General features: G+C 36.3%; 1 protein-coding gene and 1 long non-coding RNA gene across 3 annotated transcripts; one reads left to right on the top strand and one right to left on the bottom strand.

Moving 5' to 3' along the window:
* The first annotated feature begins 29,058 nt into the window (after positions 1–29,058).
* LOC130734372 (uncharacterized) lies at positions 29,059–33,332 on the top strand. The gene is made up of 3 exons (XM_057586770.1): positions 29,059–29,458; positions 29,910–30,139; positions 32,965–33,332. The coding sequence occupies exons 1-3, from the start codon at positions 29,134–29,136 to the stop codon at positions 33,241–33,243; spliced, it is 834 nt and encodes a 277-aa protein (XP_057442753.1). The 5' UTR covers positions 29,059–29,133; the 3' UTR covers positions 33,244–33,332.
* A 10,606-nt stretch (positions 33,333–43,938) lies between these two features.
* Positions 43,939–47,553, bottom strand: LOC130734217 (uncharacterized). Of its 2 annotated transcripts, none has more exons than XR_009017861.1 (8): positions 47,198–47,553; positions 46,974–47,111; positions 46,288–46,356; positions 46,106–46,192; positions 45,902–46,018; positions 45,513–45,618; positions 44,885–44,935; positions 43,939–44,686 (listed from the first exon to the last, which is right to left on the bottom strand). It is a non-coding gene; the product is annotated as an uncharacterized LOC130734217 (long non-coding RNA). The 2 variants fall into 2 exon arrangements; XR_009017841.1 differs by having other exon boundaries at positions 46,974–47,072; positions 47,198–47,550.
* Between the last annotated feature and the right edge of the window lie 24,536 nt (positions 47,554–72,089).

The raw sequence follows: 72,089 nt of genomic DNA, 5'->3' as shown, positions 1-72,089 counted from the left end.
TATTTTAACTTGATGTGAATATAACTTTTTTGGGTTTATTTTCTTTTTTCATTGAATTACTTTTATTAATATTATTATTCATTAAAATATAAAAAAAGAAGAAAAAAGAAAAGGACAATGAAAAAGAACAAATTCTTGTTGTCAGAGTACATGGACGTGACGTGACATACATGAAGATGGTTGGAGTAAAGTAAAGATTACACAGAAAAAGGACATTCAGAACAAAAAGGAAAAAAAAGAGACATGAGAATTAATGGAACAGTCACTGTCACAATGTTAAAAGGACCACATAGCTTCTCCTTCAATATAAAGATGCAACAACATGAGAATGTTGCTTCAACCTTCATCGGTTTCATTCATCCCCATTTGTTCTCTCCATGACTCATCTTCCCCCACCACTTTCCAGCAACACAACCACCACCTTAAAAGCAACGGTCAGGTGCATTTAAAAACCTCTTCTTCTCTCACTCTCTTGGATCTCACGTCACATTAAATCAAACTATCTCAACTCTCAGCTGCACAAACTCTCCTTTTCAATTTCCAAGGTCAGGGTCAGACCCTTCCTTTCTCACGAAATCTCACCAACAAACGCGTGCGTGTATCTCTGTGTTCGACCAAGATTTTCATTCTCCACACGATGAAGTAGCGGTTCGTCTCTGTGCGTGTATTGACTCTTTTTTTTTAGCTTACTCTCGATTTTAATTTTTCTTTTTATTGTTTTTTTTGAAACATAATTTTTCTTTTTATTTTAACTTGATGTGAATATAACTTTTTTGGGTTTATTTTCTTTTTTCATTGAATTACTTTTATTAATATTAGTATAGATTAAAATATAAAAAAAGAAGAAAAAAGAAAAGGACAAAGAAAAAGAACAAATTCTTGTTGTCAGAGTACATGGACGTGTATCTCTGTGCTCGACCAAGATTTTCATTCTCCACACGATGAAGTAGCGGTTCATCTCTGTGCGTGTATTGACTCTCTTTTTTTTAGCTTACTCTCGATTTTAATTTTTCTTTTTATTTTTTTTTTTGAAACATAATTTTTCTTTTTATTTTAAATTGATGTGAATATAACTTTTTTGGGATTATTTTTTTTTTCATTGAATTACTTTTATTTTAACTTGATGTGAATATATCTTGGTCAGACCCTTCCTTTCTCACGAAATCTCACCAACAAACGCGTGCGTGTATCTCTGTGCTCGACCAAGATTTTCATTCTCCACACGATGAAGTAGCTGTTCATCTCTGTGCGTGTATTGACTATTTTTTTTTTTAGCTTACTCTCGATTTTAATTTTTCTTTTTATTATTTTTTTTTGAAACATAATTTTTCTTTTTATTTTAACTTTATGTGAATATATCTTGGTCAGACCCTTCCTTTCTCACGAAATCTCACCAACAAACGCGTGCGTTTATCTCTGTGCTCGACCAAGATTTTCATTCTCCACATGATGAAGTAGCGGTTCATCTCTGTGCGTGTATTGACTATTTTTTTTTAGCTTACTCTCGATTTTAATTTTTCTTTTTATTATTTTTTTTGGAACATAATTTTTCTTTTTATTTTAACTTGATGTGAATATAACTTTTTTGGGTTTATTTTCTTTTTTCATTGAATTACTTTTATTAATATTATTATTAATTAAAATATCAAAAAAGAAGAAAAAAGAAAAGGACAAAGAAAAAGAACAAATTCTTGTTGTCAGAGTACTTGGACGCGACGTGACATACTAGAAGATGCTTGGAGTAAAGTAAAGATTACATAGAAAAAGGACATTCAGAACAAAAGGGAAAAAAAAGAGACATGAGAATTAATGGAACAGTCATTGTCACAATGTTAAAAGGACCACATAGCTTCTCCTTCAATATAAAGATGCAACAACATGAGAATGTTGCTTCAACCTTCATCGGTTTCATTCATCCCCATTTGTTCTCTCCATGACTCATCTTCCCCCAACACTTTCCAGCAACACAACCACCACCTTAAAAGCAACGGTCAGGTGCATTTAAAAACCCCTTCTTCTCTCACTCTCTTGAATCTCACCTCACATTAAATCAAACTATCTCAACTCTCAGCTGCACAAACTCTCCTTTTCATTTTCCAAGGTCAGGGTCAGACCCTTCCTTTCTCACGAAATCTCACCAACAAACGCGTGCGTGTATCTTTGTGCTCGACCAAGATTTTCATTCTCCACACGATGAAGTAGCGGTTCATCTCTGTGCGTGTATTGACTCTTTTTTTTTAGCTTACTCTCGATTTTAATTTTTCTTTTTATTGTTTTTTTTGAAACATAATTTTTCTTTTTATTTTAACTTGATGTGAATATAACTTTTTTGGGTTTATTTTCTTTTTTCATTGAATTACTTTTATTAATATTAGTATTAATTAAAATATAAAAAAAGAAGAAAAAAGAAAAGGACAAAGAAAAAGAACAAATTCTTGTTGTCAGAGTACATGGACGTGTATCTCTGTGCTCGACCAAGATTTTCATTCTCCACACGATGAAGTAGCGGTTCATCTCTGTGCGTGTATTGACTCTCTTTTTTTTAGCTTACTCTCGATTTTAATTTTTCTTTTTATTTTTTTTTTGAAACATAATTTTTCTTTTTATTTTAAATTGATGTGAATATAACTTTTTTGGGATTATTTTTTTTTTCATTGAATTACTTTTATTTTAACTTGATGTGAATATATCTTGGTCAGACCCTTCCTTTCTCACGAAATCTCACCAACAAACGCGTGCGTGTATCTCTGTGCTCGACCAAGATTTTCATTCTCCACACGATGAAGTAGTTGTTCATCTCTGTGCGTGTATTGACTATTTTTTTTTTTAGCTTACTCTCGATTTTAATTTTTCTTTTTATTATTTTTTTTTGAAACATAATTTTTCTTTTTATTTTAACTTTATGTGAATATATCTTGGTCAGACCCTTCCTTTCTCACGAAATCTCACCAACAAACGCGTGCGTTTATCTCTGTGCTCGACCAAGATTTTCATTCTCCACATGATGAAGTAGCGGTTCATCTCTGTGCGTGTATTGACTATTTTTTTTTAGCTTACTCTCGATTTTAATTTTTCTTTTTATTATTTTTTGTGGAACATAATTTTTCTTTTTATTTTAACTTGATGTGAATATAACTTTTTTGGGTTTATTTTCTTTTTTCATTGAATTACTTTTATTAATATTATTATTAATTAAAATATAAAAAAAGAAGAAAAAAGAAAAGGACAAAGAAAAAGAACAAATTCTTGTTGTCAGAGTACATGGACGTGACGTGACATACTTGAAGATGCTTGGAGTAAAGTAAAGATTACACAGAAAAAGGACATTCATAACAAAAAGGAAAAAAAATATGAGAATTAATGAAACAGTCACTGTCACAATGTTAAAAGGACCACATAGCTTCTCCTTCAATATAGAGATGCAACAACATGAGAATGTTGCTTCAACCTTCATTGGTTTCATTCATCCCCATTTGTTCTCTTCATGACTCATCTTCCCCCACCACTTTGCAGCAACACAACCACCACCTTAAAAGCAACGGTCAGGTGCATTTAAAAACCTCTTCTTCTCTCACTCTCTTGGATCTCACTTCACATTAAATCAAACTATCTCAACTCTCAGCTGCACAAACTCTCCTTTTCAATTTCCAAGGTCAGGGTCAGACCCTTCCTTTCTCACGAAATCTCACCAACAAACGCGTGCGTGTATGTCTGTGCTCGACCAAGATTTTCATTCTCCACACGATGAAGTAGCGGTTCATCTCTGTGCGTGTATTGACTCTTTTTTTTAGCTTACTCTCGATTTTAATTTTTCTTTTTATTATTTTTTTTGAAACATAATTTTTCTTTTTATTTTAACTTGATGTGAATATAACTTTTTTGGGTTTATTTTCTTTTTTTCATTGAATTACTTTTATTAATATTATTATTAATTAAAATATAAAAAAGAAGAAAAAAGAAAAGGACAAAGAAAAAGAACAAATTCTTGTTGTCAGAGTACATGGACGTGACGTGACATACTTGAAGATGCTTGGAGTAAAGTAAAGATTACACAGAAAAAGGACATTCAGAACAAAAAGGAAAAAAAAGAGACATGAGAATTAATGTAACCGTCACTGTCACAATGTTAAAAGGACCACATAGCTTCGCCTTCAATATAAAGATGCAACAACATGAGAATGTTGCTTCAACCTTCATCGGTTTCATTCATCCCCATTTGTTCTCTTCATGACTCATCTTCTCCCACCACTTTGCAGCAACACAACCACCACCTTAAAAGCAACGGTCAGGTGCATTTAAAAACCTCTTCTTCTCTCACTCTCTTGGATCTCACTTCACATTAAATCAAACTATCTCAACTCTCAGCTGCACAAACTCTCCTTTTCAATTTCCAAGGTCAGGGTCAGACCCTTCCTTTCTCACGAAATCTCACCAACAAACGCGTGCGTGTATCTCTGTGCTCGACCAAGATTTTCATTCTCCACACGATGAAGTAGCGGTTCATCTCAAAGATTCACAAAGCAGGTCTCCAAAATCTCCCTTTTCTTTTTTCGAATTTGTGAATTCTTTGGTTTTGATGATGTTTGGTAATTTGATCTTAGCCAGTGCTACCAATTGGACTCTTTCTTTGGCCAAGAAGATAACAATGTGGCTCAGTCATAACCGAATCTTTTGCTCCCCGTTCACTTCTACAGGTAAAAAATAACAACTAATGGATCTCAAATCTATGTTCTGGGAAGTTCTTTCATACTTTAAAGAGATGTGATATAAAGAGATGTGAATGAAAATATAGGTACTTACTGCGTGAGAAAAATATTGTTGAGAAACTAAACCTGCAAAATAGAAATTAATCTCAGCAAAAAATATGACTTTAAGGTATGCAGTATGCTCCCTCTAACTGAGTCTATCTATCACAAAGGTGATCTTTATCATCATCCAAATGATTCAGATAAAGATGCTCTCAAATGCTAAAAAACACACTAACCGTTGAAATTTCACACTCCACAATCAATCTTATCGATGCTAACTAGTAACTACATTTTAAAAAATATCAATAATTCAAATCCATATTATTTACACTAGTTAACCATATATTGCCAATTCTGACACAACACAACATATAGAAACTCACATTCTGTGCAACCTGTTCCACAAGCTCGTTACGTTGTAGATAGGATTCCTTACACCATTTCTATATAATATGGATTTTTGTGGTCCTGCATCAGCATTCAGGCAAGACCATAACAACACCGCATCAGCATTCAGAATTAAGTTATTCTCAAGAATCTAAATTCATAATCAAGACCCACAACACTTAAATTTTTCATCATAGTTTGTACCAAGCATTTTCCATCTCTTCCCCAAATAGCATTGTGCGAAAGGGCTTCAAAGCTCAGCAGCCAAAGACTCAAACTGACGAAGATGAAGATGCCGACGGTCGCTGGAGACCGCTGCTTGAAACCTGGAGATCTCAGATCTCTAATGCTTAAACGATAAAGGGACGTTTCACGCGGCGTTAGGCGGTGAGGCCAGGAGCAATGAAAGTATTGACAAGAACTGAAGGGTTCAGGAAACACGTTTGAGAAACAAGCTTCGAGAGGAACAAGGGATAAACATATGAGTCGTGCCTGGGAAGAGAAAGAAGGGCTCATGAGAGGTAAATGAAATTTGAGAGACGGAATTGCCAAAAAAACGTAAAACATCTTGTGACAAAATAAATATTTTTGTAGGTATATCATCTCTGTACTCATAGTTTTAGTTCTGTCACTAAAACAATTACTGACGGAAAGAAGTACCCATAGGTATACAATACTTACTAGTGCTTTTTTACCCGCGCGTTGCACGGGGAATATGTCTATTATATTTGATACATCGATTCATATTTTAAATTATAAATATTTAAGATGCTAAGAATGTAAGAAGAATCATAATAAAGATGTAGATATTTAAAGAGCACAAATTTTGAAAAACACAGAAGTTAATAAACCAAAAGCTTTAAGTTTTGCATATGTGAGGTATAACTGAATTTTGTTTGTGAAGATGTATACTCGTGTTGCATAAAGGGTAATGCTTTTGTGTTTTAGATATATAACAATACATAAATATATAATTATTTTTTAAATTATTAAAAATACACTTAAGTTATAGAAAATGAATTTTATTTTTTTTTAACTCGTACAAATTTTCATTTTCATGTAAAATGTTTCTCCCCGTGAGATCTCGTAACTCTAATTTGTTAGCACTAATAAATTCAGGTCATAATTTTATAGTACATATGTATTAATATTTTGTATTCCTCTTACTTTTCTTATTATCAAATTATTATAGTTATATACTTATATAAATATACACTCTTAAAATTTTGAAAATAATACTAAAGTTAATTATATTAAATTTATTCTATTAAAATAATATCAATTAATTAGTTTAGAATATAATGATTGTATAAAAAAAGTATAATGATCCTTTTTATATAAAACAAAATCTCGCGTAGATAGCATTATAGTACTTTAAAATTAAAACATACAATTGAAAATTATACGCAAATATAAACAACAACCGCTTTTAGGTTTCAAAGCAGACTTAAATGCAAATCATCTTACTCAATGGATTCTCATTTATCAGAGAAACAAAATCTTATAAATTTCATAAATCAATATAGAATGGGAAATTCTAGTGTTTTTTTACCCGCGCGTTGCACGGGGAATATGTCTATCGTATTTGATACATCAATCAATTATTTGATTATTTAAAATATATTAAACAACATATGAAATAGAAGGGTCTCAAATGCTAAGCAAAGTGGACCAAAAGACTTGTCATCTAAGCCTGATTGAGATCAAGATGAAATCGTTTCACATTCTTCATGAACATGAAAACAATGACACAAATAATAGATATAAGGAATCACCAATAAAGCAAACGATAAACACAAATTATGGAAGAAAAAAAAGGATGTGATAGTAACACTCATCAGGATTGTAAAAGATAAATCGTAAAGTATGACATCATTTTGTGTTTATACCAAGTCATCCAAGTTTGAGTCAATATTGTAAGGTACCTACAAAATTTATGAAATATATCGGAATTTTTTTTTGGTTTGTTTGCTCTGTCCTGTTTTCTTTCCGGCACTTTCTAGGTTTTCCTATCTTTCTGTCTTTGGGTTTCTTCTGTTTGGTTTTTGTCTGGCTCGATCTTTGGGTGTACTTTCGGGTTTTTTCCGCCGGTGTTGGTTGGTTTGTATTTCCTGCTTAAGAGTTTGCTCTCAAGCCTTTTGATATTATATATATATATATTTATCTTTCAAAAAAAAGTTTGACTTTTTTATTAGTAGTTTGTCAACACTACTTTAGTTGCATATAATAATGAAATGTGTAAGAAATATATATTGATTCGTCTACTTGAAATTTGTCTTCTAAAGGAGAAGAGTCGAAATATATAGGGAGTTTATGATCTTTTATAGTATATCAAGTAACAATTTTGTGTCTAAGGGTGATGATTGTCCTATTACCACAACGTGATTCCACCCTTAGTACATTCATTAAAAAATTATTCCTTTTTTGAAAATGGAAGAAATAGCACGTGATTCTTTTTCTAAAAATTCAATGTGTCAATACATTAGATAACAACTGTGATTCTGTTACATATTTAATTTTTAAAAAAAAGTGATTATTAAACAATAGATGAAATAGAAGAGTCTAAAATGCTAAGGAAAGTGGACAAAAAAGAATCACCAATAAATTAGATGATAAATACATATTAATCATGGAAAAAAAAAAGAACGTGATAGTAGCACAAATCTGAATTGTGAAAGATAAATCATAAAGTATGACCTCGTTTTTTTTATTTCAAGTCATCCATGTTTGAGCCAATATTGCAGGGTGCCTACAAAATTTAAGATATATATCAGACTTTGTACATACTTGTTTTAATCAATAAAGAATTATTTCATTGTAAGGGAAAATAGAACGTGTAAGACCCAAGTTTTTAAGCTTAGAATAAGTGGAAGAGATTTCCATTTACGATTAGGCTTGATGGATCGTGAAGGGAAACCTGAACAAGAGTTTATTGAATGAAATAAATTTATGAAGGAGAAAGTTCAGGAAAAGTCTAAGGATTGCATCATAATCGATAAAAGTATAGCACGATCGATTCGCTTAAACCTAGGACAAGAACCTTAGGAAAAGACTAAGTTCCACCCTTGGAACACTGTAGGAATAAGTTTCAAAAATCTTCAAGAGGAATATAAGACTTTCTCTTATTCCTTTTTATAACAATCGTTTCAAGGCGAAACTCTAGGATGTACGAACGTCCGATTCCAATCATCGGAAGTTTGCCGAAACTAAAACCCTGATAGTTTAAGAACCCTAGAATCAACCGACGATGAAGACTTTTTCTATTCGGAGCTTCAAATGAAGATTCCACACGTGTACACCCATTTCTTCTGATGTTTCCCATCTTTCTTCAGAAGGAAGTTTTCTCTTCCGACATCCACTGCAAAAAGTAACTCATCGGGTAAAATAGTTTTACACCGACTTTGCGTTAGTCACCTAAAATGCAAGGAAACCTCTGTTGAGTTTTGGAATTCTGTCGCCAAAACCTATCTTAGAATTCACGGAGAATGAAGCCGGAAAAATCAGAATCGCGAAACTTTCATTTTCTCGCGTTTTTCCATCCTCTATATAGCAAGCCTCGAAAACCAAAAATCATACCGATATTTCTTTGAAGAATTAGAAGATTCAGCGGGGAGAATATCGTGTCTAAAATACGTTGGAATCAGTAGGAAGAAATCGGGATCGCTCTTATATTTTTATTTTAACTCTATGAGTTAAATCCTCCGATATCTAAACAAATCTGTACCGGTTTACAAAATATCTATTCATTCTTATCCAATCTCTGATAAATATCTGTTCATACTTATCCAATCTTGATAAATATCTATTCATACTTATCCGATCTTTGATAAATATCTTCCATTTCATTCCCTATAAATATGTGAAGCTTGAAACAAAAACCTCACAAACACACACACACAACCCGCAGCTTGGAGAGAAGAGGGAGGAAGAGAGTTTTTCGCCGATTCTTGTCTGATCGTTCCATAGTTCGTTGCTACACGTAGGTCTCAAGGTACTGATGCTAATCCTTTCTTCTGATCGTAACTTCTGTAGCTTTTCTCTATGTTTTTCTATGCTCTAAGTTTTGAGTTTTTTGGCAAAACTATCCAAATACCTTCATCTTTCTATCTAAACTTATTCCCTGCGTGCCCCTGAGCATGTTTAGCGGATTACATTTTGCTGATTCTCGCCGAATTGCTGCAGAGTTTCAATTCTGCTTCAAATACCCATTTTTGGCTAAAGTTCCAACCTTTGGGCTTAAAACCCTCGACTGAGCTTAGCGTTAGTAAGATTAGTCGTCATAATCGTCGTTAGTATCAACCCCATCTAATTTGTTTTTCGAAACTCTGATTTTGAAATTCTGAGCTGAAAATAATGACCAAAATACCCCTGCGACGGTTTTCGATCCGATAATTTTTCCGAGTTTAGATTCACCTTAGTTACGACTAATAATAACCTAGGAACCAAGTTTGATCGAAGAAAAATCGACACACACAATTACCATGTGTGGCCGTGAGCTACCCTAGGAGGAGGAAGAAAATTCTTTTTCAAAAACTTGTCCATTCGCGCTAGATTATCGTACCTCGAAGTATATGTGTTCTAGGAATGAACATTGAAGAGAGGCATAGTACCTAGAGGTAGAGGGATTGTGCCAAGAGAGAGTGAGAATGAGAGAGAGTGCTGAATTTCAAGTGTTATTTCATCAAATGAGCCAAAAGTCCCTTACAATTGATAACTACCTCCTATTTATAGAGCTTGGGTACTACCTATTGGGCCAATTGGGCCTCCAAGATCAGGGCCCATCTGAAGGCCAGGGCCCCGCCTCAAGGGCGGGATATACGCTGGGCGTTGCCCCTCTAGGGGCTCGCCCAGTCCACTAGTCCACAAGACACCGAGCTCGAGGTACGAGAGCTAAGGGTGTCTTTTAAATGCTGTCACATGTCTTATTGTACACCGGAATCTACACTGCCAACATGGCTTGAAAAAAGAGAAGTTAACTATATCGCCAACATGGTGTGAGCAAAAGGAAACTAGCATTTTCAGTTACCCAGTCCACTGACTTGACGAGTAAACCAAGCTGGCAAGTCCACAAGTCCGCAAGAGGCGAGGACGACTACTTTGTATTGGTGACAAGTTGGAGCAGGTGTATGATCGCTCGCCGGCGGGAAAGGTGGCAGGCATGGGTCATGTGCTGATCATTCAGTCATTGACTGGCGGTGACCCCGGCGAGCGACTGAACTTCATTGTTGGTGTCAATCGTCAGGCGATGGCGTTTGATCCCTATAGTGGCGAGGCTTTTCGCGCTTTCCCTTATTTTAAAACCCTTTCAAATTTCTATCTGCCTCACGTGGCTGCCCCACGTGATGTGTTGGTTACATCAATTTCCCTCTTTCTCCGGAACCGTCACTTCACCTTTCATAACCGTCCCATCGTGCGCAGTAACTCCCCTTTGCACGCGACCCACCTCCCCAAAACCATCATGACTTCCAACCTCCCACACGCGTCCAACACGCGTCACCCTTCCAGCTTCTCCCCTTCTCCTATAAAAACCCTTCTTCCCCACTGTCATCCCTTTCCGAGACCCCTCTTCACTTCCCTAATCGCTTACCAAACTCCTTCTGCCCACTTCCGCTCCGGAGCCGTCGCTTATCACCCTTTCCGCTACCCACTCTTCACATCCTACTCCGGTGAGTCCCACTGTCTTTATCTTTACATCGCACACATACTGATCTTTTCTTTTCTTTCACCTCACTGTCTTCTAAAAATGGCTTCAAACCCTACCTCCCCTAATCACTCTTCTTCCTCCTCCGAAAGCGACCCTGACTCCACCGCTGCCGGCGGCCTCCGTTTAGAGGTTCCGGAGATCCCAGCTCACCGATTAAAAACCTACGCCACCCTGCCCCTTCCAGTCCAAGTAGCCCCCAAACACGAGGCTATAGATCAACCTTCCATCTTCCAAGATAGCGATCCCATTGTGCAATTCGTGAACTCCCTGGGTGGCTTGTCCAATGATGATGAGTTTAACGCCAAACTCAGGATCTGGGTTTGCAGTCCCGGGGATCGCCCCTGGCTTCACAAGCTAGACGGCGACGTAAAGAGATCCCATTTTTTCTTTGCGTACGAATACATGTTTAGCGAGCTTGGAATCAGGCTTCCTTTCTCGCCCTTTGTCCAAACCGTCCTCCGCGACATCAACGTGGCTCCCTGTCAACTCCACCCTAACGCCTGGGCCTTCATTCGATGTTTTGAAATCCTAAGCGCCGCTGTCGGCATCGCCCCGTCCCCCACCAGTTTCTTCTACCTTTACGACGTCGACCCCAAGTCCATCAAAAACAAAGGATGGATTTCCTTGAAGGCCCGAGCCGGCCGGAAGTGTTTGCATCCCCACAAAAGTAACGCGAAGTCCTCCTTCACACGAAAGTACTTCCGTGTGGCGGTTCATCCCGCCTACCCAGAGGCATTCACCCTCAGAGACGGGACCGCCCTCTTTCCTCTTTACTGGACAGAGAAGCCCAACGGGATCACCGATCCTTCAGAGGATTCCTTGTCCGCCAACGATAAAGCCTTTCTTAATCTCCTTGCCCCACTTCCCATCCTTGACTGCACAACAGTCCTTGAGGGCGCTGACCTCTCAAGAACTCCCAAATACTTAGGTTGCCCATAGCTCACTTTTATTATTGACATTTCCTTTCTCGACTCCTATGTTATCACTGATCGTTTTTTTTTATTGTTACAGAAGATATGAATTTCACGAACGCCGAGCTCCTGAAGGCCCGCGAGAGGAGAATGGCTCGCTTCTCCCCAAAATTCAACACTGAGGGCGACGCGAAAAAACGGGGCGGTGCTGAAAACCAAGCCGAGAGCACCAAAGCTCCCAAGAGGAGAAGATTGACCAAAGCCTCCTCCGACGCCGGCACATCCAAACCTGGCGCTCAGCCCACCACTGCTGCTGCTGCGCCTAAAGGCAAAAATGTCGCTGAAGCCTCCGTCGCCGCAGCTACCGAGCCAACCGCCGTACCAGCTTCTTCTCCCGCTTCCGCCGGTGTGACCGCTGCTTTTGCCGCTGAGTCCTCTATTGGCGCCACAGCCGCCTCCGCCGGCGTTAACGCCACAAAAGCTGCTGCGTCTTCCGACACTCCTATTGGAGATAAGGAAAAAGAAAATGAAACCCCAAAGTCTCCCCCTCGCCAAGATGCGCCTCCTAGCCCGCCCTCAACACATGATGCGGGCCCCATGCCTTCCCCGCCTCATCAAGGGGAAAAATCCTGTCCTGGCGCTGCCACTACCTCTGAAGCAGCTCAAATTGAACAAGCCCCTGCTCCTGAGGTCGGTTCTTCAAGCTATTATAATATGCTCCCCAACGCCATTGAACCCTCAGAATTCTTACTTGCTGGTCTCAACCGTGACGTTATAGAAAAAGAAGTTTTGAGTCAGGGCCTGAATGTCACCAAGGAGGAGACTCTTGCTTGCCTCCTACGCGCTGGGTGCATCTTTGCTCACACGTTTGAGAAGTTCAATGCCGCCAACGTTGAAGCTGAGCGGTTGAAGGCCGAAAGTGCTAAGCATCAAGAAGCCGCCGCTGCTTGGGAAAAGCGTTTCGACAAACTGGCGACGCAGGCAGGAAAAGACAAAGTCTATGCCGACAAGATGATTGGCACGGCGGGGATTAAAATCGGCGAGCTGGAGGATCAGCTGGCGCTGATGAAGGAAGAAGCAGATGAGCTTGATGCAAGCCTTCAAGCTTGCAAGAAGGAAAAAGAGCAAGCTGAGAAGGACTTGATCGCCCGAGGCGAGGCGCTGATTGCTAAGGAGTCAGAGCTTGCCATACTGTGCGCTGAGCTGGAGTTAGTGAAAAAGGCGTTGGCGGAGCAAGAGAAAAAGTCTGCGGAGTCCTTGGCCTTGGCGAAATCTGACATGGAGGCGGTGATGCAGGCTACGTCCGAGGAGATCAAGAAAGCGACCGAAACTCATGCCGAGGCCCTCGCCACGAAAGATGCCGAGATTGCTTCCCAACTAGCAAAGATCAAAAGTCTAGAGGACGAGCTGGCGACGGAGAAGGCCAAAGCCATTGAGGCGAGGGAACAAGCCGCTGACATCGCCCTTGACAACCGCGAGCGCGGTTTCTACCTCGCCAAAGATCAGGCCCAACATTTGTACCCGAACTTTGACTTTAGCGCCATGGGAGTAATGAAAGAGATAACCGCCGCAGGACTGGTTGGTCCCGACGATCCTCCCCTGATTGACCAAAACCTCTGGACAGCAACTGAAGAAGAAGAGGAAGAAGAAGAACAGGAGAAAGAAAATAATGAATAATGTAATTTTTAACATTACTTTTATCTTTTACTGTCACCTTGTAGTGCATTTTTCCACCATTCGTCTATGTTTAAGCAACCCTTCGCCATAGCTTTTTATATCGCCGTTGGACATTTTGTAAGTCATATTGGAATGCTTTCGCCGTACACTACTCGCCTTCCATCCTATTCATTCGCCGACCTTATATCTTGCGCTATTTTTCACGCGTCATATGATTGAATTACGCCTAACGATTTTTCGTGCGTTAATTTTAACTAGGACTTGTTGCTTGGTATTCCACCACCAAGACTTTAGACGTTTTTTCCCTAATAGGAAGAAACGGCCTCCATTCTCGAGGACTTCGCCCGGGGCTTTGCCCGCTCGGGGCTTACAATGCTTGGATCCCAATGGCCATTTGGGGGTCCCAAGACTTTTGCCTAGTTAACGGCGCTCGTCGTATTCTGGCGAGACTTACCCAGCACATCGTTTACGGGACCGGCGATCACGTCAGACTTTCCGGAGGGTGATTCCCAGGCGTCAAAGGCCATTTGTGGAATCGCCACAACCTTCAGGGTTCCAGCAAGCCCCTTTGGGGATCAAGCTTGTCCCACTTAGTGATCGCCGTAATTCTTTATGTCGATCGGCAATTCCGATCGTCAGGGAATCCCTGGAATTTTTTGGACACGAATTTCGTGAATTTTCGTCTTATTTTATTGATTTGTCGTTGCAGTACATTGGACAATTTGAGAACACTTCAGAAAATATTAAAGATATCTGGCTCCGGCGATTCCGACTTGTTCACTTTCTCGCCTGCAATCAACTATAAAAGTAGCGCAAGCTCAAACCATTGAACGATCGAGGTAACCGCCTCCCATCAAGCTCTTCTAAGTGATAGGCCCCATTACCAAGAACTTTAACAATGCGGTAGGGCCCTTCCCAGTTGGGAGTAAGCTTGTTCCCCGGGGCTCCCGATCGCCACTTGAGGACCAGGTCGCCAACCTGCATATCTCGGACGCGAACCCTGCTGTTGAACTTTGCCGCCACGCGCTGCTTCATCGCTGTTTCCCGAATGTGCGCCTCGTCGCGCGTTTCCGACAAAAGGTCCAGCTCCACCGCCATGTTGGCCTGATTTTCCTCTTCAAAACCTGGTCGAGTCCGCCATGTAAAGTTGTCAATCTCCACCGGCAACATGGCATCTACCCCGTAGGTCATTCTAAAGGGGGTTTCCCTTGTAGTAGATTGCTCGGTGGTGTTGTACGACCACAGCACCGCCGGAAGTTCATCCAACCAAGCTCCCTTAGCCTCCGCGAGCCGTCGTCTTAGTCCTCGTAGGATTACCCTGTTTGCAGATTCCACCTGCCCGTTCGTCTGCGGATGCTCAACAGAGGCGAACCTCATCTGTATGCCCATTTCCTTGCAGAACTCCCTTGTTTGACTGCTTGAAAACTGGGTCCCATTGTCAGATACGATCGCCCTTGGGATCCCGAACCTGCAAACAATACGCTTCCGGTAGAAATTGACTATCTTTGCAGAAGTAATCTTGGCCAAGGGTTCAGCCTCAATCCACTTAGTGAAGTAGTCCACCGCCACCAATATAAACTTCATTTGTGCCCTGGCGGTCGGGAAAGGTCCAACTAGGTCCACACCCCACATGGCGAAAGGCCACGGGGCGCTCATCGTTACCAACTCTTTTGGCGGTGCCTTAGACAAATCCGCGAACACTTGACACTCCTTGCACTGCTTCACGAAGTCCATACAATCTTTCCTGAGGGTGGGCCAGTAAAAACCCGCCCTCAACACTTTGCAAGCCAAAGACCTTCCCCCGATGTGGCTCGCGCACACTCCTTCATGTACTTCAGACATTATCGCTTCGTACTTCTCTGGCGATACACATTTCAACAATGGCGTCGAGAAACCACGGCGATACAAGTGTCCGTCAATGAGAGTATAGTGACTCGCCTCCCGCTGCTGCTCCTTCGTGCATTGCTCCACTTCTGCCGGGTCCCCCGCCAAGATAGATATTATGGGATCCATCCATGTTCTCCCTCTGTTTACGCAGGACATGAGCTCGCCTTCGATGCTTGGGTACGCTAGCGTTTCCTGAATCACACTTTTGTTATTGCCGGGCTTCCGCGTGCTCGCCAGTTTGGCTAGCGCGTCCGCCCGCTGATTTTCTGCCCGAGGAACGTACTCCACCACGACCTTTTGAAAGAGTGTCATCAAATACCGTACCCGCTCAAGGTACTTGATCAGATTAGGATCTTTGACCTGGAAAGTTCCCTTCACTTGATTCTCCACCAATTGTGAGTCCGTTCTTATCAACAAACTCCTGATCTTCACTTCCCGCGCCAACTTCAATCCGGCGATGAGAGCTTCATATTCTGCTTGGTTGTTCGTTGCTTTGAACTCGAATTTCAGGGATTGCTCCAACACTAGTTCCCCCGGCCCTTCTAACGTTACTCCCGCGCCGCTGCCACTACTATTGGAGGATCCATCCACAAAGAGAGTCCACTGAGTGTCCACTCTTTCAAACCGATCTGGAGTCAACTCGACCACAAAGTCAGCTAGTGACTGCGCACCAACCGTGCCCCGCTTATCGTATTGCAAACCATACTCTGACAATTCAACCGACCAGGCGACCAATCTACCTGATAAATCCGGTTTTTGTAATACTTGCCTCAAGGGCAAATCCGTCCGCACCTTCACGGGAAAACTCTGAAAATAAGGTCTCAACCGCCGGGCGGTGATGAGGACCGCCAGCGCCGCCTTCTCAATTTTCTGATATCTGACCTCCGCGCCCTGGAGTGTGTGACTAACAAAATAAACAATTCGATGCTCGCCATCTATCTCCTGCAACATCACAGAACTCAGAGCACTATCGCTCACAGCAAAATACAAATGCAGCGGGTGTCCCTGTATTGGTTTCGACAAGATCGGCGGTGACGATAGGAGTTCCTTGAGGCGAACGAAAGCTTCCTCACACTCCGCCGTCCACTCGAATGCGACATTCTTGCGAAGACACTTGAAAAAAGGAAAAGATCTGTCACCAGACTTGGGAAGAAACCGAGATAAAGCTGTTATTTGCCCCGTCAAACGTTGGACTTCTTTCACATTGGAAGGGCTTTTCATCTGCTGAATCGCCTTGCATTTTTCTGGGTTTATCTCGATTCCTCTGGATGTGATCATGAATCCCAAAAACTTACCCCCCTGAACACCAAAAGAGCATTTCTCCGGATTGAGGCGCATACTGTGCTTCCTAATTTCGCCAAATGCTTCCTCCAGATCTTGATGATGGTCTAAACCTCGTACTGATTTAACAATCATGTCATCAACGTAAACCTCCATGTTTCTTCCCACCTGCCCAGCAAAAACCCTATCCATCAATCTTTGGTAGGTAGCCCCAGCGTTCTTTAGTCCAAACGGCATGGTGCGATAGCAATAATTGACTCTGGCAGTCATAAAAGCCGTTTTGTCCTCGTCTGCCGGGTGCATGCGGATTTGATGATAGCCAGAATAAGCATCCATCAAGCTAAGCAGTTCGTTGCCCGAGGCACCATCAACAAGGCTATCGATGCTGGGAAGGGGATACGAATCTTTTGGACATGCCTTGTTTAAGTCTGTGTAATCTACACACATCCGCCATTTCCCGTTCGCCTTCTTTACCATTACGACGTTCGCCAACCACGTCGGATACTTCACTTCCCTGATGAACTCTGCCGCCAACAACTTGTCGACCTCCTGTTGCACCGCCTTCCCTTTGTCGCCACCCAAGCGCCTCCTAAGTTGTGAAACTGGCTTGACACTTGGATTCAATGCTAACCGATGGCATATGAAGTTTGGATCAATCCCAGGCATGTCTTTGCAGCTCCAAGCAAACAAGTCTAAGTTCTCCCCAAGCAGTTTTGTCAGGCGCGTCTCCTGCTCCTCCGTCAGTCTGGTCCCAATCTTCAAAGTGCGATCGCCAAACTTTAGCGTCTTCGTTTCCTCAATTGGCGTGGGCCTATTTACTCGCTCCTCACCCCGGGGATCAAGATTTTCATCCGAAGCTTCGATTTCATAACATCTATGACCAACCAACGCACTCTTCTTGCCGTACAAGTTAAGGCAATTATTGTAACACTCCCTCGCCATCTTCTGGTCCACCTTCAGCTTTCCCACCTTTCCACTGCTTAGCGGATACTTGACCGCCAAGTGGGCTGTCGAAATTACAGCACAAAGGCGATTCAATGTATTTCGCCCAATGATGACATTGTAGGATGCTACCACCTGGAGAACCAGATACCTTACCTTCAAAACCCTAGCACACTCGTCTTCCCCAAATATTGTGTCTAGATCAATGTATCCCCGCACCATTACTTGCTCCCCCGCGAAACCTACCAAGGTTCCCGCGTATGGAGTTAGATCATTGTCAGTTAGTCCCAACTTGTCAAATGCATCACCATAGATAATATCAGCCAAACTACCCTGATCCAGGAGTACCCTTCTAACGTTGAAACTGTTCATCCTTAACTGCACCACAATCGGGTCGTCCTTATGAGGCTTTATCCCCTCAAAGTCCGCCATCGAGATTGTTATGTCAGGGTGTACGAATCCAAAAGCGACCTCATGAACGGAATTAACGGCACGAACATGGCGCTTACGCGCCGCGTGAGTGTCGCCACCGCCGCCAAATCCCCCGGCGATGGTGTTGATGGTTCCGACGGGCGGTCCAGAGTGTTGAGCGAACGTGTCATCAGCCCCTTTTGTGGCGATAGCCGCTGATTCTTGCTTTTTCTTGCCCTTAGTGTCCGCTCGCTCCTCCTCCCGCTTGTGCGTTTTGTTTTGATCGCCACCATTGCGCCACTGGCCTTGACGATTTCCTTGATATCCCGCCCGAATCAACTTATCAATCTCCCGCTGCAAAGTCCAACAGTCATCCGTATCATGCCCGGCGGACCGGTGGAACTCGCACCACTTCTTGGGATTGGCGTCCCGTGGCTGATACTTTGGGGCCTCCGGCTCATCCACTAGATTGGCGTCGCTTGCCCCTCGGAGCATATCCGATACATCTGTGTTCATCACCATATCAGTTTCCTCCCGCTGGCGATGAGACTTAGATTGCCAAGGCCGACGTTGTTCATAATCATCGCGCCGTGGATACAACTGTTCCTTGGTCGGTTTGAATACCGACTTCCCCTTACCTGGCCTCTGCTGTTTGCCGTCCCCCTTATCCTCGCCGCTCCTATCTTTTTTCACGCGCTTGGGCGACGTGTCGCCCTTTTCCAACTTCGCGCGCTTTCTTTTGAAAGCGTCGTCCTCCTCGTCCAGAATATAAGTGCAGGCACGAGCACGCATCTCTCCCATCGAGCGCGCCGGCTTACGTGTCAATTTGCTGTTCAACCCTCCCGGCAGCAAACCGTTTTTAAATGCTAAAGCACAAGCTCGAGGCTCCTCGTCTTCTACCTTTACCGACGCCGCGCTATACCTTGCCATGTACTCTTTCAGTGACTCCCCTTCCTGCTGGCGAATATTGTATAGGTCATTGATCGTCACCGGCTGATTCTTATTTGCCGAGAATTGCACTAGAAACTTGGATGAGAAGTCTCTGAAATTTGAAATCGATCCACGCGGCAAAGTTGTGAACCACGCCATCGCCGTCGATTTGAACGTCGATGGAAACATCCTGCACTTCACCGCATCTGACGCCGCAATTATCACCATCTTCGTATTAAAATACAGAAGATGATCTTTCGGATCGGAATCTCCGCTGTAAGAATCCAGAACTAACGTTTTCATGTTATCCGGAATCGCCACATTCTCAACATCTTCCGAGAACGGACGGAACTCAGCCACGGAATCTGCTTCTCTGCTTCCATCATCTCGCTGCTCGCGACGGTAGAAATCTAACTGAGCCTGTAGATGCTCATTCCGCTGCTGGATGTTGCCAATACTGCGCATCAAATGGCGCCATTGCTCCTGTGTCACCGCCGGCTGTTGTTCCGGAGCAGGTGAATTCTCTGGTGAGCGCTCCAGAGATCCTACCTGTGAAGGCGATGGAGGAGGTGGTGGTGATGGAAGAGGAGAAGGCGACTGTACTCCTGTCGTTCGTACCGGAGAATCCAGGTCCACACGATGAGGCCGCCGAGGCGGCGAAATCCGCTGTCGCATTGGTGAATGATGCTGCCTCCTGCGTCGAGTCTCCATCCAAACCAGAAACGATGCAAACTCGATCGGAGAACCAACACTAGTCACAGAATCAAAATCGGAAAACCAGAGAATTGCCTAATCACAATCAGAGGTAACTTCATGCACAATCAATCCACGTGAATGGGAGTAGAAAGTTTACGGTCCCCACAGACGGCGCCAAATGTTCTAGGAATGAACATTGAAGAGAGGCATAGTACCTAGAGGTAGAGGGATTGTGCCAAGAGAGAGTGAGAATGAGAGAGAGTGCTGAATTTCAAGTGTTATTTCATCAAATGAGCCAAAAGTCCCTTACAATTGATAACTACCTCCTATTTATAGAGCTTGGGTACTACCTATTGGGCCAATTGGGCCTCCAAGATCAGGGCCCATCTGAAGGCCAGGGCCCCGCCTCAAGGGCGGGATATACGCTGGGCGTTGCCCCTCTAGGGGCTCGCCCAGTCCAATATGCTACTTCGTGTAACCTTAGTGAGTATTGATTGCCGAGTTTCTGATAGATTTTGATGGAATTCTGTGGTTTTTACTCTAAGGATCTTTTGAGGAATTTCCTGAAGAACAAGGAGCTGATTGTGAAGGAGCGTTTGAAGAGAACCCTGGAGAATCTACAGGTGAGGGCTTCTCACTGAACTATTAGCTAATGCTTTAGGTGTCGACATATTCGACTTGATTTACTGTTTATGCACTTGTTTGTGTTTGACTGGGAAAATGTTTTTTGAGGCTTCGGCTGACAATGATGATTATTCATCTCTTGATTGTTTTTGAGATTGATTCACATGCTATGTGCTAAATGGTTAAATTAGGATGTGTGATATCTGCTCCATATGCTAAGTGCTACATGGTTAATCTAGGATATGTTGATATATGTGCCATGATTGTTGGATAGTGCTGACTTAACTATGCTATTACACATATATCTGTTATGCTTCAGAGTGAGGATAACGGGCATGTCATGCCGATTTTATTTTGAGATTTTGGGAAAGTTTGATGGGACGGACCGAGGTTCGTACCCTGTTATTGTTTTATGGATCGAGACCTTCTCAAAGGAAAATTGAGTTTGAAAATGATATTGGAAAAACCCCATTTGAATTCACGTAAGAACTTGGGTTGTTCTGTCTAAGGCAAGAAGGGCTTTTAATGTGGCATTGTGCCCGGCCAGCTTACCTGGGAACTTCTCGGGCCATTACTTGGGGGATGATGGACCTTTTGTTTTGAGACCTTTTCCAGGGAATCATTGGAATTATGGGATCTTTGAAACTAATAGGATTAGAGACGAAACTTAAACAATTTCATAATGAACCTCCATAATGTATTAAACAACCTCAAAACCCTTAATATAATGATAAAAGACTCAGACGAAAGTTTAGGGATTGAACATTAAGTTTTGAAAATGAGAAGTGTCGTCTAGTCCAAGTTTTAGGAAATTTGTAAGTTCCGAGTATGTTGATACTCCTTCGCTCTTTGAGCAGTTTGCTTAGCCATCCAAGGGATGAGCCGAGAATTCTTCACTGAGGCGTGAGACCTCGTGGAAAGCATGGATCTTCACTGAGGCGTGAGACCTCGTGAACAGCATGAAACTTCATTGAAGCGTAAGACTTCGTGCAAGTGTGTAAATTCACTGAGGCGTGAGACCATGTGAAAGCATAAAACTTCACTGAAGCGTGAGACTTCGTGATTGTATAAGACTCCACTGAAGCGTGAGACTTTGTGAGAGCATTGATGACTCGAAGAGTTATCGTGAGTGTTTGCACTCATTTTACGATTAATTGTATTTTGTCGCAGAATCGACTTTTGCCTTAGGGTATTCTTTTTAGAGACAAATAAGTTAGTTAGAACACGTGGCGACGTGTCGAGTGAGGTCGGAGACGTTGTTTGGCTAATCACTTTGCATTCATGCACTCATTTTGAGGTATTATCACGAGACGGACTTCGGACCTCGGTGGATTCCAAAATGGTCATAAGACCCGGATTTCCATAAAAGAACACTACGGTGATTCTTAGTAGCAGACGGAAATGGCAGACCTTCGGGTTCACTGCTGATCTGACTACACTTTGTGTGGTGTAAGAGACACGCGAGCGGAAATGGTCCCACCGTTGCTGGTGCTAGGATTGACTCGTTAGTGCCCATCCGTTCCGGAATGCATTTGTTAACCAGCATTGCATTTCATGCAACATGCATACTGACTTAGTTGCTGAGTGTGATTGATAATTGTTAATCTTATCTGATGCATGTTAATTGTTATTACTGTCTTTTATATTCATTGTGAAATATACAACCCTAGGATGCTATCTCTAACTTATAAGCCTAAGTAGCTATCTCTATCTGTATCTATTGGATTTATTATTTACATAATTCTTTGGAGTTGACCCTCGCGTCTTCTGTGTGTGCTTTGGCGGACAAACGCCCATTGTCAGATGTCCATGGCGGACTGTTCACGATGGTTCACCCTTCGGGGGGAACTAGGTTCGAGATGCTGGAACAGAAGCGCATCGCGGTAGCGAGAGGAGGACAGATGGTGTACATAGACTGGGTCGTTCTGGATTCAGATTCGGACGACGATCACGCTATCATGTAGGATTGAGTGTTAGTGTGAGCTCCTCGAGATAGGATTTGTGTAGGAGTAGGGTCGTAGCTCTGACCGTCATTGTTTCTTTTGGGAACAGGGTAGTTTCCCGCCTATAGCTTTTTGTGTGGTTCTCTACGGGAATCACAGAGAGTTGGTTGGGTTAGGAGGTCTTGTTTTAGGCCGTTTGGGCTACCTTATTCTCATTTTGAGGGATAGTGTTGCGGACACTTAACCTTTTCTTTTGGTCTGTACATTTTGCCTACGGGCGTTACTTTCTACTACTTCCCGTCACTGGAGGTTTACTCGTGACGTGGTTTGCTACTTACAGCGGGGGCTGTATTTATATTATATATTAGTTATGTTATCTTTCGTTGGGAGTTTATTTCTTTCAGTCTTTGGTTCTATTATCGAAAAAAAAAAATTCACGTTTTTCCGCTTAAACATTTCTTTTTGGTTACTAAAGTGACGCCACCGAAATCAGGGTGTTACAGAACGAACCTTAAACCGACAATAATATTTTTGCATCAGATGTTCATCAACTTGGAAGATGTCATAGACATCATGTTAACAATGAAATAAAGTTAGGTCACTTAGAAGTTAGTTTGTATTAAAAAAACTATTAAGATAAAAAATTAAACTAACCACTCATATGTTCTCAAAAACTTCTTGGTAGACAACATTGCGCTTGGAGTTTCAAACTACCCCTTATTTATCCCATAGTGTTTTTTACCCGTGCGTTGCACGGCAAATTGATTGTTGGAGTTGACATTAATAAAAAATATAACAAAATGTGATGAGTATAGAGAAATACGTGTGGTATAGAGTAAATTATATAAGTTGTTTGTATGAGAGCTGTGATAGTAGAGAAAGAATGACGTAGATTCTCTCCCCTCGTTGGGTTAAATAGAGAATAAGAGAGGGAATTAGTTTGCCATGAATCGACATTTAAATAAAAATAAAAATATCAAAATATAAAAACAATGATAGGCTTAATAAATTAATAAGATTACTCCCTCCCAATAACCAAAAAAATTAATAAGATTACAATTGGAAAGCTAAAAAAATTGATCAAACTTTGTTCTATGTCTACTCAAAATGAGAAGATTGAAAAAATACATTGAACCCACAAAATCTGCCCCATTTATCTCTCATCCCTTGCCAATCAAACACACTAACTCTTATCTCTCTCTCTCTCCTCTATTTCTCTCTTCTCTTTCACTACCATATCAAACAAAGCATTAGAGAACCTAGTTGAATAGTTTAGCAAGGCTATAACAAAATGGCATAGGTGTTCTTGGAAATTAATTTTAAAATTTCTTTAAATTATTTTTCAAATCTTATCCAATATAGCTTTTGTTTGAAAGTAACATATCCACTTCATTAGCATTCTTTGTGTGCAATCACCCTCCTCTCTCTCTCTCTGTCTCTCTATTCTCCTGCCTACAACTCATTTCCTTCTTTTAGCTTCTCATACCTTATTTCAAGTAGTGCCTTGATTTCTTTAACGCATTTGATTCAAATTAGCCTAATTGAACCAACCAAAACACATAAAGAATAAAATTAAAAACAGACACATAAGTAGCTTCAAACCAATACATTAATCTTATGAATCAAATGCTAGACATAAAGAACTTTTAACTAAAAGGATTCATTCTCCTACCTCAGAAATTAAAAGCATTAAGCCACATGCTTTTCCTTCCCAAACTCTATCTCGAGCCTTTAATGTACTTCAACAATTCTTCTCTAATTTTTTTTTTTTTGAAATCTCCTTCATTCTTCATTCCTTAGCATAGTCTGAGAAAACAAATCATAATATGTCTTAGATCAAGAAAATCTTTCAACCTACAATATTATATCAAGAAACTGATTTTGGAGCAACACGCGTAGGTAGATTGGCGGAACCATCACCAATAACCCGAGTCAAAATAAGATTAGACATAAACAAAACTATGCAAAGAAGGAATTTGAAGAGGAAAAGGGAGAATGCTCACCACTTTTTCCGGCCAGCTCTCCAAATGAGTCATGGAACTTGACAAAGAGGGGAGTCGAAGCCATCATTATAAATTTAGTAAGGAGTAGTAGTAAATCTTCTTTCAAAATATAATTTATTTAAATCTTAGATAATTAGGGAAAATCTTTTTAAATTCAGGTTTCAAGATAAAATAGCACAACATAAGAGAGGCTATCTAACAAATTGACAATAAAAACAAAACAAAATCTTTAAAAAATATTTAATAAAAATACAATAAAAATTAGTATTTTTTTAGAGTATTAATTAATTTAAGATAAAAATAAACAACCTAAATCCTAATTGATTTATACTCTAAAAATAACTCTAAAATAGAATAAAATATTTCCTGTAGAATCACATACAAAGGAGAATCAGAAAACATAAAAAACAAATCAAAATATTGCAAAATTCCATATAGAATATAAAATGGACTCACCATCCATGGCTTCCAAAGAATCTCTTTTGATGGAATATCTATAAAAAAAACCTGAAGAAAAGAATTTGAAATTAACATGGCAAGTGATGAACGAAATTGACCTTGAAGTCAAACATGAGTGAATGAAAGTTAAAGGTAAAGTAAAATAAAATTGAAAAAAACCATAACATATTATGCAAGCAAAGGAAGAAAATAATTTGAAACCTCCATCTGCAACCTTCCCAATCAGTCCAAGGCAGCAAATCGGAGGGATGCGATTGCAAGTCGATGGCAAAATGGTTCCGTTGAGAGATGAGACGATTTTGTGGGGGTGGTTCCGTTCAGTGGAGAGATGAGATGAAAATTGCATGGAGGAGATGAATTCCATGGAGGAGATAGTGGAGGTAGGCAGGGTTTTAAGAGGGTTTTTGCTGATGAGATGTATTATTGATTTAAATCACTTATCACAGATTTTATATTAAGATAAAATCATGAAATAAACAACATAAATCCTAATCAAATCTAAAATTAAAAAATGTACCAAATAAATATAGATAAAAACTATCAAAATCTAGCAAATCACCATAAAAACTCATAAAATCAAGAATTAATTAAAAATCCGAAAATTCAATAAAAATACCATAAAAAATAAATAATAATATAAATTAAGATAAAATACAGAAATAAACAACATAAATCCTAATCAAATCTAAAATTTAAAAATGTACTAAATAAAAATAGATAAAAACTATCCAAATCTAGCAAATCACAATAAAAACTCATAAAATCCGAAATTAATTAAAAATCCGAAAATTCAATAAAAATACCATAAAAATTAATTAATACTCTAAAAATAAATCAAAAATAAATTAAGATAAAATCAAGAAATAAAAAACCTAAATCCTAATCAAATCTAAAATTTAAAAATGTATTTTTTTATTAAGGAGAAATAAGGTAAGGAAAAATCAGGGCACATGTGGCAAGTGGGGCCAAGGAGAAAGAGCTTACATGTAAAATATTAGGTGAGAATTAATCTGGGAGCGACACATCACTAACTTGACATGTGAGAGCGACACGTCATGCTAGAAGTTGTTCTTTTCTAATATATATAAAATTTAAAAGTGTTCTAAATAAATATAGATAAAAACTATCAAAATCTAGCAAATCACAATAAAAACTCATAAAATCCGAAATTAATTAAAAATCCGAAAATTCAATAAAAATACCATAAAAAATAATTAATACTCTAAAAATAAATAATAATATAAATTAAGATAAAATACAAAAATAAACAACATAAACCCTAATCAAATCTAAAATTTAAAAATGTACTAAATAAAAATAGATAAAAACTATCAAAATCTAGCAAATCACAATAAAAACTCATAAAATCCGGAATTAATTAAAAATCCGAAAATTCAATAAAAATACCATAAAAATAAATTAATACTCTAAAAATAAATCAAAAATAAATTAAGATAAAATCAAGAAATAAAAAACCTAAATCCTAATCAAATCTAAAATTTAAAAATGTATTTTTTTATCAAGGAGAAATAAGGTAAGTAAAAATCAGGGCACATGTGGCAAGTGGGGCCAAGGAGAAAGAGCTTACATGTAAAATATTATGTGAGAGTTAATCTGGGAGCGACACGTCACTAACTTGGCCTGTGAGAGTGACACGTCATGCTAGAAGTTGTTATTTTCTAATATATATAGATAGATAGATACCCACGGTTTACAATATTTCTATAGGTATATGATATTTATACCCACACTTTTAATGCCGTCACTAAAAGTGTCGCAATTTTTTTTGTAGTGTTTGCTTTCTGGGTTCTAGTTCTGTTCCTATATCACTGAGTAAATAATGAGTTCCCTCTCATTTTATAGAAAAATTGTCTCTTTTAATTTATTGAAAACTTTTGAATTGAATATTACTCACAATTTTTAATTGACTAATTTTCCCTGCTGATTCATGTACAGATGCCTATGATGCATTTAATTCAACTGCCAATATAACAATATCAAATAGGATTTCAATGCGTGGACTTCTAATGACTATATTGTAAGTGACCAGAACTTCCTTAATGTGATGAAGTTCTAGGAAAAACATTAAGAGTGGGTATGACTTGTGCAATGAAAATAACTAAATATATGGAACCTATACGGATTATGAACTAGAAAATCACTAGATAACTAACTTTATAAATCTCTAACATAATTGTAACTGATTTATTAAAGGAGATTACAAGTCACTTAGGTTGAGCATGCTACAGTCCCAATATATATGTCAAAACATCAAACGAGTTGTTTCTATTTGCTTTAAATTCAAATGTAAATGAAATATCGGCTACTTCTATTTGTTTCTGTTTCTTAATTCTTATTGAGTGTTCATGCTTGGATTGAGTAGGCTACTGTCAAAATGTAAAACTTTCAACAGTATCGCCATATTTAGGCCCTTGGATGGTCACTAGTGTGGATATGGGCTAGAAAGAAAGCAATTTGGAACATGGTGGGAGGCCAAACTACAGGGCAAGGAGACCGGTCAAATCGGGAACTGGATCTTTTAGAACTAATAATAAAATTAAGAATTTGGGAAAAGATTAAACATTCACCCAAGCCCCATCTATGATTAGTTCTACAAGATTAAGAAATATGCTAAAATGACCATGACTATACTTAGGAAAGATGATACAAGTTTTGAACTTACATTGGGCAGCCTAGGATAGACATCTGGATGCGACATTACACACTCATCACCGTAGACATGAGTGTGTAATGTCACATCCAAATGTCGATCCTTGGTCTTCCACCATGTTCCAAATTACTTCCTTTCTAGCCCATGTCCACGCTAGTGACCATCCAGGGGCCTGAATATGGTGATACTGTTGAAAGTTTTACATTTTGACAGTAGCCTGCTCAACCCAAGCATGAACACTCAATAAGACTTAAGAAATAGAATCAAATAGAAGAAATCAATATTTCATTTACATTTGAATTTGAAGCAAATAGAAAATGATCGTTTGATGTTTTGACATATTGGGACAGTAGCATGCTCAACCTAAGCAAGAACACTAAATAAGAATTAAGCTAACATAAGCAAATAGAAGCAGCCGTTATTTCATTTAGGATAACTTTTACACATGATAGGATAAGAGATAAGATAGTTTATCTTATCCTGCTGGCACAACAAGCAACATATTACTCTAAGATATGATTATTGTTATCTTATGATGTCTGAATATCATGTCCACCAAGGCAGGATATGATAGTGTAATCATATCTTGATATAATCTTTTGCTTGTAGCGCCAGCAGGATATCATATTTTGTTCATTATGTGTAAAAGTTATCGTGAAGGAGGAAATTAGAATAAAAATATGAAATCCATAACTTTCTAAAAAAGTCACATGACATTTTTAACTGGTCATGTGACTACTAAATTATTTTAATCTTGATTAGTTTAACTTTGAGTGATTTTAGTCTCCTTATTTTCAATTGCTCAATTTTGGTCCCCTTACTTTTAGCTTTGAGTGATTTTAATCTCTACTTTCAATTACTCAATTAATTCTTGTATTTTTTCTAATGTTGCAATCAAATCCCTCCATTAAAAATCAATACTAATTTTCAGTCAACTTTGATGATGATTGACGAGTTAAATGATTGGAAATAATTTGAAGTAATAAAATGACTACCTCAAGAACCTTCTCCTAGAGTTCTTCGTTTTTCTCAAAGTTAGACGGAGAAGTCTTTCTTCTCACATCCACTCCTTCATGAAATGGAAGATGAAGAAGAAATCTTCAATGATGATGCTTGACGCCTCATGGGGATGAAGATGCAAACCAGGAGAAAGGGGGATCAATGGGTTGAAGGCGAGATGAGAGGGAAGAATGGAACAAGGGGATAGAGGGGGCACAGGGAGAAGATGGAGGCGATGTGCTCGACGAAGCTTTACTCACTTCACTTTCTTCATGAGAATTAGGATTTGGAAAAATTCAGGTTAGGTTAGTGCTATTTGAGAATTGTTAGGATTTGTAAAGTTAATTGATTAAATATTTTAATTGACTGATGTGTAATTCACTTAAAGATGCCATATAAGGAAATTAATCCAGGTGTATGCGGCCACATCGTGTTTTAGCAGATACGTAAGCAATTCAAACTTCTGGTGACGACTATCATCAAACAAATCAAAAGTTGTTGGGTTTTAAATTCTCAAAACTTAAAACTAAAGAGAAGTGCTAGCAACACACTTTTTTTAACGACACACTTCATCACACTCATTATGATTAATTTTTATTTCTTCTGAAAAAACCAACACAATTCTTAATAAATGAGTGAAATGTGTTCAATTTTAAAAAAATATATAAATCATAATAAGTGTGTTGAAAATCAAAATGGGTTGTACAAAAAAAAAAATTCAAAATGGATTAATGAAGACAAGATCCACTTCTTTCCTAGCTAATAGCCCAAAACCACTTACACCTAAATGGCTAAATCTAACACTCTCTCCCACAAACACACTCCCTTGTCTTAGCCTTGTTTGAATTCAACTAGAGAGAATGGCTGGTGCACCGGTGTTGGAACCATGGCAGAAGCTGGAGGACAAAGTCGTATTGGTAACCGGCGCTTCCTCCGGGCTTGGCCGTGACTTCTGCCTCGACCTCGCTAAAGCCGGCTGCAGGATCGTCGCAGCAGCTCGCCGCGTCGAACGCCTCAATTCACTCTGCCAACAAATCAATCACGAATCAGAGTCGGAGACCCCTCGTGCCATCGCCGTCGAACTCGACGTCTGCGCCGATGCGAAAACTATCAACAACTCTCTGCAGAAGGCTTGGGATGCTTTTGGCTACATTGATGTCTTGATCAACAATGCTGGTGTTAGAGGTCAGTTATAAATTCAATTCAATTGTTTAACTTGTAGGTTTGAACATTTTGCAATGCCAATTTGTTATTTCTGTGATGAAGATACATGATTTTATACCTAGGGTTTTGATATATTCACAACACACTACATTTGTTTTCATATCACTTATCATATGTGTGGGTGGGTTTTGGTGTGTAAGTATCTTTATTGTTTGTGTTACATTCTAAAATCCTCGCCACGCGAGAGTTTGTTTGGTGTGATAATGCATGAGCCCAACTACTGCTAGTACTGTCTGTCGAAATTCAATTTTTTTATTAGAATAATGCGGGCAATGAATATCGAAATCTTGAACATTTAGTCATAGAGGCTTTAATACTATTGTGTGTTATGAGCCAAATATTCCTAAAATGTAAGCTGTTAGGTGAAGACATGTGAATGGTTCTAACAACAATTTCTTGTTACTGTATGTAGGAAGTGTTAAATCACCGTTGAATCTGTCTGAGGAGGAATGGGATCATGTTTTCAAAACTAACTTAACTGGTTCTTGGTTGGTGTCAAAATATGTATGCAAACGCATGTGTGATGCCCGAAGAAAGGGATCTGTGATTAATATTTCTTCAACTGCTGGTTTAAATCGGGGACAAGTGAGTGGAGCTTCTGCCTATGCATCTTCAAAGGCAGGCGTTAACATGCTCACAAAGGTAACTTGCGCTTTTTTCTTAAAACTATTTTCAATTGTTTCCTCTGCTTTTCTTTAGATTTCATAATAATTGACAAATTTTTAGTGATCAACAATGGATTATAGCGAAAACTAAATTAGTTTAGATTAAGAAACATGTTTGTTGTATTGTGAATTGTGATATACAGTTATAGAGTTTGATCCATGCAATTCATTAGTGCTGTATAGAAATGAAAAAATTGCCAATATTCAGTTGACCTGGAGTAAAGGTGATCAAGCTTAGGTCCATCCTCTGTTATATCTCAACGTATTGTATATGTGAATATGTGATGAGGTCAACACCTGAGTTTAGTTTAGTCTTACCAACTCACTGTGTGTTTGGAAACACGTAGGGTTGGATGTGTATGGCGCTCGAGGACGCCGATACAAACAGAACTGTAATCCAGAGACTGAATTGCAGTTCTAGCCTTAAAAACTGGTTTAAGGGGTAAAAATTGGTTTCGAACTGAAATTTGTCCTATTAAGAACTCAAACAAAATAAGATAATAACCACTGAATAGTGAATACCAATTCACAACAGATAGACAATTAAATACTGTGCTCTAAGGTAAAATACTTCTCCAACACATTGGCTATAGAGTTTGATCCATGCAATTCATTAGTGCTGTATAGAAATGAAAAAATTGCCAATATTCAGTTGACCTGGAGTAAAGGTGATCAAGCTTAGGTCCATCCTCTGTTATATCTCAACGTATTGTATATGTGAATATGTGATGAGGTCAACACCTGAGTTTAGTTTAGTCTTACCAACTCACTGTGTGTTTAATTAGTTTAGATTAAGAAACATGTTTGTTGTATTGTGAATTGTGATATACAGTTATAGAGTTTGATCCATGCAATTCATTAGTGCTGTATAGAAATGAAAAAATTGCCAATATTCAGTTGACCTGGAGTAAAGGTGATCAAGCTTAGGTCCATCCTCTGTTATATCTCAACGTATTGTATATGTGAATATGTGATGAGGTCAACACCTGAGTTTAGTTTAGTCTTACCAACTCACTGTGTGTTTGGAAACACGTAGGGTTGGATGTGTATGGCGCTCGAGGACGCCGATACAAACAGAACTGTAATCCAGAGACTGAATTGCAGTTCTAGCCTTAAAAACTGGTTTAAGGGGTGAAAATTGGTTTCGAACTGAAATTTGTCCTATTAAGAACTCAAACAAAATAAGATAATAACCACTGAATAGTGAATACCAATTCACAACAGATAGACAATTAAATACTGTGCTCTAAGGTAAAATACTTCTCCAACACATTGGCAATCCTCTTAAAACTACAAACAAGAAAATTCCTATGTCCCAGACTACCAGAATTATATGGTTGAAATACCATCTAAATTCACCCCAAAAACAGATAGACAATGGACAATTGTCAGCAATAGGACCTAAACATCAATGGAATTTCATGAGATCAGTATTCTCACTTGATAGATCTCTAATGCTTGAATAACTTTCTGAATGAACCAATTTTGGTGCAATCTATACCTGCAAATTTAGCATTGACTAGAAACTCCTCTAATCAGGGGGCTAAGATGTTACTGAAATTAAAACACATGACTTAGTTAAGAAGTGGCTGGGCTTTGGTTATAAAAAGCAGCTGCTTATAAATTGTCTAAAGCTCTAATGCAAGGTGATTAATGCTGACCCACAAATGTAGTCATTGGTTTAATGAATTTTGATATAGTAGCAACACAACATAGAAGGAACACAAGATACCCGCTTCATTAATATATTAGAAAAAATAAGTAAAACTACACATCTAAATCATGCACAGTTTGATGGCGCAGGAGATCTTCAAACAGAAAGCAAAAATGCAAATTCGGATTTATAATTCCCTAATTAAAATCTTGTGATGTCACCACCAAAGCCAATGCCTTCAATGCATCCCACTTTACATTTTTCCCTCTAACACACACCCCGGCAATGACTCTCTTCCAAAAGTGGCTAACCTTTATTGATAAGAAATGGCTTCCGCCAGACTAGTTCAAAAGTGTTCAGATACAACATTCACTTGAAAGGAAAAGAATCCTTCTCCAGGAACTTTCAGATTCACATGAAAAAAGACAAGATCACAACAAAAATTGAGTTTTTAACAGTTTAGAAATGGTTTTTCCCTTCTTACACACGTTAAATTGTCAATTTATACCTTTTTTTTATCTGAATTAAATATATCTCCATAAGTCTGTTAAAATCTTAATGTTTTAGTTTTAGACTGACAATACTTCCCCTTTTCAATTTTCCTTGGTTTTAAGTACGCACTTCTTTGCCAGCTTAGCACAGTTGGATGATTTACTGGGATAAAAAGATTAAAATTCTCATTCCAGTTGCAGTATAAAAAGCAATTCAGGAAATGGTTTTGCCTTAGTTCAAAAACCATATTCTTGCTTGATTATAATACTAAAATGCTCATTCCAGTTGCTTGTGAAAGATCCATTGACACTTCACACTTGTATATTGGATAATGTTAAAACACAAAGGGAAACAAAAATAGGAGCCCCCATTTTTTGGCATTGGGCAACATAAAACGCACAGAGCAACTTGATTTATGAGTAACAGTAGCAAGAGAAGATTTTCATGTCACATATGATATAACCCTTTTTGTCCCTCTACAGTTTAAGTTTTTGGTAAAGTAAATAAACAATAGGAATGCAAGGGTAAAGTACCCACTTGATTTATGAGTATATTCAGTCTACGGTATGAGGTTACTCATGGCATTATGCTCTAAATTTGCTATACTTGACAAAATGTTTAATATTGATTCATTTTTGTGAAATGGTATTTGACAGGTCATGGCTATGGAACTGGGGGCACACAAAATCAGAGTAAATTCCATATGCCCAGGAATTTTTAAATCTGAAATCACTGAAAATCTAATGCAAAAAGATTGGCTGAATAATGTGGTCAAGAAAACAATGCCATTGAGAAGATTAGGTACTTCAGATCCTGCATTAACATCTCTAGTTCGTTACCTAATTCATGATTCTTCTGAATATGTCACGGGTAACAATTTTATTGTCGATTCTGGTGCCACCTTACCAGGTGTGCCCATTTATTCTTCTTTATGAAAATGTATATACTGTTGGCTAGCCCCCTTACCAAGTGAATATGTCATGATTGATAGAAATCTGAATGAAGAGGTGGGCTTAGTGGTAAATGCTTCAGTGGGCCAAGAAGAGAACAGGCCCAAGGTTTGGCAAGTCTATAGGAGGAAACGGGGCAAGGCTGCTGAGGTGGCATTGGCTCAACAGAATTAGGTGTTAGTATAAAGTAACCAAGGAAAAGGGAATAAGATTATGCTGGATTGATAATTCTGTTATAGAGAGAGAGTAGCATCTCCCTCGGAGAGAACGCTCTAGAGCTTCTCTGGGTTGTTAGAGTTTTTCTAACAGCACACCTTATCACAATATCTTCTGTAATTGTCCACTTCAATCAATACAATTGCATTTCTATTCCTTCATTTCATCTTCATTACTTGTTAGCTTCCTAATATCCATCAAATTGGTCCGACCTGCCGGATCAACACCGTGGAAGGAGTCTCAACAAGCTGGTAGATGCCACCGAAAATGACCGATCGAATGGAAGCTCTGGAAAACCAGATGGGAAGCGTTACGACGGCGCTGCAAGAGCTCGCTCTCCAACTGCAGCAGCAGAGCTTGACTCTCACTGAACTGAGCAAGCAAATGGGTCGAAAGGAAACGGGTCACGAAGGAGATACCCCGATAGCGGATTCACACCCCGGTGAGTCTCGCTTGGCCGGAAAGAAGGTGAAGTTGCCGGTGTTCGAAGGAGAGGATCCTGTGGCTTGGATCACGAGAGCGGAGATCTACTTCGACGTGCAGAATACGCCGGATGAGATGCGGGTGAAGTTAACGCGATTAAGTATGGAAGGATCGACGATCCATTGGTTCAATCTGTTGATGGAGACTGAGGATAATCTATCCTGGGAGAAGCTGAAACGTGCGTTGATTGCACGCTACGGAGGAAGAAGATTGGAGAACCCTTTCGAAGAGCTATCGACATTACGACAGAAAGGAAGTGTAGACGAATTCGTCGAATCCTTTGAGTTGTTGTCATCGCAGGTAGGGAGGCTACCGGAGGACCAATACCTAGGATACTTCATGAGTGGGCTGAAGCCTGCGATCAGACGCCGAGTGCGCACACTTAATCCAGGAACTCGAATGGAGATGATGCGAATCGCGAAAGACGTGGAAGAGGAACTAAAGGAAGAAGACGAAGACGATGGCAAGAAAATGGTAAAGAGGAGCGGGTTCGATCGCTCGGGTCAAAGCAATTGGGCCGGGTCATCCGCCAATCGGGTTGGGCTTTTTAGTAGGGATGTGACCCGGTTCTCTAAACCAGGCGGGTCAATTCCAAGTCGCTCCATGAGTTCAGTAGGATCGACGACGAATTCAGCCGCGTCTCTGGGTTCCTCAACTCGAAAAGGAGAAAATGATCTCCGTACAGGATCATCGGAGAAGTGGAAAGGGGTCCGCAGCTTCCAGGTGGATGAAATCGCTGAGCGGAGAGCCAAGGGCTTGTGCTTCAAGTGTGGGGGAAAGTATCATCCTACCCTGCACAAGTGCCCCGAGAGATCCCTGCGTGTTCTAATCCTTGGAGACGGGGAAACCGTTGATGAAGAAGGTGAGATTGTGATGTTGGAGGGAGAACCGGAAGTGAGTGAAGAGGACGAGGCAGTGGTTGAGTACAAATTAATGGGGGTTCTGGGTCGTATGGAGGAGCATCATACGATGAAGATTGAAGGGCAGGTTGACAATGTGAACTTACTGGTGCTTATTGACAGTGGAGCTAGCCACAACTTCATCTCCCCAGCAGTCACCAATGCTCTGGGTTTGGTTATCACCCCTATAGCTTCCCGACACATCAGGTTAGGGGATGGACACAGGGTGGTTACACAGGGAGTGTGTAAGGGAATTAAGGCCAGGCTGGGGAAGATTGAGGTGGTGATTGATGCCTTGGTGTTGGAACTAGGAGGTTTGGACATGGTATTGGGGGTGTCCTGGCTGAGCACACTTGGAAAAGTGGTAATGGACTGGAAACTACTCACTATGCAATTTGTCCATGGAAATCAGGTAGTCAAGTTGCAAGGGCTAGGAGGAAAAGGGAGTAATCACAGTTTTCTACACTCATTCCTCATGGACAAGCAGTACAGAGGTGGTATGGAGTGGTGGTGGTCTCATCTGAATTCCGCAGAAGTCACCAATACTGAGGTAGAAACACCAAGAGAGCTTATGGAGACACTGGAAGAGTTTCAAGAGGTATTTAGGAGCAAGATTCAACTGCCACCAGAGAGGTCTAAGGTGCATCAGATAAAGCTTTTCCCTGAGCAGGAGACCATCAATGTGAGGCCTTATAGGTATCCTCACCATCAAAAAGAAGAGATTGAGAGGCAAGTGGCAGAGTTAATGGAGGCAGGAATCATCAGACCTAGCATGAGTGCTTATTCAAGTCCTGTGATCTTGGTAAAGAAGAAAGACAAGAGCTGGAGGATGTGTGTTGACTACAGAGCTTTAAATAAGGCCACCATTCCAGATAAGTATCCAATTCCGATAGTTGATGAGCTGCTGGATGAATTAAATGGAGCTTCAATTTTCTCTAAAATAGACCTGAAATCTGGCTATCATCAAATCAGGGTGCATGAGGATGACATAGAAAAAACTGCATTTAGAACCCATAATGGACATTATGAATACTTAGTGATGCCATTTGGGCTGATGAATGCTCCAGCTACATTTCAAGCAGTAATGAATGATATTTTCAGACCTTACTTACGGAAATTCGTGTTGGTCTTTTTTGATGATATACTAATCTATAGTAAAGACTTACCTGAACACCTCACTCATTTGAAGTTGGTACTATCTGTCTTGTTAGCTAATTGTTTTGTGGCTAATCAGACCAAATGTAAATTTGGATGTGCTTCAATTGATTATTTGGGTCATATCATCTCGGGAGCTGGCGTGGCAGTAGATCCAGAGAAAGTAAAATGCATTATGGATTGGCCTGTGCCCAAGAATGTTAAGGGAGTGAGGGGATTCTTGGGGCTGACCGGATACTACAGGAAATTCATCAAAGATTATGGAAAAATGGCTAATCCTCTCACTGAGTTGACTAAGAAGGACAGTTTTTCTTGGGGACCAGAGGCAGATAGGGCTTTTCTTCAATTAAAGAGGGTAATGACATCTCCTCCTGTCTTGATACTACCCAATTTCACTCTTCCCTTTGAAGTAGAGTGTGATGCTGCAGGGAGAGGGATTGGAGCTGTCTTAATGCAACAAAGACAACCTCTAGCTTTCTTTAGTAAAGCTTTATCAGCTGGAAACTTGGCTAAGTCAGTGTATGAAAAAGAATTAATGGCCTTGGTTTTAAGCATTCAACATTGGAGGCACTACCTATTGGGGAAAGAGTTCATAGTCTATACTGATCACAAAAGCCTTAAGCATTTCCTGCAGCAGAAAGTTTCTTCACCAGACCAACAGTGTTGGTTAGCAAAATTACTGGGTTACCAATTTCAAGTCAAATACAAACCCGGCTTGGAAAATAAGGCTGCTGATGCCTTGTCCAGGCGCTATGATGAGGTGGAGCTGCATTCTCTGATCTCATTTCCTCTCTGGAATGACCGAAAGAGACTCTTGGAGGAGATTACCCAAGATCCCTACATCCAGGACTTGCAATCTGCAGTACAGAAAGATCCTGCAAGCAAACCTGGATTTGCAGTACAACATGGAGTTTTACTATATCATGGAAGGCTAGTCTTATCTCCTACCTCTCCTTCCATCCCATGGCTACTTGAGGAGTTTCATGGCTCACCTTCTGGGGGTCACTCTGGCTTCCTGAGGACCTATAGACGCTTGGCAACAACATTGTATTGGGTAGGAATGCAAAAGAGGGTCAGAGACTATGTCAGAGCTTGTGATGTTTGTCAAAGACACAAATACAGCGCCTTAAGCCCTGGAGGCTTGTTACAACCTCTTCCAATCCCTAATGCTGTGTGGGAAGACTTGTCTCTTGACTTCATTACAGGTCTACCCAAATCCAAGGGCTTTGAAGCAGTACTGGTGGTTGTGGACAGGCTGTCAAAATACAGTCATTTTATTCTGCTCAAGCATCCCTATACAGCCAAGTCTATTGCAGAAGTGTTTGTAAGAGAGGTGGTGCGCCTCCATGGGATTCCTAATTCAGTCATAAGTGATAGGGATCCTATTTTTGTTAGCCATTTCTGGTCTGAACTCTTTAAGCTGCAGGGGACCAAACTGAAAATGAGCTCGGCTTACCATCCGGAAACTGATGGACAAACAGAGGTCATAAACAGGTGTTTGGAAAGCTACCTGAGGTGTTTTGCTTCTGATCATCCCAAGTCTTGGTCACATTGGATTTCCTGGGCAGAATTTTGGTACAATACTACTTTTCATAGCTCAATTGGACAGACACCCTTTGAGGTAGTCTATGGAAGACAAGCACCCCCTATTGTCAAGTTCTTATCCAATGAGACTAAGGTAGCCGCTGTGGCCCTAGAGCTAAGTGAAAGAGATGAAGCCCTGCGACAGCTAAGGGGTCATTTACAGAAGGCTCAAGAACAAATGGCTATTTATGCAAATAAGAAGCGGAGGGATTTGTCCTTTGCAGTAGGAGAGTGGGTATTTCTCAAACTGAGACCCCACAGGCAGCATTCTGTGGTGAAGAGGATCAATCAGAAGCTTGCTGCCAGGTTTTATGGACCTTTTCAGATAGAGGCCAAGGTAGGAGCAGTTGCTTATAGGCTGAAGTTTCCTGCAGAGTCCAAAATCCACCCAGTTTTTCACATTTCTCTGTTAAAGAAGGCTGTGGGAAACTATCAAGTGCAGGGTCAGTTGCCAGCGGATTTGGGGGTTGATGACACCACTGATATTTACCCTGAAGTCATAGTGGGCACTAGGACTGTCAGGCTCGGGGACAGTGAAGTGCATCAGAGCTTAGTCAAGTGGAAGCATAAGTCAATGGAGGAAGTCACCTGGGAAGACAATGTCGTTCTAGCTGGTCAGTTTCCTGAATTCTGCCTTGAGGACAAGGCTGTTCCAATGGAGGGAGGAATTGATAGAAATCTGAATGAAGAGGTGGGCTTAGTGGTAAATGCTTCAGTGGGCCAAGAAGAGAACAGGCCCAAGGTTTGGCAAGTCTATAGGAGGAAACGGGGCAAGGCTGCTGAGGTGGCATTGGCTCAACAGAATTAGGTGTTAGTATAAAGTAACCAAGGAAAAGGGAATAAGATTATGCTGGATTGATAATTCTGTTATAGAGAGAGAGTAGCATCTCCCTCGGAGAGAACGCTCTAGAGCTTCTCTGGGTTGTTAGAGTTTTTCTAACAGCACACCTTATCACAATATCTTCTGTAATTGTCCACTTCAATCAATACAATTGCATTTCTATTCCTTCATTTCATCTTCATTACTTGTTAGCTTCCTAATATCCATCAATGATCGTAAGGCTTTGTTTGTTTCAAAAGAATCTGAGAGGAAAAGAAAGTGAAGGAAAGAAAAGAGCAAGAATATTCTGTTTTCCACTGTTTGGTATCACTGCAGGAAGAAAAGAAAGGAAAACTTTTTGTGGGTCCCATAGCAAAAAACTTTCCTTCCGATTTGGGCAGAAAAGTGGAAAGTTGGAGCAATTTTCATTAAAAATACCAAACTACCCTCAAGTTGGAGCCATTTTATGGGTTCTACTTCTACAGCTTGATACATGTGGCCATTGCATGTACAAAATATATCAGACCTTATTTAACTTATAAATATAATATGCATACTTTTGGAACAATTTTTTAGCCACATTTGGTGTAGTACTCCAACAGGTTATGTGCTCATTTTTTTAGCCACTTTAATTTCATAATAAAAATCTTAATAGTAGAAAAGCATTGTGTAAAATTATTTGAGTTTTTTTATTAAAATTAAAAATAACATTGCAAATTTGTGCTGGAATTTTTTTATATGGCACTAGAAGTTTTAAAATTATAAGAATTATTAGTTTTTAAGCAGGGGCAAAAAAGTCATCTTACAAAATTACAGTTTTCTTTCCTCCTATTCTTTTCTTCCATTTCCATCCAATCAAACAACTTAAGAATTTCTCTCACTTTTGCTTTCTCTTCCTTTCTTTTCTCCTCCTTTCCTTCCACTTTCCTTTCCTTTCCTTTCTTCCCCAACCAAACACAGTTTAAATCTATGTTGTTGTGACCAATGATCAACAAGTTATCCAAAAGATCAAGTAGCCAATTTGTGGTGATCACTTATAGTTCACCCACTAGGTGTATGGACTGCATAAAGCGCTTCTGTCCTTTGAGAACTACTATCTTATTACCCTTTGGAAGAGAATCACGATTCCTTGCACTATACAATTGCTTCTTTAGGTGTTTTTGAATGGTATAGGGAATCCTGCTTTATTTGCTTTTGCTTTTCCGGTATCAAAGTTGAAAATATTTTGACACCCAATGCCTGAAATTTTCACCCTCATTATAAAGGACTCTCCTACCTGATTATAAAGATTATACTTTTTTAGGTTTGGCCGTTTGGATGATCAAAATTTTAAATGCGCAAACTTTAAAAGTATTCCTATTGATATAATTGGTTTGGCAGAATGTTATCGAACATTTAACATGGTAAAGTTCTAATATGCTTAGGTCATAAGTTATGACCCTTTAAAATAATGCTTGCAATTTTCCATTTGCTCTAGTTTTGTGAGAAAATGAGGAATCTATTTTTGACAAATTAAAGCTCCTCATATTATGTTCAAAACTCTGTTAACTCCATAGATACAAAAGATTGGAGTTAGAATCATCCTCCTCAAAATAGCAAGGTTTACGGCCCAATCAAATTTCTCCATCTTACTCACTCAGTAAATTCTAATATTTTAACATCCCTTGCATCACGATCCACTTAATTACTGCACTTAGGTAGCCTCTGCCATTTGCACCAAAAAAAAATGAATGAATAAATGATAGCATAAAGGTTCTTCCATTTGTAGTTTTTGTACCCAAAAAAATGATACCATAAAGGATCCGATTCTCATGTGTCTATTTTTGCGGGTCCAAAATGTTACTTAGGATGTAAGCACTTCTTAAACATATGTTACCGATTTTACTTCAATTGTAGTAGTACTTAAATTTTTCCATAACCAATTTATATTTTTATATTTTTATTTCCACTTAATACAAGAGATAATAAATTGTTAATGCAGGAGAGAAAAAATTGTTTTTTAATAAAAAAAAAGAACTAACTAAACAACCGTTGCTTAATTGACTCATATGAGACTCTATACTTGCTATGTAGAGAGCAGATCAGTGGCGGATCCACCACCAGGCTTGGTCTCAAACAAAAAATAGAAAATATTTCTTTGGACCAAGTAAGTTTTTTGGCCAAAAAAAATTAGAGAAAAGGCAAAATATATAAGGTAAGACAAAATTTAGGTACTCAATAATAAATTTGCCCCAGTTTCCCAAAATTTCTGGTTCCGCCACCGGAGCATATCATCATATATCTGCTTTGAGAAAAAAAAAAGACACAATCATGTGACCATAAGGCATGCAATTCTTCAGTTGAAGCCTTAGGTAACTTAGTATGTGGTTTTTTTTATGGGGTTGTCTAAATAATCCATGATGAAAATTGGGTTAAATCACCCATTACATAGGTGCACCAATCATATTGCAACATGTGTTTTTATATTATCCACCTCAGTTAATTAATCTTTTTTATTTTACATTTTTCGTAATATTAATTTATTAAATAATTCAATTGCAAAATGAACCTATAAAAAATAATAGCATAAGAATCCTTTCTAAAAAAACTCCAATCCCCATTTTCTTTCACGCTTTCTTCTCTGAATCTGATGCATACCAGAGACAGTTGCTGAGCCTCTTCCATCTCCATAATTCAGGTCTGGATCAGGCTTTTATAGATGCCCTCCCAGTCTTCTATTACAAAGAGATAATAGGCTTGAAAGAGCCATTTGATTGAGCAGTTTGCCACCGTGAGTTCTTGCAACAGGACAAGATGAGATTGCTCCCAATCTGCAACCATAAATTTCACATCCTTGCATATACACACGGTTACTGTCTAACTCAATTTGTCCTCTATGCAGAGGGACTGTCTATGCATCTGGTTTTGCATTTGAGAGAATCGTAAGATGAGCTTGAAAGAAAATGAGAATTTGGGATTTGGGTTTTTTTAGAAAGGAGTTATATGCTATTATCTAAAATTATAGGTTTATTTTGCAATTGAATTATTTAATAAATTAAATATTACGAAAATGTAAAATAAAAGATATTAATTAAGTGAGGTGGATAATATAAAAATACATGTTACAATATGATTGGTGCACCTATGCAATGAGTGATTCAACCCAATTTTCATCATGGGTTAATTAGACAACCCCTTTTTTTATAGGCTAACAAATGCATTTATTACTATTAAAAGGGGTGCGAATGAAAAATAGAGGAAAGAGTACAACAGTAAACTTGCAAATAGGCATAAAGCAAGCAACAGGGGAAAGTAAAGACCGCACAAAATATATCTTTTTCCAAAGCCTATTCATCCCTCCTTTGTAGGAACCATTGCTCCTTCAATTCACCACTTCTGTATCCTAGCCTCCTAGGCACCTTCCAAGACACTACCTTCCATCAGGTACAAAGCTGGCCCGAGCCTTAGGTTACGTGGTACTCTCTTTTTATAAAAGGAAAAGCAAATATTAAAGTAAATTAGTTTTGGGAATCGATGCTACTGTGTCCTTTAATTTGAGTTACTATCATATTACCTTTTGCAATGGAATTACGATTCCTTGCACTATACTTGGTTCCTTGCACAATCCTGTTTTATTGCTTCTGCTTTTCTAATATTAAAGCTGAAAATATTTCAACATCCTATTCCTGAAATTTTCACCCTCATTTTTAAGGACTCACCTACGTACCTGATTATAAGGAAGATGCTCTCTTTGTAGGTTTGTCCGTTTGGGTGATATCAGAATTTTAAACAAAGTTGGCAAAAAAGGCCCTTGATGACTAGACTATCATATTTATAGTAGAAACACACATCATCCAGCATTTTTCACCAAACATGCATTTTTACATAAAATTGGCAAAAAAGAAAACAAGTATACGGTCTTGTAAAGTCGAGTGTGGTAACATAGTGGGCCTAGGATTCTCACCATTTGTTATAATTTAAAAATTGAGGTCATTGGTTGGTTGGAGCCTTAAGTGTAACAGTCTTGAACTTTTCCCTCATAATACAAGTTTAATATATATTTTTAGGGATAATTTCTATCATATAGTAAGGGACGCTAACTATTATTTTAGAAGGTGCAAATGGAAGATGTTGCTGTTTGTCGTGCAATGGACTTGACCACATTGAGTGGCTATTATCATAATCTCATATTCTCATATAGATGAGGTTGAGAAATTGTTTGATATTAAAGGAGAGCTGCGTTTGGAAAAAAAATGGACAGTCATGATGAAAATGACATGATGCTTGTGGGCTGGTCATTCAAAAAAAATAAAACAAAGGGATTTTGGTTACACTCATTTGTCACTCTTCTGTTTCTTTTAGCCGTGATTATCTTTTATTTTTATTTTTTCTCCCTTTTCCATCTGATATGCAGAGAAAGAGGCCCTTCCACTGGTAATCGCATCTCAGTCTCCGAAGAAAGCCCTTTATTCACATACTAGATATCTCAAATTAAAGGACATTAGAGTTTGATTTCTTTTCTACTTGCTGGTCTTATATTTTACTTTTTTGATATTTAAAGAGGAAATGGTGTATTAATGAAGAAGCAAAAGTAATAATAGAGTTTTACACTCTCTTCAAAGATAACCGTAAAAAACCAACAAATCATTATTCATTATTTCACGAAATATAAACAATAATTTCACGAAATATATGTTTATATTAATATAAAAAAATAAAAGTTATATATATGGTGTATGACCAAACGTTGTATATAGTATCAAATTTTTATCAAGACTATACAACATACTAAACAGACCCTAAAGTAGTATATATTGTCAAATTTTAATAAGGTTCCACAATGATTTAAGAAACTCCTTTCGTCATTCATTTTAATACCCTTCGCCAATGTCTTTACTAGAGCTCAAACTCATTACAAAAAGTTTTGATGGATTTCATCTTAATTAATCATTAATTCTACTAGCATTTAATCATACTCAATATTCATTCAAATAACATTCTAGAATATTATCTGTTCGATATCAAAATATAATAAATATTTTTTTTTATTGCTATGATTATCAATTTCATAAAAAACTAGGAGGAAGGGTAGCTCACTTAGCTTAGTGAGTTAAGGGAAATGAAGAGATTTGCAAGGTGAAAATGCGGGTTCAAACATTGGCGAATGAACTAATTTACTAACAATTAACAACTAATATCTATAAAAAAAATATCAGAATAAACTAAGAGTGAGAAACAACTTGAGTAATAAAAATTATAAACCATTAAATTTCTGTTTTATTTTAGTCAGTACACCACAAGTCACTACAAAAAATTCAGTATTTTGCAGCGGTTCTAGGAGAAATTTGCGGCGGTTAAAACCGCCGCAAAATGTATGTTGAGGCGTTTGCTAGAGCGCCGCAGTTACGAGCGTCGGGAGGTGTTCTGCGGCGCTTATAGCCAAGCGTTGGAATAACCGCCGCAGGAATGAGCGGCGGTTTTAAACCGCCGCAATGCGTGTACTTCATTTCGCCTCTATTCTTCAGCGGTTCTAACCGCCACGAAATGCTAATTTTTTTTTTTCATCTCTTTCGCATCCACATGATCCTACAAACTTCCTGTCTACCAAAAACACATTCATTGATGTCACATAACACGTCCTTATACTGTACAATCACCACGCTACAAAACCAAACTCGAGTTTGAGCCATAACTTTATCACCAAGAAACCATACATACATTGAATTCTAAATAAAGTCGGTGTAAGCTATAAAGAATAACTGCAGAAGGCAAGTGGTGAACATACTAACATCACAGTTCTACACAAAAATCACCCCAACCCAATACAATTAACATTTGCTTGAAAAATAGATCTACCAGGAAAATATCTTATCTCAATATATATAGCACAGAACAGGATCTCTTAAGGATCTAAGAATAAACAAATAATTATGAGAATTGTGAATCTAAACCAGCAACATAGAATTCTCACCAGATTCGGAGCAGTCCAGCCAACAAGAGCAGAGAGAATGGTCATCACCTATTTGATTTCAACTCCAAAGACCACAAAGACAATCAATATCTATGAAGGCCCTCCTTAGCAGTGAGGTGATAAATAAACAACATACTTAACATTTCAAACTCACTCCATCAAACATGGCTTCCAACAAAGTAGAGCTAATAACAGAAATTATTTATACAAAAAAACTAGGAAAAACTATATTGAAAACCTGATTGGAGTATAGTCACCCCCTTGACGACCCTTCGTGCTTAATCTGCTTTCTCTTGCTGAAACCACACTTTGAATAGCCATCTAAATGAGAAAAAAGTTAACATTAGGCCACCTGAATTATATATTACTTATGAGTATAATATATCAATTAATCAATAGAAAGAAAACCATGCATTTATCCCCAATTCAAATTTAAATAACTTAGAAACAAAGCTTAAGCAATTGAGCCCTAGCAAAGCAATGACATGAAACCTAGTTGGCAGTAGTAATTGAACTTACCAGTGCTTGCAGCTTCACTAATCCTCTAAGAGCACTCAGTCCCTTTATTGCCTGTAACAGAAAAATTGAAATATTTCACATAATCAGATTGTTTAAATCAAAGAATATCAATAGAAAATACTTTTAAGTACTCTTTACCTAGCAGTATCACATCCAATTTCATTTATATGTTTCGGCACATGTTCACCATGAGTTAGGTTCTTCATTTGTACATTACATTTCTTTTCCTAATAATTTCATTACACACACTTACCCTAAATCTAAGATGGAGAACATCCAACAGTCATGTGGAAGTGAAGGGACTGAAGCTCCATGTAATTACGTACAAGGAAATAACTCTCCTCCAAGGATCTTGACTTCAAAAAGGGTTTCCTCTTACACAAAACGATCCAATTTTCTGCATTTCCTATTTTCTCTCCTTATTCTCCTTTTCTCCATCTAATTGATACCCCCTCTATCGAACTAACTTGTCTATTTGTTCCTAACTTATATCTGAACTAACTAAATTCTTTAGCAGTTCCCTACCCACTCCTAACATACAACAAGCAGAGAGAAACGTGCACACGCATATTTCAGTAATCATCTTCAATTTGAACGAATGGAAGAAATCGAAGCAGAGAGGGCTCACCTTGTTTGGATCCGAAGCAGAGCGTGCGCAGTTGAAGAAATCAAAGAAACCAAACCCAGGAAACCACTCAATTTTGCCAAAACTGGAGAAATTTGAGCCCTAATTCCTAACCAAAACAAACACATCCAAATCACAAACCTGAAATCGCTGATTTAATCGTGAGAAATCGAAGAAACCAAACCATCAAATCTGGTACAACGCAATCGTACCAGATTAAGAGTCCTATGCAGTACTTGCTTGAATTCGCTGATTTAATCGTGAGAAATCGCTGATTGTATCAAGAGTCCTATGCAGTACTTGCTTGAATTCTAACAAGCTACTACATAACCAAAAATGATACAAGATATTTCTTATAAAAAAATGCACGAGGAAAAGGGGGGGGGACCTACTGTTCCTGCACTTGAGTAGTGTGATCCATAATGGAATTTGGGGATAACTGGATCATCAAAGCTAGCATATCTCTCATGAAATTTTTTCAGACGATCTGGGTTCAGTGCACCAACAGGCTGAATCATATCAAAAGCATTGATTATTAAACAAAACAAAAAACAAAAACTTTTTCCTTTGAACTGACTAAAGCAACATTCATGAACCTTTGAAAGATCTCGATAAGAAGAAGGATTTGAAAGATCCAAACTCTCTGAACTGTAATCAGAAAGAATCTAGGGAAAAACAGGATACTGCTAAAAAGAAATAATAATGATGAAATAAATAACATGAAGATATGATTGAAGAGATCAATGATAGAAAGCAATACACTAAGAAAAAAGACAACCTGCGTTATATCATTATAACTAGGCCCAGCCAGTGTATTGAGTTGCATAAGATACTCAAAATTACTGATCTGCACAACAGCATCCAAAGATTAGGAATAGAGGTAGTCTGATGCCAAGTGAAATAGATTAGGAATATAAGTTTCCTTTTAACAACTCATAGTCTTGAACATGTTAGTACTTTACAGCATGTTTTGCATGCATTGAGTTCAATATATATTTACAACTCCCAATCAGTCCTCATATGTAAAATGGGATAAAGTTATACTCTCAATACCAAAGCCACACAGTTCATACTAATAAACTGAATTTATCTGCCATAAGAGCTTATACATAGGTTTCACACATCCAGACACCCTTTATGCAAAATCTCATTCAATCCCAATGTCAATTTTTTGACAGGATAAAGCTAAAAAATCCTATTGAAATTTGGATGCATTGCATATCAAATGACAACTTGGAAATAGGAAAAATTGCCAATCAAAGGATCAAATAGTGTCAAGTCTCAAGCTATAAAATGAAAATCAGTAAGAAACCACACCAGCTTTGCCAATTTTAGCAGCAAGAGATCCTCCAATTATTCAAAGAATCAACAACAGGGTTATCACACAATAAAGTAAACAAAATCCAAAATCAAAATCATCTTCAATTTGAACGAATGGAAGAAATCGAAGCAGAGAGGGCTCACCTTGTTTGGATCTGAAGCAGAGCGTGCACAGTGGAAGAAATCGAAGAAACCAAACCCAGGAACCCACTCGATTTTACCAAAACAAGAGAAATTCGAGCCCTAATTCATAACCAAAACAAACAGATCCAAATCACAAACCTGAAATCGTGAGAAATCGAAGAAACCAAACGATCAAATTGCAGTGGAAGAAATCTAAGAAACCAAACCCAGGACGAAGGGCTTACCTTCAAGCCATGGAGTTCGCCATCGCTGAGAAGGAGTCAAGGAATCGCGATCTGAGAGAGAGGCTGAGAGAGGTTCAACGTGAAGTGAGGTAGAGGAGAGTGAAAAAACGCGATCTGGAAACGCGATATGAGGTGAGGGATTTAATTTTAGGTTTTCTAATTTAATCATTCTGCGGCGCCTGGTTGAACCGCCCCTGAAATAACCGCCACAAATGTCAAGCAAACCGCCACTAATTGAAACAAAACCCGCCGCAAATTGTACGAAAACTGCGGCGGCTTGCTTAACCGCCTGAAAAAACGCCTCAAGTTTACATTTTGCGGCGGTTTATGCGTAACCGCCGCAGAATGTCCGTCGCTAAATGCCAATTTTCTTGTAGTGAGTTATATGAAAAAGAAAAACCTTATTTGTGATCACAGCTATATAGGTATGTATAGTTATACAACCTAAGTATCTTTTTTTTAACGTTACGTAAGTATCTTTAATTAGACTTCATTCTAGAAAAAATCTTTATTTAGACTTTGCAATTTTTTAGTTGGTACACCACAAGTCATGTGAAAAAGAAGAAGCTTTTGTATTGTTGGTACACCCCTTAGTGTTGCTATTATTTATTCTATTCATTATTTTTGGCCTTTAAAAAAAAACTACCTACTTTACGTAAGTATCTTTGATCGATTAGTCTTAATTAATTTCAAAAAAAAATCTGTAGTAAATTAGACCTTGTTTTCTCAACTTTCACACCAAAATGGAGCATTAGATCGTACTGATAATTAAATAAATGATAATGTGGAGACTACGTAAAATACGGGTGCGTATAACCTGCACCATTCAATTTGGTAGTGTATCTGTACACCACAAAATGTAACCACATGATATAATATTAAAGAATTAAACGGTAGAGATTGAAGATAGATAATTTGTTTAAATTACATTCATACCCTATAATAATAAAATGAAAAATAGCCTGAAGAACTTCATCAGCGGTGCTGCGGAGGGAGGGCGGCGGCGGTGGCGAAAGTGACAGCAGCTTAAGCAGTGGTGGGTGATAATTTCTCCCCATCGATTTCGCTTTCCACAACTCCATCGCCGTCTTTCCTTCCACCGCCCTTTTCTTTGGCGGCGGCGGCTGATTGGTTTTTTTTTTTCTTTGGATAAGCAATACTTTATTATAAGGGGGTATAAACTATAAACCATACCCAAGAGCAAAAAACAGATACAAGAAAACTGGGCAGAACCAGTAAAAGAAGAGAACAAAATAGATAGAAACCCAATCAGCCTACCAAAGGACAATGCCTACAAAACCCCAAAACAATTCCCAGGTTCGTTGACCCATTCAGAGAACTTCCAAGAAGTCAATTGAATGAGATTGGGTGAAAGAGAAGGAGATGAGATTTGGTATGATGTGAAAATAATAATAAGAAAACTCAAATTTCTCAGTTTTTATTTGGTAAATTAGTGGTGAATATGAAAATTCAGATCTCATATGGTGAAAGAGCAAATCAATTGATAAACAGTTACAGTAATTAGAGCATTTGATCGAAATAAAGATGAAGGAGTGAGAGCTGCAAAACCAGAGTTGGAAGGTAGAAGACAAGGATAACCTAGTATTTTCACACAAGAATTTAATGGTGTATCACTACACCACCTAATTAAATGGAGCAGGTTAAACGCAGTCGTAAAATACACTTACATCTCTCAACTTTATAGAATAACATTTCACCATATTCTTTTCTAGTTTATATTCTACCTCATACCCTCTAAAAAGTTGACCTCATCCAAAAAAATGCTAACGAAATATTCTCTCCAACTAAATATCATTTAAATCATCTATTTAAATAGGGGATAAAAAAATGATTAGAGTATTTTATAAAAATGCACTAAAAGTCGTTGTGTTTTTTAAGCTAAACTAAAAACTCAATCAAAGTGGTGAAGAAAATATTTTTATTTGGATTCTATTTAACCTCTTTTTTTTTCGTTTTATATATAGTCCTTTTAATTTATTTCTGGAGACAACCTAATAATATTTAAAACAGCTCCCCATAGTGCTCACTTGAACATCAATTCATGTTAATTACTAGCTAGAGAGTTGAGAGCTCCTTTTCTCTTTCAGTTCTTTAAGTTGAGTAAACCATGATAAATTAAGCCAAATTTTAACGATATTAGTAGCAATATGGGTATCAGATTACAACATTAATACTTTGTTTCTAGTTACATGCATAACAATAAAGACATATTGATGTTCGTAGTTTTTTTATAGACATATTGATGTTCGTAGTAATAATAAAGGGTATCAGATTCCGTAAAAAAAAAGTGTCAGATTCCAACATATCAGTACCCAAGTACCCAATTGTATTGACTCCTTTTTTTTTTTTTTTTTTAGCTTACTCTCGATTTTAATTTTTCTTTTGAAACATAATTTTTCTTTTTATTTTAACTTGATGTGAATATAACTTTTCTGGGTTTATTTCTTTTTTCATTGAATTACTTTTATTAATATTGTTATTAATTAAAATGTAAAAAAAGAAGAAAAAAGAAAAGGACAACGAAAAAGAACAAATTCTTGTTGTCAGAGTACATGGACGTGACATACTTGAAGATGCTTGGAGTAAAGTAAAGATTACACAGAAAAAGGACATTCAGAACAAAAAGGAAAAAAAAGAGACATGAGAATTAATGGAACGGTCATTGTCACAATGTTAAAAGGACCACATAGCTTCTCCTTCAATATAAAGATGCAACAACATGAGAATGTTGCTTCAACCTTCATCAGTTTCATTCATCCCCATTTGTTCTCTTCATGACTCATCTTCCCCCACCACTTTCCAGCAACACAACCACCACCTTAAAAGCAACGGTCAGGTGCATTTAAAAACCTCTTCTTCTCTTACTCTCTTGGATCTCACTTCACATTAAATCAAACTATCTCAAGTCTCAGCTGCACAAACTCTCCATTTCAATTTCCAAGGTCAGGGTCAGACCCTTCCTTTCTCACGAAATCTCACCAACAAACGCGTGCGTGTATCTCTGTGCTCGACCAAGATTTTCATTCTCCACACGATGAAGTAGCGGTTCATCTCAAAGATTCACAAAGCAGGTCTCCAAAATCTCCCTTTTCTTTTTTCGAATTTGTGAATTCTTTGGTTTTGATGATGTCTGGTAATTTGATCTTAGCCAGTGCTACCAATTGGACTCTTTCTTTGGCCAAGAAGATAACAATGTGGCTCAGTCATAACCGAATCTTTTGCTCCCCGTTCACTTCTACAGGTAAAAAATAACAACTAATGGATCTCAAATCTATGTTCTGGGAAGTTCTTTCATACTTTAAAGAGATGTGATATAAAGAGATGTGAATGAAAATATAGGTACTTACCGCGTGAGAAAAATATTGTTGAGAAACTAAACCTGCAAAATAGAAATTAATCTCAGCAAAAATATGACTTTAAGGTATGCAGTATGCTCCCTCTAACTGAGTCTATCTATCACAAAGGTGATCTTTATCATCATCCAAATGATTCACATAAAGATGCTCTCAAATGCTAAAAAACGCACTAACCGTTGAAATTTCACACTCCACAATCAATCTTATCGATGCTAACTAGTAACTACATTTTAAAAAATATCAATAATTCAAATCCATATTATTTATACTAGTTAACCATATATTGCCAATTCTGACACAACACAACATATAGAAACTCACATTCTGTGCAACCTGTTCCACGAGCTCGTTACGTTGTAGATAGGATTCCTTACACCATTTCTATATAATATGGATTTTTGTGGTCCTGCATCAGCATTCAGGCAAGACCATAACAACACCGCATCAGCATTTAGAATTAAGTTATTCTCAAGAATCTAAATTCATAATCAAGACCCACAACACTTAAATTTTTCATCATAGTTTGTACCAAGCATTTTCCATCTCTTCCCCAAATAGCATTGTGCGAAAGGGCTTCCAAGCTCAGCAGCCAAAGACTCAAACTGACGAAGATGAAGATGCCGACGGTCGCTGGAGACCGCTGCTTGAAACCTGGAGATCTCAGATCTCTAATGCTTAAACGATAAAGGGACGTTTCACGCGGCGTTAGGCGGTGAGGCCAGGAGCAATGAAAGTATTGACAAGAACTGAAGGGTTCAGGAAACACGTTTGAGAAACAAGCTTCGAGAGGAACAAGGGATAAACATATGAGTCGTGCCTGGGAAGAGAAAGAACGGCTCATGAGAGGTAAATGAAACTTGAGAGACGGAATTGCCAAAAAAACGTAAAACATCTTGTGACAAAATAATTTTTTTTGTAGGTATATCATCTCTGTACTCATAGTTTTAGTTCTGTCACTAAAACAATTACTGACGGAAAGAAGTACCCATAGGTATACAATACTTATACCCACGGTTTACAATATTTCTATAGGTATATGATATTTATACCCACACTTTTAATGCCGTCACTAAAAGTGTCGCAATTTTTTTTGTAGTGTTTGCTTTCTGGGTTCTAGTTCTGTTCCTATATCACTGAGTAAATAATGAGTTCCCTCTCATTTTCTAAAAAAATTGTCTCTTTTAATTTATTGAAAACTTTTGAATTGAATATTACTCACAATTTTTAATTGACTAATTTTCCCTGCTGATTCATGTACAGATGCCTATGATGCATTTAATTCAACTGCCAATATAACAATATCAAATAGGATTTCAATGCGTGGACTTCTAATGACTATATTGTAAGTGACCAGAACTTCCTTAATGTGATGAAGTTCTAGGAAAAACATTAAGAGTGGGTATGACTTGTGCAATGAAAATAACTAAATATATGGAACCTATACGGATTATGAACTAGAAAAGCACTAGATAACTAACTTTATTAATCTCTAACATAATTGTAACTGATTTGTTAAAGGAGATTACAAGTCACTTAGGTTGAGCATGCTACTGTCCCAATATATATGTCAAAACATCAAACGAGTTGTTTCTATTTGCTTTAAATTCAAATGTAAAATGAAATATCGGCTACTTCTATTTGTTTCTGTTTCTTAATTCTCATTGAGTGTTCATGCTTGGGTTGAGTAGGCTACTGTCAAAATGTAAAACTTTCAACAGTATCGTCATATTTAGGCCCTTGGATGGTCACTAGCGTGGATATGGGCTAGAAAGAAAGCAATTTGGAACATGGTGGGAGGCCAAACTACAAGCAAGGAGACCGGTCAAATCGGGAACTGGATCTTTTAGAACTAATAATAAAATTCAGAATTTGGGAAAAGATTAAACATTCACCCAAGCACCATCTATGATTAGTTCTACAAGATTAAGAAATATGCTAAAATGGCCATGACTATACTTAGGAAAGATGATACAAGTTTTGAACATACATTGGGCAGCCTAGGATAGACATCTGGATGCGACATTACACACTCATCACCGTAGACATGAGTGTGTAATGTCACATCCAAATGTCGATCCTTGGCTGCCCAATGCATGTTCAAAACTTGTATCATCTTTACTAAGTACAGTCATGGCCACTTTGGCCTATTTCTTAATCTTATAGAACTAATCATAGATGGTGCTTTGATGAATGTTTAATCTTTTCTCAAATTCTGAATTTTATTATTAGTTCTAAAAGATCCAATTCCCGATTTGACCGATCTCCTTTCTCTGTGGTTTGGTCTTCCACCATGTTCCAAATTACTTCCTTTCTAGCCCATGTCCACGCTAGTGACCATCCAGGGGCCTGAATATGGCGATACTGTTGAAAGTTTTACATTTTGACAGTAGCCTGCTCAACCCAAGCATGAACACTCAATAAGACTTAAGAAATAGAATCAAATAGAAGCAATCGATATTTCATTTACATTTGAATTTGAAGCAAATAGAAAAAGATCGTTTGATGTTTTGACATATTGGGACAGTAGCATGCTCAACCCAAGCAAGAACACTAAATAAGAATTAAGCTAACATAAACAAATAGAAGCAGCCGTTATTTCATTTACATTTGATATTAAAGAAAATAGAAACAATTCGTTTGATGCTTTGACATATTGGGATAGTAGCCTGCTCAACCCAAGCAAGAACACTCAATAAGAATTAAGCAACAAAAACAAATAGAAGCAGCCGATATTTCATTTACATTTGAATTTAAAGCAAATAGAAACAATTCGTTTGATGCTGTGACATATGAAGTTATTCATTGTTTATTCCAGTATTGGTGGCTTACAATATGTTACAAGAATGATAAACTAGTTACAAGCTGAAAGGAAGTCTAGTTTTACATACAATATGTTTAGATGTGGGTCAAATAGCACTTATTGGAGCTTATCTAGTGCGTTTCTAGTTGATAAGCTCCAATAAGAACACTTCAATCCGCATCCAAACAGACTTCCTTACTGATTCCATATAAGTTGTTTTCATTGCACAATTCATGCCGACTACTTAGTGACAAATCCAGAAATATATTGTTGTGTGGGAATATATATTGCCTCACAACTATTCATACTATTGCAAGTTTTCAAATTCTACAAATATATGATATTATTTTTTCATACTTAACATTATTAATTATTTTTCTCTGGCACTACTAAAAGAAACAGAATCAGTGACAGACAAATGTGTTATACATTCCGTCACAAAGCATGTTTGTGGCGAAATTTATGACCGAATATCAACCATTGTGACCGAAATTTGTCCCATTGCTAACCATTTGTGACGGAATTTATGGTTTGTAACAAACTAGCTAGTGACGAAAACTATCCATAACAAATAATTAAAGGCTGTCACTAAAATCTTTGAAGTGTTGTTGTAACTATCCGTAACTAATTAGTGACGGACAAATTTCGTTAATAAACAGTGACGGACAAATTTCGTCTCAAATCCGTGACTACTTTTGTTACGGATGACTTTCAATTACAAACTTGTTCCGTCATAAATTTTGTGATAGAATGTTCCATCTCAAACTTACAACTTTTTTTTTGGTATTTATTTGAAATGACAATTAAACTCATTTAAGAAACCTGTAAAATTTGAAAGTAAATCAACAAAAATAAATTTTTAAATGCCATCTAATGTGCAAGTTTAACAATTTGAATAATTTTTTAATTACTGAAATTAAAATCAATAAAATGTAATCAAATTTACTAGTGTTTTTTCCCGCGCGTTGCACGGGGAATATGTTTATTGTATATAATACATCAATTAATTCATTGATTATTAAAAATATAATAAACAACAAATGAAATAGAAGAGTCAGAAATGATGAGTAAAGTGGATAAAAAGTCTTAAATTGAAAATTTTGTTGCATTGATTGAAATTCATATCCCCGTATGATAGCTCAAGTGGTAGGAACTGTCCCTTTAAAAGGATAAGCAGTAGAAAATTGTGTGCATCCCCAGAACAAATCTTTCTAGTGTTTTTACAGTGAAATTTTCTCTTGTGTTTGAGGCATGAATCAATACCTTGGTGTATACAAATTTGACATGCTAAAAACACTATTTGTTGAGATTCTTACCTGATGGAATTAAGAAACTAACAAAGATAATCATTCAATAAAACAACTTCATAACACAAATGAAATACCACAGACCTCGTGAAATCTCACATAATTTTTACGTATATTTACTCCTAAAATCATTAGAAAAACTATGAACAATGTACTTAAATCATATATGAAATGTTATTTTCTTATTATGTTTGACATTAAAGCATTTTCATGCTAAAATGTTCTTTCCCGTAGGAGCTTTTTGCCCTGTAATTTGAACAAAATAAAATAAAAATAGATTATATATGAATCTTCTAGCATCACCAAAAAATGCTAGAGCTGAAAGTATTATGATCCATATAAGTAAAAATTCCTGAACAATTATTTATAGACAAAAAACCATCTGAAAATTTGTATACACCAATTAATAAGTAAAAGGACTAAAATTGTTTAAATATATAGGTGCAGCTTCCTCTTTCTTACACTCACATAAGAGGGATTCTAAGAGTTCTCTTCTATCTTAAGCACTACAATACACTATACGCAAAAGAAAATTTAGTCATCACAACGATTTTGGTTAGCAAACACTTGGGCTCAACTGCTGCCTTGGCTTATTCTTCAACAGTTTGGCATCACTTTAATGGAGTCTCAAGCCTCTGAGTCTGCAGTTTCATAAAACAAATTCTAATTACAATAAAAACTGCAAAGTTAAATACTTCATCCTTAGGCAATGCAGGATATCAGATTTAAACTTACCCATGAGTACTTACTAATCGTGTTTATAAACTCATCAAGGGAGACCAAGATTATCAAAAAAAAAAATTCATTGCTTGTTTTACATTTGATTTACCTATAAATTCAAAATTACCAATACCTGCAAAAAAAATCCAGCTCAATTATTTTCTTGGGCGTGATAAAGACTCACAAATATTCAAACTTCATATCCTTCTCCCTCTCATTATCTGAAATGGTAGCTCGAATGCCGTATGGATTCTACATCTGAAAACACTCAAAAGAAATTGTATTAACTGTAAGACTAACTATTTTTGACAATAAATGTGAGTGATTTATCCTGAAAGCTGCTAAATATTGTTCATTCCAACCACTCTATGTATAACAACTTATTTGTACTTTGTAGTACCTTTATTGGTCTTTGGAATAGGAATGGTAAACTCTACATAACTTCCACCAATCATTCTGCACTTCGCTTAATACCAATGCCTCCTGCAAAATTCCAAAAGTAAACTCTATTTAGTGGCGATTTTGGCTCGAGAGATCCAGAAATGATATAAAAGAGTATTTTCTTCATAAATAGAATTAGTGAGATTTAGCAAATTGTTTGGTGTGAACTGAATCTAGAAAAGCATATAGTTTCCTTCATTGTATAGTCAAAGCATGCATCAACTTTCATGAGAGAACTGGAAGTAGAAAAAGTCAAGAGAAAATTGTGCTAAAATTTGCAGTAGAAAGGATTCGAAAGAAAGTCTAATGCTTAAAATAGAGGGCAATGAATAATTAATTTTGAATAAAAAGAATACCGACCTTTATAAAATTTTCCATTGGAGTGCTTAATGTCCATAATTTGTCATTCCTTTCCTTTCTTCAGTTCTTTTCTTCCATACCTCCTGCTTTTCTTGTTGACATGTAAAGTCACACTACAAATAACCAATAACAACAACAAAAGAGAAATAAGTTGACAGAGACAGCTAGTCAATGAAGTTTGAGAACGTCTCTGGTTCACCATTAAAGTAAATCCATTATAACTCCATTGATTAATAGTTTGGCTGATCATATTTTGAAGCTCTGACAAATTCGGTTTTGATTTTATGCTCAGTAATTATTCAATCTTGTATTCAAATTTTGAATTGAATTGCAGATCACAGATATCTTGCCTGATATCAATACAATTCGCACAACAAATATGAAGTATATAATATAAATAAAATACCTAATTTAAAGAGAAATTTAAGGGATAAATAAATTACATAATTTGAAGAGAAATTTAAGGATAAATTACCTAATTGGTGGGACGGGAGGCGGGTAACAGAACACGTGACTGACAACGGCACTGAAGAACCATGGAGGCGGCTCAGTGTGGCTGTGAGAAGCGGTGATGAGAGTTTCAGGTGGAGAAAAGATGATTTAGGATGAGTGTTTGATGGGTATATATATTTTTTTGAAGACCAACGGAAGTGCGGATATATTTTCCTTAGCCATAGCTATAAGAATAGAAAATCATTCTAACAAATATATCAAAAGAGGATGATGAAAATAATCTAATTACTCAATCACATTTATGTCAAACACTTACACAATCATCAGCACCACATGAAGCAAGTTGCATACTCGAGTGATCTTCGTCATTTTTCCTCCATGCCAACTGCTTCACAGCAGAGGCACATAGGGGAGGAGATGGCTGATGCAGTATTAGTAAGGAGTAATCTAGGTAAATCTTAGATAATTAAGACAAATCTTTTAAAATTTTAATATTTTATGAAAAAATTTCTCAGATTTAAAATTACTTTAAAAAAATTTGTTTCAAGATTTGCTATGGAAATAAATTTTAGGTGAAGAAAAAGTTTATTTTTAGAGTATTAATTAAATTTTTAGTTATTTTTATTGAATTTTTGAATTTTTATTTAATTAAGGATTTTATGAGTTCTTAATTCGTATTGTGATTTGGTACTTTTTATTAATTAATTGTTTTGGTATTTTTATTAAATTTTTAGTTTTTTATTTAATCTAGGTAAATCTTAGATAATTAGGGCAAATCTTTTAAAATTTTAATATTTTATGAAAAAGTTTCTCAGATTTAAAATTACCTTTAAAAAATTGGTTTCAAGATTTGTTATGGAAATAAATTTTAGGTGCAGAAAAAGTTTTTTTTAGAGTATTAATTAAATTTTATGGTATATACACCCTATCAACTACAAAATTAAAGTTGGGCAAACCTATAAGCTACTAAGAGAAACATGCATAACCTTGAATGCCTTCAACCGGGATAAAATGTGATCAGCTTCCATATTTTTTTTGAAAATTTTCTTCAAAATTACCTTTAACAAATCGGTTTCAAGATTTGTTATGGAAATAAATTTTAGGTGAAGAAAAAGTTTATTTGTAGAGTATTAATTAAATTTGATGATATTTTTATTGAATAAAAAAATATTGATGCTATAATTTTTTTTTAAAAATCATATCTATTTGATTTAGAAAATAAAAAAATTTAAAATTTAAAATAAAAATAATAATGATGTTGTTAACTAAAAAAATCAATATTTATTTGCTCATCATACACCTTTTAAAACCAATCAAATATTAAATAGATTGTAAAAAATATTATATAGCTATATAACAAATTGATACGTGAAATTTGCTACCTAATTTATTTATTTACTCTAAATATAAATAATAAGATAAATTAAGATAAAATCATGAAATAAACAACATAAGTCCTAATCAAATCTAAAATTTTAAAAGGTACTAAATAAATATAGATAAAAACTATCAAAATCTAGAAAATCACAATAAAAACTCATAAAATCCTGAATTAATTAAAAATCCGAAAATTCCATAAAAATACCATTAAAATTAATTAATACTCTAAAAATAAATCAAAAATAAATTAAGATAAAATCAAGAAATAAACAACCTAAATCATAATCAAATCTAAAATTTAAAAATGTATTTTTTTTTATGAGAATGACACGTGGAATTTTTTTTATGAGAATTAACGTGAGAAATGAGACGTCACTAAGAATTAACGTGAGAATGACATGTCACTAAATCAGCCAGATGAAAGTTCTTCTTTTCTAATATACTAGTGTTTTTTACTATTGTATTTGATACATTAATTAGTACTTTGATTATTAAAAATATATTAAACAACGAATGAAATAGAAAAGTCAGAATTGATGAGTAAAGTGGACATAAAGACTTCTCTTCTAAGCCCGATTGAGACCAAGAGGAATTCGTTTCACATTCTTCGTAAATATGAAGACAATAACACAAATATTAGATATAAGGAATTATCAACATATTAATCTTAAAAAACATTAATGTGACAGTAGCACAAATCAGGATTGTGTAAGATATATCATAAAGTATAACATTATTGTGTTTATTCCAACTAAGTAGGGATGACAATGGGTAGGTACTATAGTACCATCTCCATACCCGCGTTTTTAAAAATTACATGTACCCGTCTCCATACCTTTAGACAATTCAATGTCATTACAGGAAGTTATCCATCTTTGCCAAAATCTAAATCTATGGATGACAATTGGTCTCAAAATCATAGGGTACCCGCAAAAAATACCCACTATGCGTAGGGTAAAAAACCGCTAAATGGGTATGAGGTTGAGTATAGATAATTACCCGCAAAAATAGTGGGTATGGGTGCGGGTATGGGCACTATAGTACCCAACCGGCCCATATCCGCACACATATGTTATCATTATTATTATTATTATTATTATTATTATTATTTGGGAATATATTAACAAATTAACTTAAGCTATAGCTCTCAAACTCACTCTTTTTTTAAAAAAAGTTTGGGATATATTAATTAATACTCTAAAAATAAATAATAAATAAATTAAGATAAAATCAAGAAATAAACCACCTAAATCCTAATCAAATCTAAAATTTAAAAATGTATTTTTTTTACTCTAAAATAAATCAAAAATAAATTAAGATAAAATCAAGAAATAAACAACATAAATCCTAATCAAATCTAAAATTTTAAAATGTATTTTTTTTATCATAATTAATCTGAGAATGACACGTGTTATTTTTTTTTCCAATTAGTGAATATTCTACACCCTAGAAGATTTTCTTTTCCTCAATCCTTTTGCTTTTGATTAAGAAGAGAAAAGCAGGAATCCTTGAAGCATGTGACATCTTACAATTAGTTGAAGAACAAAATCAATTCATGAAGAAGATTGAAACAGAAACCCAAAATGAAGTCTTGAAGAACAAAATACCCTCCTTCACCAATTTGAAAGGACTGTGGTGAAAGAATTGTATTTAGTGTATTTGTGAATCTTGGGGTGGAACCCTTGTGAAACAAAAAATCAAAGGCACATTTCAGTCAAGAGAAACAAAAAATGGTGTATTGGCCCATATGTGCGCACCCCAACAAATTATCTATATATGTGAGAAAAAAACAAAATAATTCTCCCACCCAAAATATTTGTGGTTACTTCACCAATAAACTTATACTAACAATCAATTTAAATTGAACTTAAGGAAATATATAGAGCAAAGTAAGATAAGTCACCCAATTGGCATACTAAAACATGAGTATATGCAAAACTAATGAGTTTGAGGAAAACATGAACCAACCTTAAGAATGGGCTAAACATACTCATGAAGATTAAATGTGAGCTCTTCATATGCTTTCATCAATTTGACTGACCTGTGCATCATTAGAAAAAAAAACATAGTAAGTTGTGCATCATTCACATGCAGTGCAAATAGTATGCTTATACACACAGCTCAAACATGATGAATAAAAACGTGCAAAATTTGAGAAATGAATATAAATTCAGGCTATCCTAAGTTTCGTAAATTTCTATAAATTATACCAAAATCTGGTTTAGAATGGTTTCACACGCATGGATTTCTACAAACTATACTAAAATCTGGTTTAAAAAAATACAAAAGCGGAAGAAGAATAATAGAAAAAACATTACATCAGAATCAAAACATTACGTAGTAAATCTAAAATAAAATAAAGTATTTCCTGGATTTAAAATAATATAAATAATAAGATAAATTAAAATAAAATTAAGAAATAAACAACCTAAATCCCAATCAAATCTAATATTAAAAATTTTATTAAATAAAGATAGATAAAAACTAACAAAATCTAGCAAATCACAATAAAAACTCATAAAATCCCGAATTAATAAAAAATTTGAAAATTCAATAAAAATTAATCAATATATTCTAAAAATAAATTTAAAATAAATTAAAAGACCAAATCTTATCTTTTAAAATAATATCAATCAATTATTTTAGAATATATAAAATTAAAACATATATCAATTGAAAATTATATCTTCTAAAATAATATCAATTAATTAGGTTAGAATATATAAAATTAAAACATAAATCAATTGAAAATTATATCCTCTAACAAATTGACACGTGGAATAATTATATTGATTGATATTGATAATCGTAGTATATCATATATATTTCTCCTACAAATATAGAATAGAATTATAGAGTATACCAACTACTAAAAATAATATAATAATGAATTTATAACAAAAAGTCATTTCAAAGAAATATATGGTTTTACTTATTTTGTAAAGTATATAATTTCCACACATATCATAATGTTAGTCTCTTAGATAAAATAATAGATAGCATTGTACGAAAAAAAAGTCAGAAGAATAATAACTTTTAATCTATCTATCTACTAGTACTTTTTACCCGTGCGATGCATGGGGGATATTCATTTTTGAGTTTTGTGTATGTTTATTTTTGTTAAATCTGTTATTTTTATTAATGTTTGTTTTTGTTTTTTTTTTTTTGCTTAAATATGTCTTTGGTCCCTCTAACATTGATGCGGAGGGGACGACTGAGGCTTATCCCTCCATATTATTTTTAAAATAAGGGTGTATACCAAATAAAAATATTTAGAGGGGCATAAATCAAAATATTTTGTGTTGTTGTTTTGTTTTTATCTTTTGACTTGTTGTTTTAAATGGTAGATTAATATTATTTTTGTTTCTATTGATTAGTCCATCTTAGCTAGTTGAAGTAACATTGATGTGAATTGACATTATTTTGTTGAGAGTAAAACTGAAAACATAATATTTTACATTTTTATCATATTACATTGAAAATACTTCTTTGTAAACTACATTTGAAGTACTATTAGAATTACTGCCATCACCATCATAAATGAGGTACGATGCGTGACTCTAGAGAATGCTAGGTCATGTAAAAACACCGGTCTTGACATAATTCTGGCACGTTAGTACTTAAAGAACATTTCTAAACTTATATTCAAAAAATATTAATTTATTAACTTAAGTACCTTCATCATCGATCATAGAAAGGATGACTGATGAGACTTGGGTGCAAAAGCATTTTTTTGGTTACATAATGTAATGCATTTGAGTAAGCAACAAAATATTATCCATTTCAATAATTACATTCGTACCTATTTATGATTGTTCATTTATACCATAATTATAATAAATAAAGAAATGAGGAAGTCAGAATAAACATCCAAACAAAAAGAAATTAATAGTAAAAGCACCTTATTCTTTCCAAATCCTTTGCTAACTCCCCCTATGTTTTAATTTAATCAATTCATCTGCACATTAATACCTGTGCACAACCCCTACGTATCAATTGACATCAATTTCAATTTTTTAATAGATTTAATGGTGTCACTCAACCTTTAGTTAAAACAAAACAAAGAGGCACATGGGTGGACAGAAAAAGAGAAGTAAAAAAGTCACTCTCATAAGACAGGTAATGGGAAGTTAGTACTTGAAGCATATTTCTAAAAACATATTAAAAAATATAAATTTATTAATTTATGTACTTTTATTATTCAATTGTAAGCTTCACTAAAATCCCCTTGGGATTCCATCACTTTGCTAACCCCCTACGTTTTACTTTGATCAAACAATTTACACACTAATACTTGTCCACAACCCCTACGTATTAATTGACACGGGTTTCAATTTTTCTAATACACTTAACAGTGTTACATAGCATTTAGTAATTTTACTTGAAACAACATTACCGTAAAAAAATTAAAATGTCAAATAAAATTATTATTATTATGCTACTTAATTGAGTACATACGCGTTGGAACCAAGAAACTAAATCTATCTTCTGTAGGTCAATTAAATTATGAAATTTTTTAGAATTTCTATATTTGGATTTGTCCCTTCTGTTTGTTCTACTTAAAATTTCATCTGAATCCCTAAATCTTTCATCTTTTTTTTTTTCATTTTTATGGATCGTGATTAGTTAACGGTAGATCAATCACATAAATGCCATATAAAATAAATTTATTGTGCTTGTGAATTATATGAAATCTGGATATTAAAATAGGAACCAATTAAAATATTTCCTTGTGCAATATCAGGATTTAATGCAATTAATAGGTCTTCCTTTAAATTTTCAATCAGTTGAAAATAATGCGGTTACTATTTTTTTTTAAACTGATTACTCCCTCCGTTCATATTTAACTGTCCACTTTGAAGAAAACATTGTGTTCCTATATATCTGTCCACTTATAATTTCAAGAGAGCATTAATTGATGTTTTTCCAAGTAATACCCTTGTGGAAACAATAAATGAAGAAAGATAAAATGCAATCAAAAGGGTAAAAATGAAAAACAAATAATACTTTTATGAAAACCAACAAAATTAATTGCACTCCTTAATATGTGTGTTTCTTCTCTTTCCGAACAGTTAAATAGGAACGGAGGGAGTACTAATTAAATGCTTTAAATTCAATTTTGAAATTTAAAAAATGGGCAACGTGTTTTTTTTTTTTGAAATGGCAGCGTGTTTGTTGCAGTCATGTTTTTGAATCTCTTTTTTTTTTATATTTAATGTTTTCATATAAAATCATTATTAATGGAATATTTTATAATCTTTTTTTTGAACTCAGAATCTTTTATAATCTAAATCATTATTTAATTGCATTCATATAAAATATTTTAGAATCTTAATCAGTATTTCAGCTACCCAAACAAAAGTTGAATAGGCAAATTAATATTTACTAATTGGCTTTCAATTTTAATCTTACTGTTTAATTCTTAATTCAAATTTCAACCATTAGCAATATTTAGTTGCATTTAATATAAGCTTTATAATTTCACAATGATATTGTCTGTTTACTCTTGATTCTTTTTTGGAAACGAAATAGTTTATTAATGAAAAAGCGTGAGACCGTCCTTCTCAAGTAGGAAATACAAACATTCTTTATGCTAAGAGCTACCAAGCTAAGGTAAGAGACTCCACAAAGGATAAGTCCTACCACACCCCTCCTTTTCTAAGTGATCAGCTCAGTTAGATCATTAGCTTCTCTAAAAACATGAGTGACACCTAAGCACGAAACCTCTCTTAAAAGCATATCAATCATCCTTAGCTCAGCTAGAAGCTTAATAGGCCGATTAGATTAGCAATTTACCCAACCCACCGCTAATGAGAAATCACTCTCAATGTTTTCTCTTCATTCTTCTGTGGTCTTTTCCCCTTCCTTCCAATAATTAGCAAATTGATGATAAAAACAATATCATATTCATATTCATCCTCACAATGTCAATGAATAAAACCCCTCAGTAACCACCCATTAAATTAGAAACCCTTTCGCCTAGACTAAATTTTTTAATTTACTACCCATTAAATTAGAAAGTTAATATTAATCATAAAACTCGATAGGACATTGGTGAATCTTTTTGGATTCATAGAATATTTTTATTAATATTAATATTAATTTTTTTAAAGAAATATTAATATTAATCTTCAATGTAATTGGATGATGAGTTATCTAACTCAAACTTTCTCATGAGTCATTTAGACAACCCCTAATATTAATCTTTAACAATTAAATTTTGGAGTTTTAACATTAAATTTGATATGAATGCTTAAATAAATATTAAACTTACCTTTTCACCTTCACTGAATTTTCTTTTTACGATCGTAGTTAATAATATTAGTTACACACTAAATAATTAGGTCAATATCAGTTACGGAATTACATAGGGCTTGATAAATGACTTAGGAGTAATTTAAATCATGGTTAATATTAGTTACACACCAAATAATGAGGTTAATATCAGTTACAAAATTATATTGGACATGATAAATTATTTTGGTTTTATCCATTTTCTTGCTAATCAGTTCTATTTGATATTTTTTTTTTGCTTACAGTTCTATTTGATAGTTTAAAACCTCTCATCAATATCCTGCTACATCCTTCTACTATTTTAAATGGGTTTATATAAAAATTAGTATTAATATTAATCCTTAAAAGTTAAAGATAGTGATTTTATTATTACACATGATATCAATGCAAAAAATTGAAAACATTCCCACTGTCCCTTTTCCCTCCAACTATATAAACACTAAATTAAATGGTTTTTAATTGTATTAATTTTTTTATTATTTACCACAATAAGAAATTAAATGAGTTTATTATTATTTAGTTCATATGAGTTAGGAAATTCCATAGAACACAATTAACTAATTTGATTTATAAAATTATTAATAAGTTACAACATTTCCGCTTTCTTATTTATTTATTACTTATTAAGTAATCTTCACCATTCATGGATCCAACGGCCACGATTTATTCTCATGTTCTTATATAAGAACTTCTTTATATATATATATAATTATATATATATATATATATAAAGAAGTTCTTATATAATTTTATATATATATATATATGGGAAATGTTAACTTACTCCCACTTGATTTTGTGAAGGAGTAAGTTAGCACCCAACACCTTTTAGTTTGACAAAAAACCCAACACTATATTATTAAAGCCAACTTTAATTGAAGGGTACCTATGTAAATTTGATTCCAGCTTTTAATTTAAAAAATAATTTCTCTTTCATCATTATTTCTAACTTCATTTCTGTTCAACACTTTCTCTCCCCATTTCTCTCTCTCTTCTTCCCCAAATTCGCTCCATCAATTGAATGAGCTGTGCCTTTCGTTGTTTGTGGGCATCAAAATTTTGGTCCTTTTGATTTTGAATCTCTGCTGAAGGGGGTTCTGGATTTAGCACGGATTTGGTCACACACATGGTTTTGTGCTCTGTAAAATTCTCATGGTGTTTTATTGTTTCCTCAGGATCCATTTCAGATTAGAAAATGAAAGACTTAAATGAACCCACAAAACCATGAGATAGCATAACAATGAAACAAAAGAAAGAAAGTGGATGCCCATGAAACAGCGCAAGTCTGTGGAGAGAGAGACAGTTTTTTTTTTTTGGTTTTTGGGTAAGAGGGTGAGTAATAAGGAGAGAGAATTATTAGTTGATTTAAAAATATAAAAAAAATCTGAAATTACATAAACACCCACAAAATTAACTACTTCTTAAAAATAAAAGTGTTGGGTTTTTTGTCCAACTAAAAAGGTGTTGGGTGCTAACTTACTCCTTCACAAAATTAAGTGGGAGTAAGTTAGCATTCCCATATATATATATATATATATATATATATATATATATATATATATATATATTACTAACAATACTCAATTGAAAATGTACTTCATATAGACTGAGTTATTTACATTGACTTTACACAGGCTCGAACTTTAAGTCATTTTGGGAGCGCATATAAGTGGGTGAATGCCTAAATGTGCTAGAAATTAATCTTTGATTTCGAAAATATTTTCTCTTTAGTTTTCATGTATAATTTTTTTTTTATGGAAAGTTCACCTTCATTAGATAATAAGAGAGAATACATCTGCTAGAACCGCAGAATTAATTTGTGTCATGTATAATTGATTTTCCTTATTTTTTTATGATTTACAAATAGGGTGTTTCTAGATTTTTCCGCGGTTGAATTAGTTAATTAATAATGCCTTTTTTTTAGTTATGTTTACCAATTTATTATCTTTTAGTAATACAGGATGTACCAATTTTTCGATGAATCAAAAAAATACAGGATGTACCAAACTTTGAACAAGATATCTAACATTGTTGTCAAAAATATCAAATGGAAAATTAAAATTTGTGTTCTTCATTTATGGACCACGACAGATTTTAAACAGCCTCAAATTTGTAAGAGCTAGGTCTATGTTAAGTGTAACTCACGTTACTTTTTCATTGCAAAGGAATTGCACCTGATGCAGATTGCAGTTTGGATTTCTATGATAATATTCTTTTGTATCATTTGTATATTCTTATTTCTGGCCAATTTTGCATATTTATATCCCTCCTTCTTCAATAAAGTTGCCTTTCATTATAGGTTTTTATCTATTGTTTTTCTTTATCTACAGTTGGTGGTTTAAAGAAATTAATTTTTATTATTCTTTAAAAGGTTTTTTTTGTAAATGGTGCTAAAACAAGAAAAAATTAAAGCCTCAAATGAGGATCACCAAGGCTATCCACCAACAAGTGAGGAGCAAGGCCCGAAGGAGGCACGAAAAACTGCACACCAGGTAAGTCAGCACCAAGCTTCGCCATAAAATCTGTCGGAGCATTCCCCTCTCGGAGAATATGCTTCAAGATCCACCATATTTTTTAAAGGCTAAAAAGCATTTTTTGCCCCTGATGTTTTAAGTTTGTGCAAATTATGCCCCTACTCTATTTTTGTCGACGTTTCTACCCCTCATGTTTTCAAACAGTGCACTGTCTACCCCTCCATAAGTTATGCTTTCTCATGAGAGGTTCCTGAGTGGATCGGAGAGATGAAGAAGAGTATATGAAGTTGATGATGATCAAGGAAATGATATAAATTAATTTTGTTTGATGTATATATCAATTATGCATGTAATTGAACTGGTTAAATGCATGTTTTGCTACTTACAGGTCTTGAGTTTGAATCTCTCTTGCCCATTTTTTTCTAATTTCACTTGTAATTTCCACGTGGCAGTTCAAAAAATATATAAAAAAAAGCCACATCAGCTCATTCCGTTAGGTTTTTAACGTTTGACTGATGAAGGGGTAGACGGTGCACTGTTTGAAAACATAAGGGGTAGAAACATTGATAAAAATAGAGTAGGGGCAGAACTTGCACAAACTTGAAACATCAGGGGCCAAAAGTGCTTTTTAGCCTTTTTTAAAAGGTTAATATCATTTATCAAATTTTATTGGACATGATATATTATTACGAATTTATAAAATATATAAATATTAAACTAAGGATAAGATACAAATCGTGATTATGATTTTATTAAGCCATTTAATTAAATTATACTAATGAGAATTTTATTATAATTTTCTTTGCAGCAAAAATAGTTGTAAGTTGTAACTGCCAACTTGGGTTGGCACAAATGATCACAGGATCTGAGTTTAACTCTCACTTTCACATAGATCAGCGTCCAATAAAATTTCAGTTTGTGGCAACTCTTATCGAGGAGATTCCCCAACACTCCTATCCTAAAGTGGACCTCGATTGACCTTCCGAACATGCCGCTGACGGCATGCACGATAGTCTATAGGTGTTTTCTCTCCGTTTTACCATGTTTTTTTTAATAAAAGATATATAGTAGTAACTTTCCCCTTCCATGTAGTTATTGTATTAAAAAAATCAATTAATAAAAATTAAGCAAATCCAAATGAATTTATCCCATTATACTAATTATTGTTGTAATAATTACTCAAGTAGTAATAATTACATAGTGTTCCAAAATGACAAGTGTGTTGATTTTGCATTGAATGGATTTGAAACAAGACTCACATAGAAAGTCGAGCAACTTTTCAAAGCATTTATATATCATTAAGTGCCAACCATTTAACAAAGGGACAAAGAGAGGATATAGTGCCACATGTGCATGGTTTGGTGGTCCCAAACTTTTATGTCACATGTTCCACTCACACCACCCCGGCGTGGGCGTAGAGGCGCTAGCGGCGGCACTTGAGCACGACGGCAACGGCAACACGGTTGCCTTAACGACCGTTTGTTTTTTCGGTTTTGAATTTTGCAACTGTTAACGAAATGACAGTTGGCACACATGTCTGTTGGTAACAGACTTATCTGTTGGTAACAGACACAATTTATGAAGGTCGCAACCTTATAAATTGTTCTGTTTGGCCTATAAATATAGGGCATGTTCAAAATTCAATATACACATTCATATCCTCTGTTTTCAGAAAACGCTTTCGCCTCATTTCGAGTTTTCATTAGCCTTGTGCAAACTCGAATCTAAAGGCTGATTATCCTGGGTATTCTTGCATCCAAACTCTAAGACAAATTCAGAGAGTGCTTGAAATACTTTAAGGAAAGTGATTTCCATCACGATCAAGTCTGTTCAATTTCGTAACAATCTTAAAGTAGTTTCAAATGGCTACTGATGCTTCTGTCTCCAGTATCAAAGTTATGAACCAAGATCTTGTTAAACTTGATCGCTTCGATGGTACGAATTTCACTCGCTGGCATGACAAGATGATTTTTCTCTTGACTGCACTGAAAATATATTATGTGTTAGACCCTGATCTAACACCAATTGCTGAACCACAAGATGATGATTCTGATGAATTACAACCAGGAGACTTGTTAATTAAATCAAATTGATACATGTGATGTATGCTTAGAATTTAATTGCAAGGAATGACTTGACAACCAAGGGACTTGCAAATTAAATTAAGTGACTACACATGTGATGTTTAGAAAAAAGTTTCATACTGATGGAACCTTAAATACCTATAAGGCTAGATTAGTAGCCAAATGATTTAGACAAAAAGAATGTATTGATTACTTTGACACATATGCGCCAGTTGCTAGAATAACCACAATTAGAGTATTGTTTGCATTAGCCTCAATAAATGATCTTGCAATACATCAAATGGATGTTAAAACTGCATTTTTAAATGGAGATCTAGATGAGGAAATTTACATGGAACAACCAGAGGGTTACATACTTCCTAGAAATGAACAGAAAGAGTGCAAACTAGTAAAATCTCTATATGGCCTAAAACAGGCGCCAAAACAATGGCATCAGAAATTTGACTTGGTCATAATTTCAAATGGATTCATTCCGAATTCTTGCGACAAATGTCTATACACAAAGGTGCAGAACGATACTGCAATATTTCTTTGTCTTTATGTGGATTATATGTTGATCATGAGCAATACCATGGATGGAATTCTAGAAACAAAGAATTTTCTAAAGTCCTCTTTCAAGATGAAAGATCTTGGACAAGTTGATACCATTTTAGGTATCAGAGTTAAAAGAAATAGTGGGGGTTATGAACTTAGTCAAACACATTACATTGAGAAAATGTTAGATAAGTTCAAACACCTATAATTTAAGGAAGTAAATACTCCCTTTGATCCTAGCGTCAAACTTGAAAAGAATAAAGGAAGGGCAGTGGCCCAGTTGAAATATGCAAGCGCTATTGGATGTCTAATGTATCTAATGCAATGCACCAAACCCGACATTGCATTCTTTGTTGGTAAGATGAGTAGATACACTGGCAATCCAAATGGTGAGCATTGGAAGGCTGTTACAAGGATATTCAGTTATCTTTCAAAAACCAAAGATCTTGGACTTCATTATGATAGGTTTCCAGCAATACTAGAAGGATATACCGATGCTAGTTGGATATCGAGTGCTGGAGATCATAAATCCACCACTGGGTGGATATTCACATTGGCTGGAGGGGCAATTTCTTGGAAGAGCAAGAAACAGACGTGTATTACCCTCTCCACCATGGAATCAGAATTCGTGGCTCTAGCTTCTGCAGGACAAGAAGCTGAATGGCTAAGAGATCTCCTATTGGAAATTCCATTGGCTAAAGAAAATGTTTCAAAAGTGTTGATACATTGTGATAGCCAAGCCACCCTAGCCAGAGCATACAGTGAAGTATATAATGAGAAATCTAGACACATAGGTCTGAGACATTCTCTCGTGAGAAAGATGATTAAAGATGGAATCATCTCACTGACTTATATACGAACAAGCTATAATCTAGCAGATCCTTTTACTAAGCCACTGGCCAGAGACTTAGTAAAGAATACCTCGAGAGGTATGAGATTAAAACTCCTTGAGTAAGAGTTCCAACAACGGTAGCAACCCAATCTGATGTTAAGAAAACCTTAACCTAAGATTCAATGGGTAACAACAAATCGTTGATTTGGATGACAATGCAACATTAAGCAGCAATGTTGACTATTAGATATTGAGGGTTGAGTTTCAATATACTCTTAATGAACTTCATGATCAAAGTATGTGGTTTTGCGAAAATCACATACGATATGAAAATAACCTATATAAATTTCGAGATGGTGTCGTCTCAAATGAGAGTTGGAGTTTCTCTCATAAACATTCACGAAAACAGGAAAGCACATGGCCATAAAAAGTGTTAGGCGAGGAAAATGTAGGCGAAGGACCACAAACGAGTGTGTGTAATTTTATGCCGGTATGATCATTAGGAATATAGGTTCAAAGCACGGCTACCTAATATTCCGATTATACTCTGCACAATATTTACTAAGGTTTAGTTCAAATCGAAAGATACTAAACTGTATTAACACTCAGGTGTTTCTATTTCTGGAATTGGCATTGTCATTTATGTAACAAGTGGGGGATTGTTGTAATAATTACTCAAGTAGTAGTAATTACATAGTGTTCCAAAATGACAAGTGTGTTGATTTTGCATTGAATGGATTTGAAACATGTCCCACATAGAAAGGGGAGCAACTTTTCAAAGCATTTATATATCATTAAGTGCCAACCATTTAACAAAGGGACAAAGAGAGGATATAGTGCCACATGTGCATGGTTTGGTGGTCCCAAACTTTTATGTCACATGTTCCACTCACACCACCCCGGCGTGGGCGTAGAGGCGCTAGTGGCGGCTTGTAGGCGGCACTTGAGCACGACGGCAACGGCAACACGGTTGCCGTAACGACCGTTTGTTTTTCGGTTTTGAATTTTGCAACTGTTAACGAAATGGTAGTTGGCACACATGTCTGTTGGTAACAGACAGACATATCTGTTGGAAACAGACACAATTTATGAAGGGTCGCAACCTTATAAATTGTTTTGTTTGGCCTGTAAATATAGGGCATGTCCAGAATTTAATATACACATTCATATCCTCTGTTTTCAGAAAACGCTTTCGCCTCATTTCGAGTTTTCATTAGTCTTGTGCAAACTCGAATCTAAAGGCTGATTATCCTGGGTATTCTTGCATCCAAACTCTAAGACAAATTCAGAGAGTGCTTGAAATACTTTAAGGAAAGTGATTTCCATCACGATCAAGCCTGTTCAATTTCGTAACAATTATTGTCTTATATTTTTTATCCAAAGGGTTAATCATAATTTCAAGTTTGATTCTCAATATATGCCTTATGAAGAAGATTCTTTTACAAGAAATGTTGAACAATATGTTCTCAATTTTTATTCTCAATGTGATTATTACAATCGGAAAAAAAAATCAATGTCTATTTTTAGCACGTACATGTTACCATCAATTGAGCATTTAGTAAAACAACAACAAAAGATGAAAAAAAATAGTAATTCAAAAAACAATGAATATCCCTCGTGCATCGCACGGGTATAAAGTACTAGTGAATCATAAAGTTGTAGTCCAACTTATTTTCATAGCAATATTACCAATAGTAATGAGGGAATAAACAATAAAAAAAGAGGAGTGCTCAAACAAATGATTGACTAGAAGAAAAGCTCAGATAACAAAAATACAAGACGAAAAGCTATTAAAAACATGCTTTCACACTCATATCTCACTTTCTTATCTTCTCA

Source organism: Lotus japonicus, chromosome 1, assembly GCF_012489685.1.
Source record: "Lotus japonicus ecotype B-129 chromosome 1, LjGifu_v1.2".
NCBI lineage: Eukaryota > Viridiplantae > Streptophyta > Magnoliopsida > Fabales > Fabaceae > Lotus > Lotus japonicus.
This window is presented reverse-complemented; position numbering and strand designations above follow the sequence as displayed.

Coding starts and splice junctions, on each gene's coding strand:
- LOC130734372 (XM_057586770.1), top strand. CDS start 29,134: ATGGCTGGTGCACCGGTGTTGGAACCATGGCAGAAGCTGGAGGACAAA. Junction 29,459..29,909: donor CAACAATGCTGGTGTTAGAG/GTCAGTTATAAA, acceptor TACTGTATGTAG/GAAGTGTTAAATCACCGTTG. Junction 30,140..32,964: donor GCGTTAACATGCTCACAAAG/GTAACTTGCGCT, acceptor GGTATTTGACAG/GTCATGGCTATGGAACTGGG.